This window comes from Pseudophryne corroboree, unplaced genomic scaffold (assembly GCF_028390025.1).
Source record: "Pseudophryne corroboree isolate aPseCor3 unplaced genomic scaffold, aPseCor3.hap2 scaffold_507, whole genome shotgun sequence".
Taxonomy (NCBI): domain Eukaryota; kingdom Metazoa; phylum Chordata; class Amphibia; order Anura; family Myobatrachidae; genus Pseudophryne; species Pseudophryne corroboree.
In genome coordinates this window covers 155,472-216,438 of record NW_026970112.1, presented here as the reverse complement: position 1 = coordinate 216,438, position 60,967 = coordinate 155,472, and the positions used below count along the sequence as shown (strand labels likewise).

Genomic DNA, 60,967 nt, shown 5'->3' with positions numbered 1-60,967 from the left:
TCCTCTGTGTTGATCTAACCAGAAACAGGTCCCACGCAAGCTCTGTGTATTGTCCCCTTATATATTTGTAGATGTTGATCATATCCCCTCTTAGTCTCCGCTTTTCCAATGTAAACATGCCTAGTCTTTCAAGCCTTTCCTTGTATGCCATCATCTCCATGCCCTTAATTAGTTTGGTCGCCCTCCTCTGTACCTTTTCAAGCTCCAGGATATCCTTTTTGTAGTACGGTGCCCAGAACTGTACACAGTATTCAAGGTGTGGCCTCACTAGTGATTTATATAACGGGAGTATAATACTCTCGTCCCTAGCATCAATACCCCGTTTTATGCATGCTAATATCTTATTAGCCTTCTTTGCTGCAGTCCTACTTTGGGTACTACTGCTTAGCTTGCTATCTATGAGGACACCTAAGTCCTTTTCCAGTACAGAATCCCCTAATTTTACCCCATTTAGTAGGTAGGCATATGTCTTATAACTTTTTTTTTCAATATATAAACATTTTTATTATAAGATTTTCAATGACACAAGTACATCCAAGTTGCAGATTATGGATTGTGAAGGACAAATCAACCATATAAACAATTTAAGCAATTTAAATTGCATGCAGGTAGTAGAATATCAAACTCCTTGGATGAAAGTTGGTCGTAATAAACTAGGATAGAAAAGAATAAAGTAGAAAATAAGATTTTAAACCTACCGGTAAATCTTTTTCTCGTAGTCCGTAGAGGATGCTGGGGACTCCGTAAGGACCATGGGGATAGACGGGCTCCGCAGGAGACATGGGCACTTTAAGAAAGACTTTAGTTCTGGGTGTGCACTGGCTCCTCCCTCTATGCCCCTCTATGCCACAGTTAGAGAAACTGTGCCCAGAGGAGACTGACAGTATGAGGAAAGGATTTTGTTAATCCAGGGCAAGATTCATACCAGCCACACCAATCACACCATATAACTTGTGATAAACTACCCAGTTATGAGTACGAAAAAACAACATACTGTAGCATCAGTGCAGGATTGATGCAACTCTAACATAACCCTTATTGAAGCAATAACTATATACAAGTATTGCAGAAGTAGTCCGCACTTGGGACGGTCACCCAGCATCCTCTACGGACTACGAGAAAAAGATTTACCGGTAGGTTTAAAATCTTATTTTCTCTAACATCCTAGAGGATGCTGGGGACTCCGTAAGGACCATGGGGATTATACCAAAGCTCCAAAACGGGCGGGAGAGTGCGGATGACTCTGCAGCACCGATTGAGCAAACATGAGTTCCTCCTCAGCCAGGGTATCAAACTTATAGTATTTTGAAAAGGTGTTTGAACCTGACCAAGTAGCAGCTCGACACAGCTGTAGTGCCGAGACCCCTCGGGCAGCCGCCCAAGAAGAGCCCACTTTCCTCGTGGAATGGGCCTAGACCGATTTCGGTAACTGCAATCCAGCCATAGAATGCGCTTGCTGAATCGTGTTACAAATCCAGCGAGCAATAGCCTGCTTTGAAGCAGGGGCACCAATCTTGTTGGTTGCATACAGGACAAACAGCGCTTCAGTTTTCCTGACTCTAGCCGTCCTGGCCACGTAAATTTTCAAAGCCCTGACCACATCAAGTAACTCGGAATCCTCCAAGTCACGCGTAGCCAAAGGCACCACAATAGGTTGGTTCATGTGAAAAGATGAGACCACTTTTGGTAGGAATTGAAAACGGGTCCGCAATTCCGCTCTATCCACATGGTACACCAAATATGGGCTTTTATGTGACAAAGCCGCTAATTCCGACACTCGCCTAGCCGAAGCCAAGGCTAATAACATGACCACCTTCCATGTGAGATATTTTAACTCCACCGTTTTAAGTGGTTCAAACCAGTGTGATTTTAGAAAACTTAACACCACGTTAAGGTCCCAAGGTGCCACCGGAGGCACAAAAGGAGGCTGAATATGCAGCACTCCTTTTACAAAAGTCTGAACTTCTGGAAGAGAAACCAATTCTTTTTGAAAGAAAATGGATAAGGCCGAAATCTGGACCTTAATAGAGCCTAATTTTAGGCCCAAATTCACTCCAGTTTGTAGGAAGTGAAGGAAACGGCCCAGATGGAATTCTTCCGTAGGAGCATTCCTGGCCTCACACCAAGAAACATAATTTCACCATATACGGTGTAATGTTTTGACGTTACATCCTTCCTAGCCTTTATCAGCGTAGGGATGACCTCAACCGGAATGCCTTTCACTGCTAGGATCCGGCATTCAACCGCCATGCCGTCAAACGCAGCCGCGGTAAGTCTTGGAACAGACAGGGCCCCTGATGCAACAGGTCCTGTCTTAGAGGAAGAGGCCACGGATCTTCTGTGAGCATTTCCTGCAGATCCGGATACCAGGTCCTCCGTGGCCAATCTGGAACAATGAGGATTGTTCTCACTCCTCTTTGTCTTATTATCCTTAACACCTTGGGTATGAGAGGAAGAGGAGGAAATACATAGACCGGCCGGAACACCCACGGTGTCACTAGGGTGTCTACAGCTACTGCCTGAGGGTCTCTTGACCTTGCGCAATACCTCTGTAGCTTTTTGTTGAGCCGGGACGCCATCATGTCTATCTGTGGCAGTTCCCACCGACTTGTAATCTGTGCAAAGACTTCCTGATGAAGTCCCCACTCTCCCGGATGTAGGTCGTGTCTGCTGAGGAAGTCTGCTTCCCAGTTGTCCACTCCCAGAATGAACACTGCTGACAGTGCGCTTGCGTGATTCTCCACCCAGCGAAGAATTCTGGTGGCTTGTGCCATCGCCACTCTGCTCCTTGTGCCGCCTTGGCGGTTTACATGAGCCACTGCGGTGACGTTGTCTGACTGGATCAGAACCGGTTGGTCGCGAAGTAAGGTCTCCGCTTGACGTAGGGCATTGTATATGGCCCCTAGTTTCAGGATGTTGATGTGAAGACAAGTCTCTTGACTTGACCAAAGACCTTGGATATTTCTTCCCTGTGTGACTGCTCCCCAACCTTGGAGGCTTGCCTCTGTGGTCACCAGGATCCAGTCCTGAATGCCGAATCTGCGTCACTCGAGAAGGTGAGCACTCTGCAGCCACCACAGGAGTGATACCCTGACCCTGGGGGACAGGGTGATCAACCAATGCATCTGCAAATGTGACCCAGACCACTTGTCCAGTAGGTCCCATTGGAAAGTCCTCGCATGGAACCTGCCGAATGGAATGGCTTCGTATGATGCCACCATCTTTCCCAGGACTCGAGTGCAGTGATGCACTGATACAAGTTTTGGTTTCAATAGGTTCCTGACAAGAGTCATGAGTTCCTGGGCCTTTCCTATCGGGAGATAAACTCTCTTCTGGTCTGTGTCCAGAATCATGCCCAAGAAAGACAGACGAGTCGTAGAAACCAACTGCGACTTTGGGATATTGAAAATCCAGCCGTGTTGCTGTAACACTTTCAGTGAAAGTGATACGCTGTTCAGCAACTGCTCTCTTGATCTCGCTTTTATGAGATCGCTCAAGTACGGGATAATTGTGACACCTCGCAGGAGAACCATCATTTCCGCCATTACCTTGGTGAAAATTCTCTGGGCCGTGGAGAGACCAAACAGCAACGTCTGAAATTGGCAATGACAATCCTGTACCGCAAATCTGAGGTACGCCTGATGAGATGGATAAATGGGGACATGAAGGTATGCATCCTGTACACAAATGCGGACAACAGGTGTCAAGCCGTGTGTTGCCTTTGTCAAGCTGTAATAAGTAGGGGTAAGGACGTTAACCACCTCAGAACATCCTCCCTTATACGTCACCTGCAGCGCATTAATCATAAGTCAGTGACAAGTTCAAAAACTTTGGATGACAGCGGAAGCAGTCCACTGACCACTAAATCCCTTCCTCTTGTAACCAAGCTCCTGCAAACCACACCACCAACTCCCTCAGTGTCAATTTCCTCCTTAGACAGGAAAGCCAATAGTCCTGCAGGCCATGTCACTGGCAAGTCTGACGAGTCCTCTCCTGCCTGGGATTCCTCCGATGCATCCTTGAGTGTAACGCCTACTGCTGCTGGCGCTGCTGTTGTTGCTGCTGGGAGTCAATCGTCATCCCAGAGGGGAAGTCGGAAGACCACTTGTACTACTTCCAGTAGGCAATTGACTGTCCAACAGTCCTTTGCGAGGAAGATGAAATATCACAGCAGTCATCCTGCTGCAAAGCGGATAACTCAGGTCTTGTCAGCCTGGGTGGTGAGAAACGTGGTTCCGGTATCCATCGTTAATTCAGAGGCAACTAGAGACTTGATTGAGGTACTGTGTCCCCGGTACCAAATGCCATCTAGGTTCCATTTCTCTAGGCAGGCGATACCGAAAATGTACACAGACCTCAGAAAAAGAGTCACCAGTGTCCTAAAAAATGCAGTTGTACCCAAGGTCCACTAGTCCACATGTCCGTGGTTAAGTGGAGCAGGGCAGACTCAGGACTATATGACTGTGACAGCCCACTGGGTAGATGTATTGCCTCCCGCAGCAAGAACAGCAGCGGCGGCACCAGTAGCAGCATCTCGCAAATGCCAACTCGTTCCTAGGCAGACTACGCTTTGTATCACCGCTTTCCATAAGAGGCACACAGCTGACAACCTCTTACGGAAACTGAGGAACATCATCGCAGAATGGCTTACCCCAATTGGACTCTCCTGGGGATTTGTGACATCGGACAATGCCACCAATATTGTGCGTGCATTACATCTGGGCAAATTCCAGCACGTCCCATGTTTTGCACATACATTGAATTTGGTGGTGCAGAATTATTTTAAAAAACGACAGGGGCGTGCAAGAGATGCTGTCGGTGGCCCGAAGAATTGCGGGCCACTTTCTGCATTCAGCCACCGCGTGCCGAAGACTGGAGCACCACCAAACATTCCTGCACCTGCCCTGCCATCCTCTGAAGCAAGAGGTGGTAACGAGGTGGAATTCAACCCTCTATATGCTTCAGAGGATGGAGGAGCAGCAAAAGGCCATTCAAGCCTATACATCTACCCACGATATAGACAAAGGAGGGGGAATGCACCTGACTCAAGCGCAGTGGAGAATGATTTCAACGTTGTGTAAGGTTCTGCAACCCTTTGAACTTGCCACACGTGAAGTCAGTTCAGACACTGCCAGGCTTTTGCAGAAGAAGCTGGAGACATTGAAGGAGGAGCTAAAACAGAGCGATTCCGCTAGGCATGTGGGACTTGTGGATGGAGCCCTTAATTCGCTTAACCAGGATTCAATCTGTTGAAATCAGAGCAATACATTTCGGCCACCGTGCTCGATCCTAGATTTAAAACCTACATTGTATCTCTCTTTCCGGCAGACACAAGTCTGCAGAGGTTCAAAGACCTGCTGGTGAGAAAATTGTCAAGTCAAGCGGAACGTGACCCGTCAACAGCTCCTCCTTCACATTCTCCCGCAACTGGGGGTGCAAGGAAAAGGCTAAGAATTCCGAGCCCACCCGCTGGCGGTGATGCAGGGCAGTTTGGAGTGAGTGCTGACATCTGGTCCGGACTGAAGGACCTGGCAACGATTACTGACATGTCGTCTACTGTCACTACATATGATTCTGTCACCTTTGAAAGAATGGTGGAGGATTATATGAGTGACCGCATCCAGGTAGGCACGTCAGACAGTCCGTATGTATACTGGCAGGAAAAAGAGGCAATTTGGAGGCCCTTGCACAAACTGGCTTTATTCTACCTAAGTTGCCCTCCCTCCAGTGTGTACTCCAAAAGAGTGTTTAGTGCAGCCGCTCACCTTGTCAGCAATCGGCGTACGAGGTTACTTCCAGAAAATGTGGAGAAGATGATGATCATCAAAATGAATTATAATCAATTCCTCCGTGGAGACATTTACCAGCAATTGCCTCCAGAAAGTACACAGGGATCTGAGATGGTGGATTCCAGTGGGGACGAATTAATAATATGTGAGGGGGGCGATGTACACAGTGAAAGGGGTGAGGAATCGGAGGATGATGAGGTGGACATCTTGCCTCTGTAGAGCCAGTTTGTGCAAGGAGAGATTGATTGCTTCTTTTTTGGTGGGGACCCAAACCAACCAGTCATTTCAGTCAGCCGTGTGGCAGACCCTGTTGCTGAAATGATGGGTTCGTCAATGTTTTTCTTTTCAATCTAAGCCCCTGCAGTTTTCTGTAAGAATCTGCTTCGCTATGATGATCAACAAGTCACAAGGGCAAACACTCAGGGCTGGAGGTGTAGATCTTAGGACCAGCTGCTACAAGCATGGCAAAGGTGTCACTATCATTGGTGACACCCAGAGAGGCAGCGAGGGAGATTGTAATGCAGTGCGCGCAGATAAGCAGCGCAATGGTAAAAAAGAGGCATGGTCTCATAGGTAGGGGTGTGGCCTGTTTTCCTGAATCTCCATTTTGTTGCTCCGGGTATCCCGGGGGTTGAGTGCTGCACCCGGGGACTAGTGTGTGAGTGGTGCTGGCTCCTGCACAGTGACAGAAACTGGGTGTTGCACGTAATGTTACAGTGAAACACCCATATTCTGTCACTGAAGAGGAGCCGGCACTTTGGTGTCACCCCCCTTGGCGGGTGACACTCGGGTGTGGGCCGCAACCCCGTTGTGATGCCACTGACCCATGGGAAGCTTTACGTGGCTTACCCATGTGTTAGTAGCCCCAAGCATCTTTTGTGTTAGTCCCTGAAGAAAAACTTCAAATATTTACAAATACATTTTGTAATCAATGGGCCTAATTCAGTAAGGATTGCAAATTCTGCTAAGTAACAGAATTTGCAATCCTTTGGTTCGCATGCTGGGGCCACCCAGCATGCCGCCTCCCTTCTTGACCACGCTGAAATTGCAGTCTCAGTGCAGTTCAGCGTGATCATAAAAAATGGGTTAGCCTCCTGTTGGTGCAGACTGTATGTGTGCGCAGGAAGCCGCCACCATTTTTGTGATCGCAGCTGCTGCATGTGATGTCATGCAGCAGCTCTGACCACGCCTCCTGTTTCTCCGTTGCCGACCCCATTTTGTAGCCCTGCCCATGCACCGCTCCATCTCCGACTTGGAAATGGATTGTTGCTGCCCCTTCCCCCCAGCACCGATTGACAGTCAGAAGCGATCGCATTATCTGCGGGGTGCCGCAGAAAATGCAGGCGCATGCGTATGCTCTTAGCAATTTTTGCAGTTGGATTGCTTATTGCGATTGCAATCCAACCTGAATCAGGCTCTATTACCTATCACAATGCACTGCGGGTAGTACAAAATGGGGTTAATATAAGAGAAAACCCCCCCAGAGCTGTGCTCCTTAACTGTCCCTGGTGGCTAGTGGAGCGGCTGCCCAGTAATCAGTGTCCACGCCAGTGCGCACATGGCCCACCCCCTACAGCCACGCTGGATCACGGTATAGTGTGGGCACAGAAGTCCCTTACCTCCCTTTCATCAGCGGCCTCGTGATCCCGGAGGGCGGTGTGTGTGTGACTGACCTTAGGAAGAAACCGGAGCCTCCGCTGCAGTGACCCAGCAACCAGGGCACGGGAGTATACTGCGCCGCTGGGAGTGATGGAGCTGCAGTAAAGATGTCTATTAGACCTAACCTGCTGCAGCCCTTGTAGATTCTTATAAAAAAAAGTTCTTCTTTTCTTGTCAAAATTAATAGCTAAGAATAGGCTGCCTGAGGCAGCCCCCTGTTAAGTGGCCTGCTACTGAAGGCACCAACTACAAACTGAGCTCCCTGTTCATGGAAGCGAGGTTATAGAGCAGGGGGCGCTGAGCATCTTGGGAACAGTCAAAAGCTTTGAGCCTGTTGGTGCCTCAGATCAAGATCCTACTCTACACCCCAATGTGAATCCTTGTGGAGTCCAGTGTACCCCACAGAAGAAATGAATGTGTCACACCCATTGGCAGCAACATTAGAATAGCTGCTGATGGGCACAATTGAGAAAGGAAGGGGGGAAAACATTTGAATCCAGCACATATATGTAATTTGAATATGTAATTTGTACCTTCCTACTTTAAAATGTAATGGATGAACCTCACCCTGTGAGAACTATCTTCATGATCAAGAGATCTCATACGCAAGAAAAGCATGTGTTGGGATAGGGCTGTGGAGGGCGGCTGCTCGAGCACACCCCCGTCAAGTTAAGGAGATTCAACTGAGGAAGCACAAGGGAACTCTTGTCTGGGGACAACAACTGCAGGGAGACCACATCTTTTCAGATGAAAATGAGAGGGCGGAAGGCTGCCTAATACTGAAGCACCCTCAAACATCAAACCATATGCAACAACTAGTACAAGCATTCCTGGGGAAAGGTCTGCAGCAGACGGATTTGCATACGGTGATGTCATCCAAGCAGTGGGCCAAAGTTGGCTGGAACCCTCATCTGCATATGAAAAGAGAAAAGGGGCGCTTGGATGACCCCTAGTTCGCATTGAACACCCCCCACCCTCCTTTGGTGTGGGGCTCATGTTGGCCATGCCCCAGCCCCTGAAGCATTCAAGCTGATTTCTTGCAGCAGCTGGGCACTGTAACAGCTCCAGAGCTGCTCTGTAATGCAAATAAAAGGGTGTGGGCCCTGCAACACCACCTGTAGTTCGCATTGTGCGTTGGAAGGCACAAAGTAAGCAGACGGGAGAAGTCAGGATAGTGCGCAAGGGCATAGAATGGAGGGGCTCAAGAAAAGAGAAGTGGAAACAGACAGCAAACTAGGCGGGAGAGAGACCTGAGACAATGAGATCTAAATTATACCAGAGCCAACCAGGGGAAAGCACAAATGCAGTCCCCCCCCCCTACCACAAATTATGCAGTCGAGATTCCCACATTTGGGGAAATCACAGAGGTCAGCATACCCAGAATGCAATGAATGAACCTCACCCTGGGAAAACAATCTTCATGACCATGGTATCACCTAAGCAAAATAAGTATGATTTGAGATAGGGCTGGGGAGGGCCGCTGCTCAGGCACACCTCCGTCAAGTAAAGGAGATTCAACTGAGGCAGCACAAGGGAACTCTCATCTGGGGACAACAACTGCAGGGAGAACACATTTTCAGACGAATGTGTGAGGGCAGAAGGCTGCCTAATACTGAAGCACCCCCCAAACAACAAACCAAATGCAACAACTAGTGCAAGCATTCCTGGGGGAAGGCCTGCAGCAGATGGATTCGCATATGGTGATGTCATCCAAGCAATGGGTATAGTTGGCTGCAACCCTCGTCTGCATATGAAAAGAGAAAATGGTCACGCAGGGCATGGCGGCCTTTGTGGGGTTGCGCTTGGATGACCCCTAGATCGCTTTATACACCCGCATCAGTGTGGGGCTCATGTTGGCCATGCCCCAGCCCCTGAAGCATTCAAGCTGATTTCTTGCAGCAGCTGGACCCAGTAACAGCTCCAGAGTTGCTCTACAAGACAAGTAAAAGGGTGTGAGCCATGCAGCACCACCTGTAGTTTGCATACACACATATATAGGACAGCATCTCTTATATGCCCCAGGGGCAATAAAATAGTATCCTTATCTAGAGTATCCGTCCATGCCGCTACAGCACTACACATACACACCCAGGCCGACGCAATTGCCGGTCTGAGTAAGGTACCTGAATGTGTATAAATGGACTTCAGGGTAATCTCCTGTTTGCGGTCAGCAGACTCTTTGAGGGTAGCCGTATCCTGGGACGGGAGGGCTAACTTCTTGGATAAGCGTGTTAATGCTTTGTCCACCCAAGGGGAGGATTCCCATCGTAACCTATCCGTTGATGGGAAAGGATACGCCATAAGAATCCTTTTGGAAATCTGCAGGAGATTCCCAAGCTTTTTCACATAACTCGTTCAGCTCGTGTGAGGGGAAAAGGTTACCTCAGGCTTCTTTCCCTTGTACATATGTACCCTCTTGTCAGGGATAGGGGGCTCCTCTGTGATGTGCAAAACATCTTTTATTGCCATAATCATATATCAAATGTATTTTGCCAATTTTGGCTGTAACTTTGCATCATCGTAATCGACACTGGAGTCAGAATCCGTGTCGGTATCTGTGTCAACAATCTGGATAGTGGGCACTTATGAGACCCTGACAGTCCCTGCGACATAGGATCAGGCATGGGTTGAGACCCTGACTGTCCCAAAGCTTCAGCCTTGTCTAATCTTTTGTGCAATGAGTTTACACTAGCATTTAAAACATTCCACATCCAATCAGGTGTCGGCGGAGATACCACATCCATTTGCTCCCGCTCCTCTCTAATATAGCCTTCTTCCTCAGACATGTCGACACACGCGTACCGACACACCACACACACAGGGAATGCTTTTACTGAAGACATTTCCCCCACAAGGCCCTTTGGCAGAGCTGGCCCTAACCAATATGATGCCCTAGGCAAGATTTTGCCTGGTGCCCCCTAGCACCACCGCTGGTTCCGCCTCTGACCTTGCACCTCTTTCCCAGCACCATCAACCCTCACCCATAACAGTACTTATTTTGGTGTTTGTACCCCCTATATTTTAAACAGGAACAGTTCGCACATTTGGCGCACAGTCCAAAAAGGGGTGTGTTTTTGCTGGCAATGGGCATGTCCTCACAATAGTACCCCCAATTAAAATTCCGCCACACAGTACTGCAATTTTATTCACATTTGATCACGCGATAGTGTCCATAATTCACATTACATCCCACAGTAGTATTACTTTACCTTATAAACGTTACTTCTCACAGTAGTGCTCCTTATTCACATTACATCACACTGAATTGCTCCTTATTTACATTACACCACACCCTATTGCTCTTTATTCACATTAGACGACACAGTAAATGCCCTTTCTATACGCAACGCTACATATTAGAGCACCTTATACACATAATGCCACACATTAGTAATGCATTTATACACATAATTCCACACAGTAATGCCCCTTACACATATGAGACACATCACTAATGTCCTTATAAACATAATGCGTCTTACACATTATGACAACCTTTATTAATGCCCTTTTACACATAATGGCCCTCATTCCGAGTTGTTAGCTCGCAAGCTGCTTTTAGCAGCATTGCACACGTTAAGCCGCCGCCTACTGGGAGTGAATCTTAGCTTATCAAAATTGCGAACGAAAGATTAGCAGAATTGCGAATAGACACTTCTTAGCAGTTTCTGAGTAGCTCCAGACTTACTCGACAACTGTGATCAGTTCAGTCAGTTTCGTTCCTGGTTTGACGTCACAAACACACCCAGCGTTCGCCCAGACACTCCCCCGTTTCTTCAGACACTCCCGCGTTTTACCCAGAAACGGCAGCGTTTTTTCACACACACCCATAAAACGGCCAGTTTCCGCCCAGAAACACCCACTTCCTGTCAATCACACTACGATCAGCAGAACAAAGAAAAAACCTCGTAATGCCGTGAGTAAAATACCTAACTGCATAGCAAATTTACTTTGCGCAGTCGCAGAGCGAACATTGCGCATGCGCAATTAGCGGAAAATCGCTGCGATGCAAAGAAAATTACCGAGCGAACAACTCGGAATGACCACCCTTGCGCATGCGCAATTAGCGGAAAATCGCTGCGATGCGAAGAAAATTACCGAGCGAACAACTCGAAATGACCACCAATGTCCCTTACACATATGCCGCACATTATTAATGCCCTTATACACATAATGACACACATAGTGCCCCTTACCCATATGTTGCACATTATTAATGCATTTTTACATGACACACATAATGCTCCTTACTCATATTCCGAACACTACTGCACAATCAACCCACTCACATGCACACAGCACTCACACTGCCACTAACACTGTGACCTCTGCCTCTGCTTGGATACAGATGTGTCCTCATAAATCTTGCCTCAATGCTAACGTTGGGGCACCTTTTTTTTATTAAAATGCATCTTATTTGCATTGCTATGTTGTTAGGATGCACACGCAGCTTCTGCCGATTAAAATGATATGCAGCACGCCTATATACTGTGTGAGACTGTGGCTGTATCTGCATATGAAATGCTACACACAGAATATAGGCATGCCGCATATCATTTTAATCAGCAGAAGTTGCTGATGCCCCTAGGCATATCAAATGCCCTAGGCAATTGCCTAGTTTGCCTATGCCTATGGCCGGCTCTGCCCTTTGGAGAGACAGAGAGAGAGAGTATGCCAGCACATACCCCAGCGCTATATAACCCAGGAATAGCACAGTAACTTAATGTTTGCACAGTAGCGCTGCTGTAAGTAATTTGCGCCAAATTATGTGCCCCCCCCCCCTCTCTTTTCAACCCTCTTGTCTACCGTGGTATAAGCAGGGGAGAGTCCGGGGAGCTTCCTCTCAGCGGTGCTGTGGAGAAAAAATGGCGTTGGTGAGTGCTGAGGGAGAAGCCCCGCCCCCTCGGCGGCGGGCTTCTGTCCTGCTTAAACTGTACAATTGGCGGGGGCTCATACATATATACTGTGCCCAGCTGTATATATGTTATATTTCTGCCAAAAAGAGGTTTATATTGCAGCCCAGGGCGCCCCCCCTGCGCCCTGCACCCTTACAGTGACCGGAGTATGTGAGGTGTATGGGAGCAATGGCGCACAGCTGCAGTGCTGTGCGTTACCTCAATGAAGATCATGAAGTCCTCTGCCGCCTCTGAAGTCTTCTTTTCTTCTCATACTCACCCGGCTTCTATCTTCCGGCTCTGCGAGGGGGACGGCGGCGCGGCTCTGGGACGGACGGCGAGGGTGAGATCCTGCGTACCAATCCCTTTGGAGCTAATCCCTTTGGAGCTAATGGTGTCCAGTAGCTTAAGAAGCAGGACCTTGCAACTCGGAGAGTAGGGCTGCTTCTCTCCCCTCAGTCCCTCGATGCAGGGAGTCTGTTGCCAGCAGTGCTCCCTGAAAATTAAGAAACCTAACAAAATACTTTCTGTCAGAAAGCTCAGGAGAGCTCCTGAAAAGCACCCAGTCTCCACTGGGCACAGTATCAAACTGAGGTATGGAGGAGGGGCATAGAGGGAGGAGCCAGTGCACACCCAGAACTAAAGTCTTTCTTAAAGTGCCCATGTCTCCTGCGGAGCCGTCTATCCCCATGGTCCTTACGGAGTCCCCAGCATCCTCTAGGACGTTAGAGAAAATAGGATTTTAATACCTACAGGTAAATCCTTTTCTCTTATTCCGTAGAGGATGCTGGGCACCCGTCCCAGTGCGTACTGTGTCTGCAGTTATTAAATGGCCCTTAACTCCAGAACATTTATGTGGAGACAACTTTCCCGACTTGACCATCTTCCTTGGACGTTTTCCCCCTGTGTGACTGCTCCCCAGCCTCGGAGGGTTGCATCCATGGTCCCTAGGATCCAGTCCTGGATCCCGAACCTTCGCCCCTCTAGGAGGTGAGAACTGTGCAGCCACCAATGGAGTGAGATTCTGGTCTTGGAAGACAGGATTATCCTCCGGTGCGTGTGTAGGTGGGATCCGGACCACCTGTCCAACAGGTCCCACTGGAACACTCTGGCATGGAACCAGCCAAACTGAATGGGCTCGTAGGCCGCAACCATCTTACCCAGCAACCAAATGCATTGATGGATTAACACTCTTGCTGGTTTCAGAATTTGTTTGACCAGACTCTGGATCTCCAGAGCCTTTCCACTGGAAGAAAACCTCTTCTGTGTCCAGTATCACTCCCAAAAACAACAACCGCGTCATTGGGACCAACTGCGATTTTGGCAAGTTTAGGAGCCAACTATGTTGTTGAAGAACTGTCAGGGAGAGTGCAATGTTTTGCACTAACTGGTCCCTGGATTTCGCCTTTATCAAAAGATCATCCAAGTACGGGATAATTGTTACTCCTTGCTTGCGATCACCCTGGTGAAAATCCTCAGAGCCGTGGACAGACCAAACGGCAATGTCTGAAATTGGTAATGGCAATACTGAATTGCAAACCTCAGGTAGCTTGATGCAGAGGCTAAATGGGAACATGTAAGTAGGCATCCTTTATGTCTACCAAAACCATGAAATCTCCTTCCTCCGGACTGGAGATCACTGCACTGAGAGATTCCATCTTGAAATTTAATTTCCTTAGGTAGAAATTGAGGGATTTCAGATTTCAGATTGGTCTGACTGAGCTGTCCGGCTTAGGGACCACGAAGAGGCTTGAATAAAAACCTTCTCCCTGCTGACTAAAGCCGATTTGAACAATCGGTGAGGGGGAACGTCTTGAAACCCCAGTTTGTACCCTTGGGACACTATTTGTAAAACACACGAGTCCATGTCCGAATGAATCCAGAACTGACTGAAGAGTTTTAGACGTGCCCCCACTGGTGCGGGCTCCTGCAAGAGAGCCCCAGCGTCATGCGGTGGATTTGGCAGAAGCAGAGGATGATCTCTGCTCCTGCGATCTTGAAGAGGATGCAGACCTCTTCCCTCTTCTCCTTCCTCTACCTGCAAAGAAAGGGGAATCTTAACTTCTTGCATATCTATTGGGCCGAAATGACTGCATCAGATAATGATGCGTCTTCATCCGTTGGGAGGGAACATAGGGCAAGAAGGTTGACTTACGTGCGGGAGCTGCCGAGATCAAATTAACTAGGCAGTCACCAAACAACGCTTCACCTTCATAGGGAAGGGACTCCCTTTCTTCTTGGAGTCAGCATCAGCATTCTCTTGGTGAATCCACAATGCCCTCCTATCCGAGACTGCCATGAAATTGGCCCGTGAACTCAAGAGTCCTATATCCCTTGCAGTCTCACGTAAGTATGCTGCAGTGTCCTTGATATGATACAACGTAAGGAGTATCCCATCTCTCCAAGGTATCTATATCGGATGACAAGGTATTCGACCAATTCTTGAATACTACTACTCACCCATGCACATGTAATGGCAGGTCTAAGTAATGTACCCTTGGTTACATAACTAGAAATAATGTAGCTTCCTGCATACGATCCGCTGGATTTGTGACAGGGCCCCGTGCAGAACAGGGGGTGACTCCCACTTTATTCTGTCCGCGGCGGGAAATTAATAAACAACCAGAATCCTTTTGGGGATTTGAAACCATCTTGTCGAGCTGGCCCAGACTTTCTCAAACAGAGATGGAGGAACGTTACATCAGCTTTCATTATATATCTATATATACATACATATAGACCCCTTTCTCAGGAACAGCAGGGTCTTCAGTGATTTTAATATGTCCTTAATATCCACAATCATGTACTGAATGCTCCTTGCCAATATTGGATCTAATCAGGAAACATTATGGTCGACATAGGAATCAGTATCCGTGTCAGTATCAGTGTGTAGTAACTGGGCAAAATAACATTTTTGCGACCCCGCGGGGCCTGAGGGAAAAGAAACATAGCCAAGAACATCACATCTATTCTCTACGTCTGTGTCTGGGACACAGATTTATCCAACCTTACTCTGATATTACTGAAACTTTTACCCAGTCAGTTATTGGTGGTGCCAACAGGGCCACCATCATATGTCTGCATTCCTAATATAGTTTCCTCTTGGGAAAAACATTCAGCCATCGACATGTTGACACACATGTACCAAGTACCCACAGACACATCGGCTTATGGGGGACAGACCGTCAGTAAATCTGTCAGAGGGACACAGAGGATTTTTCAGCTCACAATCCAGCGCCAAAAGTACACAGTCTGGGAAATAATAAACTCTATAGTGATAGACTTGTAATGCTCTAAAGATGTTCTGGTGAGGTGAGGAAGAAGCCCCGCTACTGTAATGGCGCGTATCTGTCCTGCTCAGAAATAATTAATTACGCTAGCGGGGTAAGGACAGTGCCCAGGCACTAATGTCCACTTTTTCCAGCCTTTTGTGAGGAATTTATGCTGCCCAGGGTGCCCCCCCCCCTGTGCCCTGCACCCTGCAGTGCCTGTGTTTGTGTGGGAGCATGGCGCGCAGCGTTCCGCTCGCTGCTCGGTACCTCAGAATGCAATCACTGGAGAAGAAGTCTTCTGTTCTTCTGCTACTCACCTGTCTTCTGGCTCTGTAAGGGGGTGACGGCAGGCTGCGGGAGTGTGCATCTAGGCGTACCCAGCGATCAGCACCCTCAGGAGCTAATGGTGTCCTGTCAGCCTGAAGCAGAGCTATTGAACTCACTAGAAGTTGGTCATACTTCTCTCCCCTAAGTCCCACGAAGCAGGGAGACTGTTGCCAGCAGCCTCCCTGAAAATAAAAAAAACTAACAAGTCTTTTCAGAGAAACTCAGTAGAGCTCCCCTGTAGTGCATCCAGTATCACTGCGCACAATACTAAAACTGGAGTCTGGAGGAGGGGCATAGAGGGAGGAGACAGTTCACACCCTTTGAAAGTCTTAAAGTGCCCATGTCTCCTGCGGATCCAGTCTATACCCCAAGGTTCTTAATGTGACCCCAGCATCATCTAGGACGTATGAGAAAACAAATAACGCACACATGAGGAGGAGAGAACTAAGGAAGCTATAAGGAGAAGAGGGGAGGGGGGGTTGAAAGGTAAGGTAGTAAAGGCATATTGGATAAACTACAACCTTATACATATTCATTAATGTACCAGTAGTTAGAAGTAGAAGAGCTCTAACAGAAACCACAAAGCTTATCTAAAGCCACACCACACTGGATATGCCCAATCTCATTTGATTTTTGAAGCAAAGCAGTATTGGACTTTGTTAATACATGGATGGGAGACTGCTTGGTAGTATCAGATTCTTTAGGTGTTTTTAAACTACCAACACCATTTTCTTGGTACATTTAATTTTTACATGTATTCTTTTATGTACCAGAAGTTAGAAGTAGAAGAGCTGTAATAAAAACCACCAGCTCATCTACAGCCACAGCACACTGGATTTGCCCAATCTCTCCTGATCATGGAAGCTGAGCAGTGTTGGTCCTGGTTTTAGTACTTGGATGGGAGACCACCAGGAAATACCAGGAGCTGTGTGTATTTTTACAATACTAACACCGTTCTCTTGATGCATTCCATTTTGAAACATTGGGGCAGATCTATTAAGCCTGGTGAACTGATAAAGTGCAAGGTGATAAAGTACCAGCCAGTCAGCTCCTAACTGTCATTTTTCAAACCCAGCCTGTGACATGGCAATTAGGAGCTGATTGGCTGGTACTTTATCACCATGCAAATTATCATTTCACCAGGTTTAATAAATCGTCCGCTTACTCATTTATGTACGAGTAGTTAGAAGTAGAAGAACTCTAACAGAAACCACTAAGCTCATCTACAGCCACACCACACTGTATATGCCCAATATCACCTGATTTTAGGCCTGGTATGTTCTTGGATGTGAGACCACCTGGGAATACCAGGTGCTGTAGGTAGTTTTATACTACCAACACCGTTCTCTTGATGCATTCTATTTTGAAACTTATTCATTGATGTACCAGTAGTTAGAAGTAGAAGTTAGAAACAGCAAAAATCATCTACAGCCGCATCACACTGGATATGTCCAATCTCATCTGATGTTGGAAGCTAAGCAGTGTTGTGCCTGGTTAGTTTTTGGATTTCAGGTCCTGCCTTCTGGTTTGGCCACGGCACCTCGGAAATTCACCAAGGTCATGGCCGTGATGACGACCCTTCACCATCGGTGGACCAGGGAGGAATCTCTCCTCCCGATAAACATTCTGGAATTGCAGGCAGTGTTCAATTCATTGACACTGGCCCTGCCTCTAGTACAGAACAGGCCTGTTCAAGTACAATCGGACAACGCCACCACGGTAGTGTACACAAATCATCAAGGCGGCACTCGAAATTGCATAGCAAAGCTGGAAGTATCAAAAATCCTCAGTTGGGTAGAACGTCATCTGCCAGCAATATCGGCAGTGTTCATTCCCGGAGTCCTCAACTGGGAAGCGGATTTCCTCAGTCGTCAGGACGTTCACGCTGGAGAGTGGAGAGGCCGCAGCAGAAATGTCTGCACTGGTGTCAGTAGGTGACTGAGGCAGGGATGACTGGGAGATAGTGGGTGACTGAAGCATGTATGAGTGGGAGATAGTGGGTGACTGAGGCCGGGGTGACAGAGATAGTGGGTGACTAAAGCAGGGGTGACTGGTATAGTGGGTGACTGAGGCAGGGGTCGCAGGTATAGTGGTTAACTGAGGCAGCGGTGACTGGGAGATAGTGGGTAACTGGGGCAGGGGTGACAGGGAAAGTGTGTGACTCAGGCAGGGGTGATAGGGAGATAGTGGGCAGCAGATCACTGCCTTGCTGACAGCAGCACATCCCTGCTTCACTGACAGCAGCACATCCCTGCCTCACTTATAGCAGCACATCCCTGCCTTACTGACAGCAGCAGATCACTGCCTCACTGACAGCAGCAGATCACTGCTTCACTGACAGCAGCACATCCCTGCCTCACTGGCAGCAGCAGATCCCTGCCTCACTGGCAGCAGCAGATCCCTGCCTCACTGGCAGCAGCAGATCCCTGCCTTACTGACAGCTGTATATAGGGCCTAATTCAGACCTGATCTCTGCTGTGCATATTCACACAACAGGAGATCAGGTCTGAAGTGTGTGTGTGTGCTGGTGCCGCAGTGCACCGGCACATGCCAGAGATGCGATCAGCATCTCTGCCCAGTGAGCGCCTCTGCCAACACATACTTATCTTGCATATGAGATCTCTTGATCATAAAGATAGTTCTCACAGGGTGAGGTTCATCCATTACATTTTAAAGTAGGAAGGTACAAATTACATATTCAAATTACATATATGTGCTGGATTCAAATGTTTTCCCCCCTTCCTTTCTCAATTGTGCCCATCAGCAGCTATTCTAATGTTCTCTTATTCCGTAGAGGATGCTGGGCACCCGTCCCAGTGCGTACTGTGTCTGCAGTTATTAAATGGCCCTTAACTCCAGAACATTTATGTGGAGACAACTTTCCCGACTTGACCATCTTCCTTGGACGTTTTCCCCCTGTGTGACTGCTCCCCAGCCTCGGAGGGTTGCATCCATGGTCCCTAGGATCCAGTCCTGGATCCCGAACCTTCGCCCCTCTAGGAGGTGAGAACTGTGCAGCCACCAATGGAGTGAGATTCTGGTCTTGGAAGACAGGATTATCCTCCGGTGCGTGTGTAGGTGGGATCCGGACCACTTGTCCAACAGGTCCCACTGGAACACTCTGGCATGGAACCAGCCAAACTGAATGGGCTCGTAGGCCGCAACCATCTTACCCAGCAACCAAATGCATTGATGGATTAACACTCTTGCTGGTTTCAGAATTTGTTTGACCAGACTCTGGATCTCCAGAGCCTTTCCACTGGAAGAAAACCTCTTCTGTGTCCAGTATCACTCCCAAAAACAACAACCGCGTCATTGGGACCAACTGCGATTTTGGCAAGTTTAGGAGCCAACTATGTTGTTGAAGAACTGTCAGGGAGAGTGCAATGTTTTGCACTAACTGGTCCCTGGATTTCGCCTTTATCAAAAGATCATCCAAGTACGGGATAATTGTTACTCCTTGCTTGCGATCACCCTGGTGAAAATCCTCAGAGCCGTGGACAGACCAAACGGCAATGTCTGAAATTGGTAATGGCAATACTGAATTGCAAACCTCAGGTAGCTTGATGCAGAGGCTAAATGGGAACATGTAAGTAGGCATCCTTTATGTCTACCAAAACCATGAAATCTCCTTCCTCCGGACTGGAGATCACTGCACTGAGAGATTCCATCTTGAAATTTAATTTCCTTAGGTAGAAATTGAGGGATTTCAGATTTCAGATTGGTCTGACTGAGCTGTCCGGCTTAGGGACCACGAAGAGGCTTGAATAAAAACCTTCTCCCTGCTGACTAAAGCCGATTTGAACAATCGGTGAGGGGGAACGTCTTGAAACCCCAGTTTGTACCCTTGGGACACTATTTGTAAAACACACGAGTCCATGTCCGAATGAATCCAGAACTGACTGAAGAGTTTTAGACGTGCCCCCACTGGTGCGGGCTCCTGCAAGAGAGCCCCAGCGTCATGCGGTGGATTTGGCAGAAGCAGAGGATGATCTCTGCTCCTGCGATCTTGAAGAGGATGCAGACCTCTTCCCTCTTCTCCTTCCTCTACCTGCAAAGAAAGGGGAATCTTAACTTCTTGCATATCTATTGGGCCGAAATGACTGCATCAGATAATGATGCGTCTTCATCCGTTGGGAGGGAACATAGGGCAAGAAGGTTGACTTACCTGCGGGAGCTGCCGAGATCAAATTAACTAGGCAGTCACCAAACAACGCTTCACCTTCATAGGGAAGGGACTCCCTTTCTTCTTGGAGTCAGCATCAGCATTCTCTTGGTGAATCCACAATGCCCTCCTATCCGAGACTGCCATGAAATTGGCCCGTGAACTCAAGAGTCCTATATCCCTTGCAGTCTCACGTAAGTATGCTGCAGTGTCCTTGATATGATACAACGTAAGGAGTATCCCATCTCTCCAAGGTATCTATATCGGATGACAAGGTATTCGACCAATTCTTGAATACTACTACTCACCCATGCACATGTAATGGCAGGTCTAAGTAATGTACCCTTGGTTACATAACTAGAAATAATGTAGCTTCCTGCATACGATCCGCTGGATTTGTGACAGGGCCCCGTGCAGAACAGGGGGTGACTCCCACTTTATTCTGTCCGCGGCGGGAAATGAATAAACAACCAGAATCCTTTTGGGGATTTGAAAAAATCTTGTCGAGCTGGCCCAGACTTTCTCAAACAGAGATGGAGGAACGTTACATCAGCTTTCATTTTATATCTATATATACATACATATAGACCCCTTTCTCAGGAACAGCAGGGTCTTCAGTGATTTTAATATGTCCTTAATATCCACAATCATGTACTGAATGCTCCTTGCCAATATTGGATCTAATCAGGAAACATTATGGTCGACATAGGAATCAGTATCCGTGTCAGTATCAGTGTGTAGTAACTGGGCAAAATAACATTTTTGCGACCCCGCGGGGCCTGAGGGAAAAGAAACATAGCCAAGAACATCACATCTATTCTCTACGTCTGTGTCTGGGACACAGATTTATCCAACCTTACTCTGATATTACTGAAACTTTTACCCAGTCAGTTATTGGTGGTGCCAACAGGGCCACCATCATATGTCTGCATTCCTAATATAGTTTCCTCTTGGGAAAAACATTCAGCCATCGACATGTTGACACACATGTACCAAGTACCCACAGACACATCGGCTTATGGGGGACAGACCGTCAGTAAATCTGTCAGAGGGACACAGAGGATTTTTCAGCTCACAATCCAGCGCCAAAAGTACACAGTCTGGGAAATAATAAACTCTATAGTGATAGACTTGTAATGCTCTAAAGATGTTCTGGTGAGGTGAGGAAGAAGCCCCGCTACTGTAATGGCGCGTATCTGTCCTGCTCAGAAATAATTAATTACGCTAGCGGGGTAAGGACAGTGCCCAGGCACTAATGTCCACTTTTTCCAGCCTTTTGTGAGGAATTTATGCTGCCCAGGGTGCCCCCCCCCCTGTGCCCTGCACCCTGCAGTGCCTGTGTTTGTGTGGGAGCATGGCGCGCAGCGTTCCGCTCGCTGCTCGGTACCTCAGAATGCAATCACTGGAGAAGAAGTCTTCTGTTCTTCTGCTACTCACCTGTCTTCTGGCTCTGTAAGGGGGTGACGGCAGGCTGCGGGAGTGTGCATCTAGGCGTACCCAGCGATCAGCACCCTCAGGAGCTAATGGTGTCCTGTCAGCCTGAAGCAGAGCTATTGAACTCACTAGAAGTTGGTCATACTTCTCTCCCCTAAGTCCCACGAAGCAGGGAGACTGTTGCCAGCAGCCTCCCTGAAAATAAAAAAAACTAACAAGTCTTTTCAGAGAAACTCAGTAGAGCTCCCCTGTAGTGCATCCAGTATCACTGCGCACAATACTAAAACTGGAGTCTGGAGGAGGGGCATAGAGGGAGGAGACAGTTCACACCCTTTGAAAGTCTTAAAGTGCCCATGTCTCCTGCGGATCCAGTCTATACCCCAAGGTTCTTAATGTGACCCCAGCATCATCTAGGACGTATGAGAAAACAAATAACGCACACATGAGGAGGAGAGAACTAAGGAAGCTATAAGGAGAAGAGGGGAGGGGGGGTTGAAAGGTAAGGTAGTAAAGGCATATTGGATAAACTACAACCTTATACATATTCATTAATGTACCAGTAGTTAGAAGTAGAAGAGCTCTAACAGAAACCACAAAGCTTATCTAAAGCCACACCACACTGGATATGCCCAATCTCATTTGATTTTTGAAGCAAAGCAGTATTGGACTTTGTTAATACATGGATGGGAGACTGCTTGGTAGTATCAGATTCTTTAGGTGTTTTTAAACTACCAACACCATTTTCTTGGTACATTTAATTTTTACATGTATTCTTTTATGTACCAGAAGTTAGAAGTAGAAGAGCTGTAATAAAAACCACCAGCTCATCTACAGCCACAGCACACTGGATTTGCCCAATCTCTCCTGATCATGGAAGCTGAGCAGTGTTGGTCCTGGTTTTAGTACTTGGATGGGAGACCACCAGGAAATACCAGGAGCTGTGTGTATTTTTACAATACTAACACCGTTCTCTTGATGCATTCCATTTTGAAACATTGGGGCAGATCTATTAAGCCTGGTGAACTGATAAAGTGCAAGGTGATAAAGTACCAGCCAGTCAGCTCCTAACTGTCATTTTTCAAACCCAGCCTGTGACATGGCAATTAGGAGCTGATTGGCTGGTACTTTATCACCATGCAAATTATCATTTCACCAGGTTTAATAAATCGTCCGCTTACTCATTTATGTACGAGTAGTTAGAAGTAGAAGAACTCTAACAGAAACCACTAAGCTCATCTACAGCCACACCACACTGTATATGCCCAATATCACCTGATTTTAGGCCTGGTATGTTCTTGGATGTGAGACCACCTGGGAATACCAGGTGCTGTAGGTAGTTTTATACTACCAACACCGTTCTCTTGATGCATTCTATTTTGAAACTTATTCATTGATGTACCAGTAGTTAGAAGTAGAAGTTAGAAACAGCAAAAATCATCTACAGCCGCATCACACTGGATATGTCCAATCTCATCTGATGTTGGAAGCTAAGCAGTGTTGTGCCTGGTTAGTTTTTGGATTTCAGGTCCTGCCTTCTGGTTTGGCCACGGCACCTCGGAAATTCACCAAGGTCATGGCCGTGATGACGACCCTTCACCATCGGTGGACCAGGGAGGAATCTCTCCTCCCGATAAACATTCTGGAATTGCAGGCAGTGTTCAATTCATTGACACTGGCCCTGCCTCTAGTACAGAACAGGCCTGTTCAAGTACAATCGGACAACGCCACCACGGTAGTGTACACAAATCATCAAGGCGGCACTCGAAATTGCATAGCAAAGCTGGAAGTATCAAAAATCCTCAGTTGGGTAGAACGTCATCTGCCAGCAATATCGGCAGTGTTCATTCCCGGAGTCCTCAACTGGGAAGCGGATTTCCTCAGTCGTCAGGACGTTCACGCTGGAGAGTGGAGAGGCCGCAGCAGAAATGTCTGCACTGGTGTCAGTAGGTGACTGAGGCAGGGATGACTGGGAGATAGTGGGTGACTGAAGCATGTATGAGTGGGAGATAGTGGGTGACTGAGGCCGGGGTGACAGAGATAGTGGGTGACTAAAGCAGGGGTGACTGGTATAGTGGGTGACTGAGGCAGGGGTCGCAGGTATAGTGGTTAACTGAGGCAGCGGTGACTGGGAGATAGTGGGTAACTGGGGCAGGGGTGACAGGGAAAGTGTGTGACTCAGGCAGGGGTGATAGGGAGATAGTGGGCAGCAGATCACTGCCTTGCTGACAGCAGCACATCCCTGCTTCACTGACAGCAGCACATCCCTGCCTCACTTATAGCAGCACATCCCTGCCTTACTGACAGCAGCAGATCACTGCCTCACTGACAGCAGCAGATCACTGCTTCACTGACAGCAGCACATCCCTGCCTCACTGGCAGCAGCAGATCCCTGCCTCACTGGCAGCAGCAGATCCCTGCCTCACTGGCAGCAGCAGATCCCTGCCTTACTGACAGCTGTATATAGGGCCTAATTCAGACCTGATCTCTGCTGTGCATATTCACACAACAGGAGATCAGGTCTGAAGTGTGTGTGTGTGCTGGTGCCGCAGTGCACCGGCACATGCCAGAGATGCGATCAGCATCTCTGCCCAGTGAGCGCCTCTGCCAACACATACTTATCTTGCATATGAGATCTCTTGATCATAAAGATAGTTCTCACAGGGTGAGGTTCATCCATTACATTTTAAAGTAGGAAGGTACAAATTACATATTCAAATTACATATATGTGCTGGATTCAAATGTTTTTCCCCCTTCCTTTCTCAATTGTGCCCATCAGCAGCTATTCTAATGTTGCTGCCAATGGGTGTGACACATTCATTTCTTCTGTGGGGTACACTGGACTCCACAAGGATTCACATTGGGGTGTAGAGTAGGATCTTGATCTGAGGCACCAACAGGCTCAAAGCTTTTGACTGTTCCCAAGATGCTCAGCGCCCCCTGCTCTATAACCTCGCTTCCATGAACAGGGAGCTCAGTTTGTAGTTGGTGCCTTCAGTAGCAGGCCACTTAACAGGGGGCTGCCTCAGGCAGCCTATTCTTAGCTATTAATTTTGACAAGAAAAGAAGAACTTTTTTTATAAGAATCTACAAGGGCTGCAGCAGGCTAGGTCTAATAGACATCTTTACTGCAGCTCAATCACTCCCAGCGGCGCAGTATACTCCCGTGCCCTGGTTGCTGGGTCACTGCAGCGGAGGCTCCGGTTTCTTCCTAAGGTCAGTCACACACACACCGCCCTCCGGGATCACGAGGCCGCTGATGAAAGGGAGGTAAGGGGCTTCTGTGCCCACACTATACCGAGATCCAGCGTGGCTGTAGGGGGCGGGCCGTGTGCGCACAGGCGTGGACACTGATTACTGGGCAGCCGCTCCACTAGCCACCAGGGACAGTTAAGGAGCACAGCTCTGGGGGTTTTTCTCCTATATTAACCCCATTTTGTACTACCTGCAGTGCATTGTGATAGGTAATAGAGCCTGATTCAGGTTGGATTGTAATCGCAAAGAGCTGCGCATTGGAAAATTCAGGGCTATGCCGTGTAGATGATGGCCTAACAGGAGGCTTTAAAATTTTCTTTCTAGTGTCCTTCGTTTGGAATTTTAAAGCCTCCTGTTAGGCCATCATCTACACGGCATAGCCCTGAATTTTCCAATGCGCAGCTCTTTGCAAAAGAGAGATATTGGCAAGGAAAAGCTGTCTTGTACCTTTGCATTTTTCTCCCAAACGAAGGACACTAGAAAGAAAATTTTAAAGCCTCCTGTTAGGCCATCATCTACACGGCATAGCCCTGAATTTTCCAATGCGCAGCTCTTTGCAAAAGAGAGATATTGGCAAGGAAAAGCTGTCTTGTACCATTGGATTTTTCTCCCAAACGAAGGACACTAGAATGAAAATTTTAAAGCCTCCTGTTAGTGCTTCATCTACACGGTATAGCTCTGAATTTTCCAATGCGTAGCTCTTTGCAAAAGAGAGATATTGGCAAGGAAAAGCTGTCTTGTACCTTTGCATTTTTCTCCCAAACAAATGTAGTTTGTTTTTGTCAATTACCATTTTAATAATAGGGTAAAAAAAATTAAGTAGATTTTTGAAAGAAAACAATACTGTCAATATACTATATAAACAAATTAAAATGGTAAAAGTTATTGTACTTTAAGAAAACATAAAAGAGCTAACATATCAATCCCAGTTTTGGATTACTTTAATTAACAAAAAAAATGCATATAGCAGAGGATAGTTTCAATCTGCCTACCTCTGGGTAATGGGCCCAGCATGCTTCCATTGCAGTACTCTGCTGCACATGTAAGTGCAAGAGATCCTAAAGCACTCACTCATCATGGGAAAGTACCAATGTGTTTCTTCGTTGGTTGATGGAAGAAACATCTTAAAAAAACTCTCCAGATTATTGACTTTTTAAAGTTTTTCTAGGAAAAGTTTTAGATGTATGCTTATTAGCCTTTGTCAGTATGTATTTTTCGCGAAGTGTCTCTGTGGCGCAATCAGTTAGTGTGTCCGGCTACTAACCAAAAGGTTGGTGGTTCAATCCCACCCAGGGATGTAATTGACCTTGTTATCAGATTTTGGTGATCTTTAAGTAGACAAGTCAAAATTTCAAACCCCCTGTTATGGTGTAGGGTACCTGGCCTTTTCTGATGTAATCAGAGTTAGATTTGATTCAGTGATTTAATAAAAACAGCTAGGAAGCACAATTTAGCAGTGGGTTGCAGAGAAAAAGAAATATGCTGGCAAAAAAAATCCAATTGAGTGATTAAACAGCTCTTCATTTTCTGGCTTTATTTTTATGCTAACAAATTTGTTCTCTGAAAAGTGTCCACAAAGCCAAGTCTCTGATTAACACCTTTGTAGGGATGGTTTTTCACCTATTACTAAATTAAACTTGCTTCATTGGAAAGGCAGCAAGATGCATCCTCATTTCAATGTCTACTGAAATAATACAGGTTGACACCAGGAAACATTAACGCCACTGCATCCTTGCTGCTTTCTCATGTAGAAGTATGTTTAATGTGAAAACAAGGTGATATCTAATTAGCACACAGGTAAGGAATTAAGAAAATCTTTATTTAAGGGTGAAGATGTTTCTCACAAAATCGTTGCCCCAATGCATCATTGAAATTCAAGCTGGAAAGATGATTTTAATATATCACTTGTACATTTTGTATTGCTCTTCTGGTGACAATGTAGTTTGTTTTTGTCAATTACCCTTTTAATAATAGGGTAAAGAAAATTAAGTGGATTTTTTAAAGAAAACAATACTGTCAATATACTATTAAAACAAATTAAAATGGTAAAAGTTATTGTACTTTAAGTAAAAATAAAAGAGCAAAAATATCAATCCCAGTTTTGATTACTTAAATTAACAAAAAAAATGCATATAGCAAAGGATAGTTTCAATCTGCCTACCTCTGGGTTATGGGCCCAGCATGCTTCCATTGCAGTACTCTGCTGCACATGTAAGTGCAAGAGATCCTGAAGCACTCACTCATCATGGGAAAGTACCAATGTGTTTCTTCATTGGATGATGGAAGAAACATCTTACAAAAACTCTCCAGATTATTGACTTTTTAAAGTTTTTCTAGGAAACGTTCTAGATGTATGCTTATTAGACTTTGTCAGTATGTACTTTTTGCAAAGTGTCTCTGTGGCGCAATCGGTTAGTGTGTCCGACTACTAACCAAAAGGTTAGTGGTTCAATCCCAACCAGGGACGTAATTGACCTTGTTATCAGATTTTGGTGATCTTTAAGTAGACAAGTCAAAATTTCAAACCCCCTGTTATGGTGTAGGGTACCTGGCCTTCTCTGATGTAATCAGAGTTAGATTTGATTCAGTGATTTAATAAAAACAGCTAGGAAGCACAATTTAGCTGTGGGTTGCAGAGAAAAAGAAATATGCTGGCAAAAAAAATCCAATTGAGTGATTAAACAGCTCTTCATTTTCTGGCTTTATTTTTATGCTAACAAATTTGTTCTTTGAAAAGTGTCCACAAAGCCAAGTCTCTGATTAACACCTTTGTAGGGATGATTTTTCACCTATTACTAAATTAAACTTGCTTCATTGGAAAGGCAGCAAGATGCATCCTCATTTCAATGTCTACTGAAATAATACAGGTTGACACCAGGAAACATTAACGCCACTGTATCCTTGCTGCTTTCTCATGTGGAAGTCTGTTTAATGTGAAAACAAGGTGATATCTAATTAGCACACAGGTAAGGAATTAAGAAAATCTTTATTTAAGGGTGAAGATGTTTCTCACAAAATCGTTGCCCCAATGCATCATTGAAATTCAAGCTGGAAAGATGATTTTAATATATCACTTGTACATTTTGTATTGCTCTTCTGGTGACAATGTAGTTTGTTTTTGTCAATTACCATTTTAATAATAGGGTAAAGAAAATTAAGTGGATTTTTGAAAGAAAACAATACTGTCAATATACTATTAAAACAAATTAAAATGGTAAAAGTTATTGTACTTTAAGTAAAAATAAAAGAGCCAAAATATCAATCCCAGTTTTGGATTACTTTAATTAACAAAAAAAAATGCATATAGCAGAGGATAGTTTCAATCTGCCTACCGCTGGGTTATGGGCCCAGCATGCTTCCATTGCTGTACTCTGCTGCACATGTAAGTGCAAGAGATCCTGAAGCACTCACTCATCATGGGAAAGTACCAATGTGTTTCTTCGTTGGTTGATGGAAGAAACATCTTACAAAAACTCTCCAGATTATTGACTTTTTAAAGTTTTTCTAGGAAACGTTTTAGATGAATGCTTATTAGCCTTTGTCAGTATGGACTTTCGCAAAGTGTCTCTGTGGCGCAATCAGTTAGTGTGCATGGCTATTAACCAAAAGGTTGGTGGTTCAATCACACCCAGGGACGTAATTGACCTTGTTATCAGATTTTGGTGATCTTTAAGTAGACAAGTCAAAATTTCAAACCCCCTGTTCTGGTGTAGGGTACCTGGCCTTCTCTGATGTAATCAGAGTTAGATTTGATTCAGTGATTTTATAAAAACAGCTAGGAAGCACAATTTAGCAGTGGGTTGCAGAGAAAAAGAAATATGCTGGCAAAAAAAATCCAATTGAGTGATTAAACAGCTCTTAATTTTCTAGCTTTATTTTTATGCTAACAAATTTGTTCTCTGAAAAGTGTCCACAAAGCCAAGTCTCTGATTAACACCTTTGTAAGGATGGTTTTTAACCTATTACTAAATTAAACTTGCTTCATTGGAAAGGCAGCAAGATGCATCCTCATTTCAATGTCTACTGAAATAATACAGGTTGACACCAGGAAACATTAACGCCACTGCATCCTTGCTGCTTTCTCATGTGGAAGTCTGTTTAATGTGAAAACAAGGTGATATCTAATTAGCACACAGGTAAGGAATTAAGAAAATCTTTATTTAAGGGTGAAAATGTTTCTCACAAAATCGTTGCCCCAATGCATCATTGAAATTCAAGCTGGAAAGATGATTTTAATATATCACTTGTACATTTTGTATTGCTCTTCTGGTGACAATGTAGTTTGTTTTTGTCAATTACCATTTTAATAATAGGGTAAAGAAAATTAAGTGGATTTTTGAAAGAAAACAATACTGTCAATATACTATTAAAACAAATTAAAATGGTAAAAGTTATTGTACTGTAAGTAAAAATAAAAGAGCCAACATATCAATCCCAGTTTTGGATTACTTTAATTAACAAAAAAAATGCATATAGCAGAGGATAGTTTCAATCTGCCTACCTCTGGGTTATGTGCCCAGCATGCTTCCATTGCTGTACTCTGCTGCACATGTAAGTGCAGTAGATCCTGAAGCACTCACTCATCATGGGAAAGTACCAATGTGTTTCTTCGTTGGTTGATGGAAGAAACATCTTACATAAACTCTCCAGATTATTGAATTTTTAAAGTTTTTCTAGGAAACGTTTTAGATGAATGCTTATTAGCCTTTGTCAGTATGTACTTTTGCAAAGTGTCTCTGTGGCGCAATCAGTTAGTGTGTATGGCTATTAACCAAAAGGTTGGTGGTTCAATCCCACCCAGAGACGTAATTGACCTTGTTATCAGATTTTGGTGATCTTTAAGTAGACAAGTCAAAATTTCAAACCCCCTCTTATGGTGTAGGGTACCTGGCCTTCTCTGATGTAATCAGAGTTAGATTTGATTCAGTGATTTTATAAAAACAGCTAGGAAGCACAATTTAGCAGTGGGTTGCAGAGAAAAAGAAATATGCTGGCAAAAAAATCCAATTGAGTGATTAAACAGCTCTTCATTTTCTGGCTTTATTTTTATGCTAACAAATTTGTTCTCTGAATAGTGTCCACAAAGCCAAGTCTCTGATTAACACCTTTGTAAGGATGGTTTTTCACCTATTACTAAATTAAACTTGCTTCATTGGAAAGGCAGCAAGATGCATCCTCATTTCAATGTCTACTGAAATAATACAGGTTGACACCAGGAAACATTAACGCCACTGCATCCTTGCTGCTTTCTCATGTGGAAGTCTGTTTAATGTGAAAACAAGGTGATATCTAATTAGCACACAGGTAAGGAATTAAGAAAATCTTTATTTAAGGGTGAAAATGTTTCTCACAAAATCGTTGCCCCAATGCATCATTGAAATTCAAGCTGGAAAGATGATTTTAATATATCACTTGTACATTTTGTATTGCTCTTCTGGTGACAATGTAGTTTGTTTTTGTCAATTACCATTTTAATAATAGGGTAAAGAAAATTAAGTGGATTTTTGAAAGAAAACAATACTGTCAATATACTATTAAAACAAATTAAAATGGTAAAAGTTATTGTACTGTAAGTAAAAATAAAAGAGCCAAAATATCAATCCCAGTTTTGGATTACTTTAATTAACAAAAAAAAATGCATATAGCAGAGGATAGTTTCAATCTGCCTACCTCTGGGTTATGTGCCCAGCATGCTTCCATTGCTGTACTCTGCTGCACATGTAAGTGCAGTAGATCCTGAAGCACTCACTCATCATGGGAAAGTACCAATGTGTTTCTTCGTTGGTTGATGGAAGAAACATCTTACATAAACTCTCCAGATTATTGAATTTTTAAAGTTTTTCTAGGAAACGTTTTAGATGAATGCTTATTAGCCTTTGTCAGTATGTACTTTTGCAAAGTGTCTCTGTGGCGCAATCAGTTAGTGTGTATGGCTATTAACCAAAAGGTTGGTGGTTCAATCCCACCCAGAGACGTAATTGACCTTGTTATCAGATTTTGGTGATCTTTAAGTAGACAAGTCAAAATTTCAAACTCCCTCTTATGGTGTAGGGTACCTGGCCTTCTCTGATGTAATAAGAGTTAGATTTGATTCAGTGATTTTATAAAAACAGCTAGGAAGCACAATTTAGCAGTGGGTTGCAGAGAAAAAGAAATATGCTGGCAAAAAAATCCAATTGAGTGATTAAACAGCTCTTCATTTTCTGGCTTTATTTTTATGCTAACAAATTTGTTCTCTGAAAAGTGTCCACAAAGCCAAGTCTCTGATTAACACCTTTGTAGGGATGGTTTTTCACCTATTACTAAATTAAATTTGCTTAATTGGAAAGGCAGCAAGATGCATCCTCATTTCAATGTCTACTGAAATAATACGGGTTGACACCAGGAAACATTAACGCCACTGCATCCTTGCTGCTTTCTCATGTGGAAGTCTGTTTAATGTGAAAACAAGGTGATATCTAATTAGCACACAGGTAAGGATTTAAGAAAATCTTTATTTAAGGGTGAAGATGTTTCTCACAAAATCGTTGCCCCAATGCATCATTGAAATTCAAGCTGGAAAGATGATTTTAATATATCACTTGTACATTTTGTATTGCTCTTCTGGTGACAATGTAGTTTGTTTTTGTCAATTACCCTTTTAATAATAGGGTAAAGAAAATTAAGTGGATTTAAACAAATTAAAATGGTAAAAGTTATTGTACTTCAAGTAAAAATAAAAGAGCAAAAATATCAATCCCAGTTTTGATTACTTAAATTAACAAAAAAAATGCATATAGCAAAGGACAGTTTCAATCTGCCTACCTCTGGGTTATGGGCCCAGCATGCTTCCATTGCAGTACTCTGCTGCACATGTAAGTGCAAGAGATCCTGAAGCACTCACTCATCATGGGAAAGTACCAATGTGTTTCTTCGTTGGTTGATGGAAGAAACATTTTACAAAAACTCTCCAGATTATTGACTTTTTAAAGTTTTTCTAGGGAACGTTCTAGATGTATGCTTATTAGCCTTTGTCAGTAGGTACTTTTTGTGAAGTGTCTCTGTGGCGCAATCGGTTAGTGTGTCCGGCTACTAACCAAAAGGTTGGTGGTTCAATCCCACCCAGGGACATAATTGACCTTGTTATCAGATTTTGGTGATCTTTAAGTAGACAAGTCAAAATTTCAAACCCCCTCTTATGGTGTAGGGTACCTGGCCTTCTCTGATGTAATCAGAGTTAGATTTGATTCAGTGATTTTATAAAAACAGCTAGGAAGCACAATTTAGCAGTGGGTTGCAGAGAAAAAGAAATATGCTGGCAAAAAAATCCAATTGAGTGATTAAACAGCTCTTCATTTTCTGGCTTTATTTTTATGCTAACAAATTTGTTCTCTGAAAAGTGTCCACAAAGCCAAGTCTCTGATTAACACCTTTGTAGGGATGGTTTTTCACCTATTACTAAATTAAATTTGCTTCATTGGAAAGGCAGCAAGATGCATCCTCATTTCAATGTCTACTGAAATAATACGGGTTGACACCAGGAAACATTAACGCCACTGCATCCTTGCTGCTTTCTCATGTGGAAGTCTGTTTAATGTGAAAACAAGGTGATATCTAATTAGCACACAGGTAAGGAATTAAGAAAATCTTTATTTAAGGGTGAAGATGTTTCTCACAAAATCGTTGCCCCAATGCATCATTGAAATTCAAGCTGGAAAGATGATTTTAATATATCACTTGTACATTTTGTATTGCTCTTCTGGTGACAATGTAGTTTGTTTTTGTCAATTACCCTTTTAATAATAGGGTAAAGAAAATTAAGTGGATTTAAACAAATTAAAATGGTAAAAGTTATTGTACTTCAAGTAAAAATAAAAGAGCAAAAATATCAATCCCAGTTTTGATTACTTAAATTAACAAAAAAAATGCATATAGCAAAGGACAGTTTCAATCTGCCTACCTCTGGGTTATGGGCCCAGCATGCTTCCATTGCAGTACTCTGCTGCACATGTAAGTGCAAGAGATCCTGAAGCACTCACTCATCATGGGAAAGTACCAATGTGTTTCTTCGTTGGTTGATGGAAGAAACATTTTACAAAAACTCTCCAGATTATTGACTTTTTAAAGTTTTTCTAGGAAACGTTTTAGATGAATGCTTATTAGCCTTTGTCAGTATGCACTTTTGCAAAGTGTCTCTGTGGCGCAATCAGTTAGTGTGTATGGCTATTAACCAAAAGGTTGGTGGTTCAATCCCACCCAGGGACGTAATTGACTTTGTTATCAGATTTTGGTGATCTTTAAGTAGACAAGTCAAAATATCAAACCCCCTCTTATGGTGTAGGGTACCTGGCCTTCTCTGATGTAATCAGAGTTAGATTTGATTCAGTGATTTTATAAAAACAGCTAGGAAGCACAATTTAGCAGTGGGTTGCAGAGAAAAAGAAATATGCTGGCAAAAAAATCCAATTGAGTGATTAAACAGCTCTTCATTTTCTGGCTTTATTTTTATGCTAACAAATTTGTTCTCTGAAAAGTGTCCACAAAGCCAAGTCTCTGATGAACACCTTTGTAAGGATGGTTTTTCACCTATTACTAAATTAAACTTGCTTCATTGGAAAGGCAGCAAGATGCATCCTCATTTCAATGTCTACTGAAATAATACAGGTTGACACCAGGAAACATTAACGCCACTGCATCCTTGCTGCTTTCTCATGTGGAAGTCTGTTTAATGTGAAAACAAGGTGATATCTAATTAGCACACAGGTAAGGAATTAAGAAAATCTTTATTTAAGGGTGAAAATGTTTCTCACAAAATCGTTGCCCCAATGCATCATTGAAATTCAAGCTGGAAAGATGATTTTAATATATCACTTGTACATTTTGTATTGCTCTTCTGGTGACAATGTAGTTTGTTTTTGTCAATTACCATTTTAATAATAGGGTAAAGAAAATTAAGTGGATTTTTAAAAGAAAAAAATACTTTCAATATACTATTAAAACAAATTAAAATGGTAAAAGTTATTGTACTTTAATGAAAAATAAAAGAGCAAAAATATCAATCCCAGTTTTGGATTACTTTAATTAACAAAAAAAATGCATATAGCAGAGGATAGTTTTAATCTGCCTACCTCTGGGTTATGGGCCCAGCATGCTTCCATTGCAGTACTCTGCTGCACATGTAAGTGCAAGAGATCCTGAAGCACTCAGTCATCATGGGAAAGTACCAATGTGTTTCTTCGTTGGTGGATGGAAGAAACATCTTACAAAAACTCTCCAGATTATTGACTTTTTAAAGTTTTTCTAGGAAACGTTTTAGATGAATGCTTATTAGCCTTTGTCAGTATGTACTTTCGCAAAGTGTTTCTGTGGTGCAATCAGTTAGTGTGTACAGCTATAAACCAAAAGGTTGGTGGTTCAATCCCACCCAGGGACGTAATTGAACTTGTGATCAGATTTTGGTGATCTTTAAGTAGACAAGTCAAAATTTCAAATCCCCTCTTATGGTGTAGGGTACCTGGCCTTCTCTGATGTAATCAGAGTTAGATTTGATTCAGTGATTTTATAAAAACAGCTAGGAAGCACAATTAAGCAGTGGGTTGCAGAGAAAAAGAAATATGCTGGCAAAAAAATCCAATTGAGTGATTAAACAGCTCTTCATTTTCTGGCTTTATTTTTATGCTAACAAATTTGTTCTCTGAAAAGTGTCCACAAAGCCAAGTCTCTGATGAACACCTTTGTAAGGATGGTTTTTCACCTATTACTAAATTAAACTTGCTTCATTGGAAAGGCAGCAAGATGCATCCTCATTTCAATGTCTACTGAAATAATACAGGTTGACACCAGGAAACATTAACGCCAATGCATCCTTGCTGCTTTCTCATGTGGAAGTCTGTTTAATGTGAAAACAAGGTGATATCTAATTAGCACACAGGTAAGGAATTAAGAAAATCTTTATTCAAGGGTGAAGATGTTTCTCACAAAATCGTTGCCCCAATGCATCATTGAAATTCAAGCTGGAAAGATGATTTTAATATATCACTTGTACATTTTGTATTGCTCTTCTGGTGACAATGTAGTTTGTTTTTGTCAATTACCATTTTAATAATAGGGTAAAGAAAATTAAGTGGATTTTTGAAAGAAAACAATACTGTCAATATACTATTAAAACAAATTAAAATGGTAAAAGTTATTGTACTTTAAGTAAACATAAAATAGCTAACATATCAATCCCAGTTTTGGATTACTTTAATTAACAAAAAAAATGCATATAGCAGAGGATAGTTTCAATCTGCCTACCTCTGGGTAATGGGCCCAGCATGCTTCCATTGCAGTACTCTGCTGCACATGTAAGTGCAAGAGATCCTGAAGCACTCACTCATCATGGGAAAGTACCAATGTGTTTCTTCGTTGGTTGATGGAAGAAACATCTTACAAAAACTCTCCAGATTATTGACTTTTTAAAGTTTTTCTAGGAAACGTTCTAGATGTATGCTTATTAGCCTTTGTCAGTATGTACTTTTTGCAAAGTGTCTCTGTGGCGCAATCGGTTAGTGTGTCCGGCTACTAACCAAAAGGTTGGTGGTTCAATCCCACCCAGGGACGTAATTGACCTTGTTATCAGATTTTGGTGATCTTTAAGTAGACAAGTCAAAATTTCAAACCCCCTGTTATGGTGTAGGGTACCTGGCCTTCTCTGATGTAATCAGAGTTAGATTTGATTCATTGATTTTATAAAAACAGCTAGGAATCACAATTTAGCAGTGGGTTGCAGAGAAAAAGAAATATGCTGGCAAAAAAAATCCAATTGAGTGATTAAACAGCTCTTCATTTTCTGGCTTTATTTTTATGCTAACAAATTTGTTCTCTGAAAAGTGTCCACAAAGCCAAGTCTCTGATTAACACCTTTGTAGGGATGGTTTTTCACCTATTACTAAATTAAACTTGCTTCATTGGAAAGGCAGCAAGATGCATCCTCATTTCAATGTCTACTGAAATAATACAGGTTGACACCAGGAAACATTAACGCCACTGCATCCTTGCTGCTTTCTCATGTAGAAGTCTGTTTAATGTGAAAACAAGGTGATATCTAATTAGCACACAGGTAAGGAATTAAGAAAATCTTTATTTAAGGGTGAAGATGTTTCTCACAAAATCGTTGCCCCAATGCATCATTGAAATTCAAGCTGGAAAGATGATTTTAATATATCACTTGTACATTTTGTATTGCTCTTCTGGTGACAATGTAGTTTGTTTTTGTCAATTACCCTTTTAATAATAGGGTAAAGAAAATTAAGTGGATTTGTTAAAGAAAACTATACTGTCAATATACTATTAAAACAAATTAAAATGGTAAAAGTTATTGTACTTTAAGTAAAAATGAAAGAGCAAAAATATCAATCCCAGTTTTGATTACTTAAATTAACAAAAAAAATGCATATAGCAAAGGATAGTTTCAATCTGCCTACCTCTGGGTTATGGGCCCAGCATGCTTCCATTGCAGTACTCTGCTGCACATGTAAGTGCAAGAGATCCTGAAGCACTCAGTCATCATGGGAAAGTACCAATGTGTTTCTTCGTTGGTTGATGGAAGAAACATCTTACAAAAACTCTCCAGATTATTGACTTTTTAAAGTTTTTCTAGGAAACGTTCTAGATGTATGCTTATTAGCCTTTGTCAGAATGTACTTTTTGCAAAGTGTCTCTGTGGTGCAATCGGTTAGTGTGTCCGGCTACTAACCAAAAGGTTGGTGGTTCAATCCCACCCAGGGACGTAACTGACCTTGTTATCAGATTTTGGTGATCTTTAAGTAGACAAGTCAAAATTTCAAACCCCCTGTTATGGTGTAGGGTACCTGGCCTTCTCTGATGTAATCAGAGTTAGATTTGATTCATTGATTTTATAAAAACAGCTAGGAAGCACAATTTAGCAGTGGGTTGCAGAGAAAAAGAAATATGCTGGCAAAAAAAAAATCCAATTGAGTGATTAAACAGCTCTTCATTTCTGGCTTTATTTTTATGCTAACAAATTTGTTCTCTGAAAAGTGTCCACAAAGCCAAGTCTCTGATTAACACCTTTGTAGGGATGGTTTTTCACCTATTACTAAATTAAACTTGCTTCATTGGAAAGGCAGCAAGATGCATCCTCATTTCAATGTCTACTGAAATAATACAGGTTGACACCAGGAAACATTAACGCCACTGCATCCTTGCTGCTTTCTCATGTAGAAGTCTGTTTAATGTGAAAACAAGGTGATATCTAATTAGCACACAGGTAAGGAATTAAGAAAATCTTTATTTAAGGGTGAAGATGTTTCTCACAAAATCGTTGCCCCAATGCATCATTGAAATTCAAGCTGGAAAGATGATTTTAATATATCACTTGTACATTTTGTATTGCTCCTCTGGTGACAATGTAGTTTGTTTTTGTCAATTACCCTTTTAATAATAGGGTAAAGAAAATTAAGTGGATTTTTTAAAGAAAACTATACTGTCAATATACTATTAAAACAAATTAAAATGGTAAAAGTTATTGTACTTTAAGAAAAAATAAAAGAGCAAAAATATCAATCCCAGTTTTGATTACTTAAATTAACAAAAAAAAATGCATATAGCAAAGGATAGTTTCAATCTGCCTACCTCTGGGTTATGGGCCCAGCATGCTTCCATTGCAGTACTCTGCTGCACATGTAAGTGCAAGAGATCCTGAAGCACTCAGTCATCATGGGAAAGTACCAATGTGTTTCTTCGTTGGTTGATGGAAGAAACATCTTACAAAAACTCTCCAGATTATTGACTTTTTAAAGTTTTTCTAGGAAACGTTCTAGATGTATGCTTATTAGCCTTTGTCAGTAAGTACCTTTTGCAAAGTGTCTCTGTGGCGCAATCGGTTAGTGTGTCCGGCTACTAACCAAAAGGTTGGTGGTTCAATCCAACCCAGGGACGTAATTGACCTTGTTATCAGATTTTGGTGATCTTTAAGTAGACAAGTCAAAATTTCAAACCCCCTGTTATGGTGTAGGGTACCTGGCCTTCTCTGATGTAATCAGAGTTAGATTTGATTCAGTGATTTTATAAAAACAGCTAGGAAGCACAATTTAGCAGTGGGTTGCAGAGAAAAAGAAATATGCTGGCAAAAAAAAATCCAATTGAGTGATTAAACAGCTCTTCATTTTCTGGCTTTATTTTTATGCTAACAAATTTGTTCTTTGAAAAGTGTCCACAAAGCCAAGTCTCTGATTAACACCTTTGTAGGGATGGTTTTTCACCTATTACTAAATTAAACTTGCTTCATTGGAAAGGCAGCAAGATGCATCCTTAATTCAATGTCTACTGAAATAATACAGGTTGACACCAGGAAACATTAACGCCACTGTATCCTTGCTGCTTTCTCATGTGGAAGTCTGTTTAATGTGAAAACAAGGTGATATCTAATTAGCACACAGGTAAGGAATTAAGAAAATCTTTATTTAAGGGTGAAGATGTTTCTCACAAAATCGTTGCCCCAATGCATCATTGAAATTCAAGCTGGAAAGATGATTTTAATATATCACTTGTACATTTTGTATTGCTCTTCTGGTGGCAATGTAGTTTGTTTTTGTCAATTACCATTTTAATAATAGGGTAAAGAAAATTAAGTGGATTTTTGAAAGAAAACAATACTGTCAATATACTATTAAAACAAATTAAAATGGTAAAAGTTATTGTACTTTAAGTAAAAATAAAAGAGCAAAAATATCAATCCCAGTTTTGATTACTTAAATTAACAAAAAAAAATGCATATAGCAAAGGATAGTTTCAATCTGCCTACCTCTGGGTTATGGGCCCAGCATGCTTCCATTGTAGTACTCTGCTGCACATGTAAGTGCAAGAGATCCTGAAGCACTCACTCATCATGGGAAAGTACCAATGTGTTTCTTCGTTGGTTGATGGAAGAAACATCTTACAAAAACTCTCCAGATTATTGACTTTTTAAAGTTTTTCTAGGAAACGTTCTAGATGTATGCTTATTAGCCTTTGTCAGTATGTACTTTTTGCAAAGTGTCTCTGTAGCGCAATCAGCTAGTGTGTCCGGCTACTAACCAAAAGGTTGGTGGTTCAATCCCAACCAGGGACGTAATTGACCTTGTTATCAGATTTTGGTGATCTTTAAGTAGACAAGTCAAAATTTCAAACCCCCTGTTATGGTGTAGGGTACCTGGCCTTCTCTGATGTAATTAGATTTGATTCATTGATTTTATAAAAACAGCTAGAAAGCACAATTTAGCAGTGGGTTGCAGAGAAAAAGAAATATGCTGGCAAAAAAATCCAATTGAGTGATTAAACAGCTCTTCATTTTCTGGCTTTATTTTTATGCTAACAAATTTGTTCTCTGAAAAGTGTCCACAAAGCCAAGTCTCTGATTAACACCTTTGTAGGGATGGTTTTTCACCTATTACTAAATTAAACTTGCTTCATTGGAAAGGCAGCAAGATGCATCCTCATTTCAATGTCTACTGAAATAATACAGGTTGACACCAGGAAACATTAACGCCACTGCATCCTTGCTGCTTTCTCATGTAGAAGTCTGTTTAATGTGAAAACAAGGTGATATCTAATTAGCACACAGGTAAGGAATTAAGAAAATCTTTATTTAAGGGTGAAGATGTTTCTCACAAAATCGTTGCCCCAATGCATCATTGAAATTCAAGCTGGAAAGATGATTTTAATATATCACTTGTACATTTTGTATTGCTCTTCTGGTGACAATGTAGTTTGTTTTTGTCAATTACCCTTTTAATAATAGGGTAAAGAAAATTAAGTGGATTTTTTAAAGAAAACTATACTGTCAATATACTATTCAAACAAATTAAAATGGTAAAAGTTATTGTACTTCAAGTAAAAATAAAAGAGCAAAAATATCAATCCCAGTTTTGATTACTTAAATTAACAAAAAAAAATGCATATAGCAAAGGATAGTTTCAATCTGCCTACCTCTGGGTTATGGGCCCAGCATGCTTCCATTGCAGTACTCTGCTGCACATGTAAGTGCAAGTGATCCTGAAGCACTCAGTCATCATGGGAAAGTACCAATGTGTTTCTTCGTTGGTTGATGGAAGAAACATCTTACAAAAACTCTCCAGATTATTGACTTTTTAAAGTTTTTCTAGGAAACGTTCTAGATGTATGCTTATTAGCCTTTGTCAGAATGTACTTTTTGCAAAGTGTCTCTGTGGCGCAATCGGTTAGTGTGTCCGGCTACTAACCAAAAGGTTGGTGGTTCAATCCCACCCAGGGACGTAACTGACCTTGTTATCAGATTTTGGTGATCTTTAAGTAGACAAGTCAAAATTTCAAACCCCCTGTTATGGTGTAGGGTACCTGGCCTTCTCTGATGTAATCAGAGTTAGATTTGATTCATTGATTTTATAAAAACAGCTAGGAAGCACAATTTAGCAGTGGGTTGCAGAGAAAAAGAAATATGCTGGCAAAAAAAATCCAATTGAGTGATTAAACAGCTCTTCATTTCTGGCTTTATTTTTATGCTAACAAATTTGTTCTCTGAAAAGTGTCCACAAAGCCAAGTCTCTGATTAACACCTTTGTAGGGATGGTTTTTCACCTATTACTAAATTAAACTTGCTTCATTGGAAAGGCAGCAAGATGCATCCTCATTTCAATGTCTACTGAAATAATACAGGTTGACACCAGGAAACATTAACGCCACTGCATCCTTGCTGCTTTCTCATGTAGAAGTCTGTTTAATGTGAAAACAAGGTGATATCTAATTAGCACACAGGTAAGGAATTAAGAAAATCTTTATTTAAGGGTGAAGATGTTTCTCACAAAATCGTTGCCCCAATGCATCATTGAAATTCAAGCTGGAAAGATGATTTTAATATATCACTTGTACATTTTGTATTGCTCTTCTGGTGACAATGTAGTTTGTTTTTGTCAATTACCCTTTTAATAATAGGGTAAAGAAAATTAAGTGGATTTTTTAAAGAAAACTATACTGTCAATATACTATTAAAACAAATTAAAATGGTAAAAGTTATTGTACTTTAAGTAAAAATAAAAGAGCAAAAATATCAATCCCAGTTTTGATTACTTAAATTAACAAAAAAAAATGCATATAGCAAAGGATAGTTTCAATCTGCCTACCTCTGGGTTATGGGCCCAGCATGCTTCCATTGCAGTACTCTGCTGCACATGTAAGTGCAAGAGATCCTGAAGCACTCAGTCATCATGGGAAAGTACCAATGTGTTTCTTCGTTGGTTGATGGAAGAAACATCTTACAAAAACTCTCCAGATTATTGACTTTTTAAAGTTTTTCTAGGAAACGTTCTAGATGTATGCTTATTAGCCTTTGTCAGTATGTACTTTTTACAAAGTGTCTCTGTGGCGCAATCGGTTAGTGTGTTTGGCTCCTAACCAAAAAGTTGGTGGTTCAATCCCACCCAGGGACGTAATTGACCTTGTTATCAGATTTTGGTGATCTTTAAGTAGACAAGTCAAAATTTCAAACCCCATGTTATGGTGTAGGGTACCTGGCCTTCTCTGATGTAATCAGAGTTAGATTTGATTCAGTGATTTTATAAAAACAGCTAGGAAGCACTATTTAGCAGTGGGTTGCAGAGAAAAAGAAATATGCTGGCAAAAAAAATCCAATTGAGTGATTAAACAGCTCTTCATTTTCTGGCTTTATTTTTATGCTAACAAATTTGTTCTCTGAAAAGTGTCCACAAAGCCAAGTCTCTGATTAACACCTTTGTAGGGATGGTTTTTCACCTATTACTAAATTAAACTTGCTTCATTGGAAAGGCAGCAAGATGCATCCTCATTTCAATTTCTACTGAAATAATACAGGTTGACACCAGGAAACATTAACGCCACTGCATCCTTGCTGCTTTCACATGTGGAAGTTTGTTTAATGTGAAAACAAGGTGATATCTAATTAGCACACAGGTAAGGAATTAAGAAAACCTTTATTTAAGGGTAAAGATGTTTCTCACAAAATCGTTGCCCCAATGCATCATTGAAATTCAAGCTGGAAAGATGATTTTAATATATCACTTGTACATTTTGTATTGCTCTTCTGGTGACAATGTAGTTTGTTTTTGTCAATTACCCTTTTAATAATAGGGTAAAGAAAATTAAGTGGATTTTTTAAAGAAAACTATACTGTCAATATACTATTCAAACAAATTAAAATGGTAAAAGTTATTGTACTTCAAGTAAAAATAAAAGAGCAAAAATATCAATCCCAGTTTTGATTACTTAAATTAACAAAAAAAATGCATATAGCAAAGGATAGTTTCAATCTGCCTACCTCTGGGTTATGGGCCCAGCATGCTTCCATTGCAGTACTCTGCTGCACATGTAAGTGCAAGAGATCCTGAAGCACTCACTCATCATGGGAAAGTACCAATGTGTTTCTTCATTGGTTGATGGAAGAAACATCTTACAAAAACTCTCCAGATTATTGACTTTTTAAAGTTTTTCTAGGAAACGTTCTAGATGTATGCTTATTAGACTTTGTCAGTATGTAATTTTTGCAAAGTGTCTCTGTGGCGCAATCGGTTAGTGTGTCCGGCTACTAACCAAAAGGTTGGTGGTTCAATCCCAACCAGGGACGTAATTGACCTTGTTATCAGATTTTGGTGATCTTTAAGTAGACAAGTCAAAATTTCAAACCCCCTGTTATGCTGTAGGGTACCTGGCCTTCTCTGATGTAGTTAGATTTGACTCAGTGATTTTATAAAAACAGCTAGGAAGCACAATTTAGCAGTGGGTTGCAGAGAAAAAGAAATATGCTGGCAAAAAAAATCCAATTGAGTGATTAAACAGCTCTTCATTTTCTGGCTTTATTTTTATGCTAACAAATTTGTTCTTTGAAAAGTGTCCACAAAGCCAAGTCTCTGATTAACACCTTTGTAGGGATGGTTTTTCACCTATTACTAAATTAAACTTGCTTCATTGGAAAGGCAGCAAGATGCATCCTCAATTCAATGTCTACTGAAATAATACAGGTTGACACCAGGAAACATTAACGCCACTGTATCCTTGCTGCTTTCTCATGTGGAAGTCTGTTTATGTTAGGCGCCGAGGGTCCGCTCGTCAGTGCGGCCGGCGCCTAGCAACGGGGACGCCACTGTCGGATCGTGTTCCCCGTTGCTGGGTCTAAGTTTATATCATCACTGGTTTCCTGGCTGTGTAGCATGCAGCTGCACGGCATGTTGTAATTATCACTCATCTGTTTCCCTGGCCATGCAGCTTGTCAGCTGCATGGCATTTAATCCAATCAGCCTCCAAACAGCTGATTGGAAGACTCTCTGTTAAAAGCACTCCCAGGACTCCTCACAGACGCCGGTGATAGCTTCCTGTTTGCCTGATTCTGCTGCAGAGAGAGTTCCCAGTCCCGGTCTGTTCGTTTGTTCCTGTTCTCAGTGATCCAGTACTCGGAAGTTACCATCTGTTCCTGGAGTCTGACCGAGCACCTTTAACATCTGGTGGTGTTCGTGAGTCGCGGCGCAGCCGTGTGTTGCGGCTTGTCCGCTACTATTTATTATTGTGTTTATTTTGAGTTCTGGTGCTTTGCGGAGGATTCCGCTTCCACAAGATCCACTCTGGTGTCCAGCGGTGCCGGATAGGAGTGTCGGATCCGTGGATCCTTGGTTGTCCTTTTCCCTGGCGGCTAGTCCGCACATACCTTTTAATTTAGTTAAGTTAGCTTGTAACCCCTGGCTTGGTTGCTTAGTCAGAGGGCCCCTTGTTATCTCCCTGTCTCGGACTTCCCCTTGTCTCCCATTAAGACCTGCGGGGGCATCGGGGTTGGGCAGACATAATCCGCCCTTCGAACGCGGCTGCCATGGGCTCAAGCAACCATAGTCTCGCAGGGGATTTCTGATAACACGGGCGAGACAACGGAGTTAGGGCGCCAGGGGTTACTAGGCTCTCCAGCTCCCACAACCTGTATTTCATTCCTGTACTCAGATCTCTGCCATAAGATCTTCTCCAGTCTGGAGTACAGGAATCGTAACATTATCACCGGCGCAACATTATCACCGGCCAGACAAAAGAAAAAATTTCAACAGGAGTTAATTTTTTCACTTATCCAGTAGGGAGAATTTTGTCGGCCTCATGAATCCCACCGGTGTTGGGCCAAATCCTGGCCAGTTTTTGGTTAGTCAGATTCAGGAACTTACCCAGATGGTTCAGGATCTGTCCCTCCGGGTGAGCTCACAGGAAGATCTGTTACGGACTTCCCCGAGGGTCATCCCTGAACCAAAAATGCATCTGCCTGACCGTTTTTCTGGGGATAGAAAACAGTTTTTTAATTTTAAAGAGTCTTGTAAACTGTATTTTCGTTTAAGACCAGTTTCCTCAGGTACGGAGGCTCAGCGGGTTGGAATTATAATTTCTCTGCTTCAGGGGGATCCTCAGACCTGGGCTTTTGGTTTAAAGACAGACGATCCGGCCTTATTGTCTGTAGACGCTTTTTTGAAATCTTTAGGGCTATTGTATGACGACCCTGATAGAGAGGCATCCGCAGAAAGTCAGTTGCGTGCTCTAAGACAGGGTAGGAATCCTGCAGAGAATTATTGTACGGAGTTTCGCCGTTGGTCGAACGACTGTGGCTGGAATGATCCTGCCCTGCGCAGTCAGTTTCGCCTCGGCTTATCTGAATCTATAAAAGACAGCCTCCTTCAGTATCCCGCTCCTGAGAACCTTGATAAACTCATGGAGCTCTCTATTAAAATAGATCGTCGGCTCAGAGAGCGGAGGACTGAGAAAGGGGCATCTGTAGTTTCTTTTCCCTGTGTTTCTTCCGTTCCGATAGACATGGAGGAGCCTATGCAGATTGGTCTCTCCAAATTGTCTCCGGAAGAAAGAACCAGGAGGCAAAATTCTGGTCTGTGTTTGTACTGCGGAGGTAAGGGACATTTTGCCCGTAGTTGCCCAAACAAGTCGGGAAACTTCCTGACCAAGTGAATAGTGAGGGGGTTCACTTTGGTCTACAGCTCATCTCCTCAAATAATTCACTATTGGTTCCTGCTAAAGTTTCTTATGACAGCCTCTGTTCCTCGGTCTCTGCTTTTGTGGACAGTGGAGCTGCAGGAAACTTTATGGACTTAACATGGGCCAAGGCCTTAGGTATTCCTCAGTTAACCTTAAGTAGGTGTATCACCATGCATGGTTTAGATGGGAGTCCCTTATCCAATGGGGTTATTTCTCTATGTACACCTCCTGTTTTGCTCTCGGTGGGAGCTCTACATTCTGAAAAGATTGAGTTTTTTCTTACCCATTGTCCAGCAGTTCCTGTGGTTCTGGGTCACCCTTGGCTGGCCTTTCATAATCCCATCATAGATTGGCAGTCTGGGGAGATTCTACAATGGAGTACCATCTGTGATAAAGAATGTATTACACTTCCTATCCGAGTAGCTGCTGCCAGGCCCGCACATATTCCTGGAGAGTACCAAGATTTTTTGGATGTGTTTTCCAAGGGCAATGCGGATATTTTGCCTCCCCATAGGCCTTATGATTGGACCATTTCTCATTATCAAAAAAGTCAATCCAGTTGCTTTCCGGTTACAGCTACCAAAAACGTTACGAATCGGAAATACCTTCCATTGCTCTTTGCTCAAACCATATGTTTCATCTAGCAGATTTCCTCGTAAAAAACCTCAGGGGAGATCACCAGTTATTGTACAGGGTCAGCAGGAGTTCGTGGTTGAGAAGGTTCTCGATTCCAAGCTGTCCCGGGGTCGGCTTTATTTTTTGGTGCATTGGAGAGGTTATGGTCCTGAGGAAAGGTCGTGGGTCCTAGATGAGGACCTTCATGCCCCAAGGCTCAAAAGGGCATTTTTTCAGGAATTTCCTCAGAAACCCGGATTTAGGGGTTCCTTGACCCCTCCTCAAGGGGGGGGTACTGTTAGGCGCCGAGGGTCCGCTCGTCAGTGCGGCCGGCGCCTAGCAACGGGGACGCCACTGTCGGATCGTGTTCCCCGTTGCTGGGTCTAAGTTTATATCATCACTGGTTTCCTGGCTGTGTAGCATGCAGCTGCACGGCATGTTGTAATTATCACTCATCTGTTTCCCTGGCCATGCAGCTTGTCAGCTGCATGGCATTTAATCCAATCAGCCTCCAAACAGCTGATTGGAAGACTCTCTGTTAAAAGCACTCCCAGGACTCCTCACAGACGCCGGTGATAGCTTCCTGTTTGCCTGATTCTGCTGCAGAGAGAGTTCCCAGTCCCGGTCTGTTCGTTTGTTCCTGTTCTCAGTGATCCAGTACTCGGAAGTTACCATCTGTTCCTGGAGTCTGACCGAGCACCTTTAACATCTGGTGGTGTTCGTGAGTCGCGGCGCAGCCGTGTGTTGCGGCTTGTCCGCTACTATTTATTATTGTGTTTATTTTGAGTTCTGGTGCTTTGCGGAGGATTCCGCTTCCACAAGATCCACTCTGGTGTCCAGCGGTGCCGGATAGGAGTGTCGGATCCGTGGATCCTTGGTTGTCCTTTTCCCTGGCGGCTAGTCCGCACATACCTTTTGATTTAGTTAAGTTAGCTTGTAACCCCTGGCTTGGTTGCTTAGTCAGAGGGCCCCTTGTTATCTCCCTGTCTCGGACTTCCCCTTGTCTCCCATTAAGACCTGCGGGGGCATCGGGGTTGGGCAGACATAATCCGCCCTTCGAACGCGGCTGCCATGGGCTCAAGCAACCATAGTCTCGCAGGGGATTTCTGATAACACGGGCGAGACAACGGAGTTAGGGCGCCAGGGGTTACTAGGCTCTCCAGCTCCCACAACCTGTATTTCATTCCTGTACTCAGATCTCTGCCATAAGATCTTCTCCAGTCTGGAGTACAGGAATCGTAACAGTTTAATGTGAAAACAAGGTGATATCTAATTAGCACACAGGTAAGGAATTAAGAAAATCTTTATTTAAGGGTGAAGATGTTGCTCACAAAATCGTTGCCCCAATGCATCATTGAAATTCAAGCTGGAAAGATGATTTTAATATATCACTTGTACATTTTGTATTGCTCTTCTGGTGACAATGTAGTTTGTTTTTGTCAATTACCATTTTAATAATAGGGTAAAGAAAATTAAGTGGATTTTTGAAAGAAAACAATACTGTCAATATACTATTAAAACAAATTAAAATGGTAAAAGTTATTGTACTTTAAGTAAAAATAAAAGAGCAAAAATATCAATCCCAGTTTTGATTACTTAAATGAACAAAAAAAAATGCATATAGCAAAGGATAGTTTCAATCTGCCTACCGCTGGGTTTTGGGCCCAGCATGCTTCCATTGCTGTACTCTGCTGCACATGTAAGTGCAAGAGATCCTGAAGCACTCACTCATCATGGGAAAGTACCAATGTGTTTCTTCGTTGGTTGATGGAAGAAACATTTTACAAAAACTCTCCAGATTATTGACTTTTTAAAGTTTTTCTAGGAAACGTTTTAGATGAATGCTTATTAGCCTTTGTCAGTATGTACTTTTGCAAAGTGTCTTTGTGGCGCAATCAGTTAGTGTGCACGGCTATTAACCAAAAGGTTGGTGGTTCAATCCCACCCAGGCACGTAATTGACCTTGTTATCAGATTTTGGTGATCTTTAAGTAGACAAGTCAAAATTTCAAACCCCCTGTTATGCTGTAGGGTACCTGGCCTTCTCTGATGTAATCAGAGTTAGATTTGATTCAGTGATTTTATAAAAACAGCTAGGAAGCACTATTTAGCAGTGGGTTGCAGAGAAAAAGAAATATGCTGGCAAAAAAAATCCAATTGAGTGATTAAACAGCTCTTCATTTTCTGGCTTTATTTTTATGCTAACAAATTTGTTCTCTGAAAAGTGTCCACAAAGCCAAGTCTCTGATTAACACCTTTGTAGGGATGGTTTTTCACCTATTACTAAATTAAACTTGCTTCATTGGAAAGGCAGCAAGATGCATCCTCATTTCAATTTCTACTGAAATAATACAGGTTGACACCAGGAAACATTAACGCCACTGCATCCTTGCTGCTTTCACATGTGGAAGTTTGTTTAATGTGAAAACAAGGTGATATCTAATTAGCACACAGGTAAGGAATTAAGAAAACCTTTATTTAAGGGTAAAGATGTTTCTCACAAAATCGTTGCCCCAATGCATCATTGAAATTCAAGCTGGAAAGATGATTTTAATATATCACTTGTACATTTTGTATTGCTCTTCTGGTGACAATGTAGTTTGTTTTTGTCAATTACCCTTTTAATAATAGGGTAAAGAAAATTAAGTGGATTTTTTAAAGAAAACTATACTGTCAATATACTATTCAAACAAATTAAAATGGTAAAAGTTATTGTACTTCAAGTAAAAATAAAAGAGCAAAAATATCAATCCCAGTTTTGATTACTTAAATTAACAAAAAAAATGCATATAGCAAAGGATAGTTTCAATCTGCCTACCTCTGGGTTATGGGCCCAGCATGCTTCCATTGCAGTACTCTGCTGCACATGTAAGTGCAAGAGATCCTGAAGCACTCAGTCATCATGGGAAAGTACCAATGTGTTTCTTCGTTGGTTGATGGAAGAAACATCTTACAAAAACTCTCCAGATTATTGACTTTTTAAAGTTTTTCTAGGAAACGTTCTAGATGTATGCTTATTAGCCTTTGTCAGTAAGTACCTTTTGCAAAGTGTCTCTGTGGCGCAATCGGTTAGTGTGTCCGGCTACTAACCAAAAGGTTGGTGGTTCAATCCAACCCAGGGACGTAATTGACCTTGTTATCAGATTTTGGTGATCTTTAAGTAGACAAGTCAAAATTTCAAACCCCCTGTTATGGTGTAGGGTACCTGGCCTTCTCTGATGTAATCAGAGTTAGATTTGAATCATTGATTTTATAAAAACAGCTAGGAAGCACAATTTAGCAGTGGGTTGTAGAGAAAAAGAAATATGCTGGCAAAAAAAATCCAATTGAGTGATTAAACAGCTCTTCATTTTCTGGCTTTATTTTTATGCTAACAAATTTGTTCTCTGAAAAGTGTCCACAAAGCCAAGTCTCTGATTAACACCTTTGTAGGGATGGTTTTTCACCTATTACTAAATTAAACTTGCTTCATTGGAAAGGCAGCAAGATGCATCCTCATTTCAATGTCTACTGAAATAATACAGGTTGACACCAGGAAACATTAACGCCACTGCATCCTTGCTGCTTTCTCATGTAGAAGTCTGTTTAATGTGAAAACAAGGTGATATCTAATTAGCACACAGGTAAGGAATTAAGAAAATCTTTATTTAAGGGTGAAGATGTTTCTCACAAAATCGTTGCCCCAATGCATCATTGAAATTCAAGCTGGAAAGATGATTTTAATATATCACTTGAACATTTTGTATTGCTCTTCTGGTGACAATGTAGTTTGTTTTTGTCAATTACCCTTTTAATAATAGGGTAAAGAAAATTAAGTGGATTTTTTAAAGAAAACTATACTGTCAATATACTATTAAAACAAATTAAAATGGTAAAAGTTATTGTACTTTAAGTAAAAATAAAAGAGCAAAAATATCAATCCCAGTTTTGATTACTTAAATTAACAAAAAAAAATGCATATAGCAAAGGATAGTTTCAATCTGCCTACCTCTGGGTTATGGGCCCAGCATGCTTCCATTGCAGTACTCTGCTGCACATGTAAGTGCAAGAGATCCTGAAGCACTCAGTCATCATGGGAAAGTACCAATGTGTTTCTTCGTTGGTTGATGGAAGAAACATCTTACAAAAACTCTCCAGATTATTGACTTTTTAAAGTTTTTCTAGGAAACGTTCTAGATGTATGCTTATTAGCCTTTGTCAGTATGTACTTTTTACAAAGTGTCTCTGTGGCGCAATCGGTTAGTGTGTTTGGCTACTAACCAAAAAGTTGGTGGTTCAATCCCACCCAGGGACGTAATTGACCTTGTTATCAGATTTTGGTGATCTTTAAGTAGACAAGTCAAAATTTCAAACCCCCTGTTATGGTGTAGGGTACCTGGCCTTCTCTGATGTAATCAGAGTTAGATTTGATTCAGTGATTTTATAAAAACAGCTAGGAAGCACTATTTAGCAGTGGGTTGCAGAGAAAAAGAAATATGCTGGCAAAAAAAATCCAATTGAGTGATTAAACAGCTCTTCATTTTCTGGCTTTATTTTTATGCTAACAAATTTGTTCTCTGAAAAGTGTCCACAAAGCCAAGTCTCTGATTAACACCTTTGTAGGGATGGTTTTTCACCTATTACTAAATTAAACTTGCTTCATTGGAAAGGCAGCAAGATGCATCCTCATTTCAATTTCTACTGAAATAATACAGGTTGACACCAGGAAACATTAACGCCACTGCATCCTTGCTGCTTTCACATGTGGAAGTTTGTTTAATGTGAAAACAAGGTGATATCTAATTAGCACACAGGTAAGGAATTAAGAAAACCTTTATTTAAGGGTAAAGATGTTTCTCACAAAATCGTTGCCCCAATGCATCATTGAAATTCAAGCTGGAAAGATGATTTTAATATATCACTTGTACATTTTGTATTGCTCTTCTGGTGACAATGTAGTTTGTTTTTGTCAATTACCCTTTTAATAATAGGGTAAAGAAAATTAAGTGGATTTTTTAAAGAAAACTATACTGTCAATATACTATTCAAACAAATTAAAATGGTAAAAGTTATTGTACTTCAAGTAAAAATAAAAGAGCAAAAATATCAATCCCAGTTTTGATTACTTAAATTAACAAAAAAAATGCATATAGCAAAGGATAGTTTCAATCTGCCTACCTCTGGGTTATGGGCCCAGCATGCTTCCATTGCAGTACTCTGCTGCACATGTAAGTGCAAGAGATCCTGAAGCACTCACTCATCATGGGAAAGTACCAATGTGTTTCTTCATTGGTTGATGGAAGAAACATCTTACAAAAACTCTCCAGATTATTGACTTTTTAAAGTTTTTCTAGGAAACATTCTAGATGTATGCTTATTAGACTTTGTCAGTATGTACTTTTTGCAAAGTGTCTCTGTGGCGCAATCGGTTAGTGTGTCCGGCTACTAACCAAAAGGTTGGTGGTTCAATCCCAACCAGGGACGTAATTGACCTTGTTATCAGATTTTGGTGATCTTTAAGTAGACAAGTCAAAATTTCAAACCCCCTGTTATGCTGTAGGGTACCTGGCCTTCTCTGATGTAGTTAGATTTGACTCAGTGATTTTATAAAAACAGCTAGGAAGCACAATTTAGCAGTGGGTTGCAGAGAAAAAGAAATATGCTGGCAAAAAAAATCCAATTGAGTGATTAAACAGCTCTTCATTTTCTGGCTTTATTTTTATGCTAACAAATTTGTTCTTTGAAAAGTGTCCACAAAGCCAAGTCTCTGATTAACACCTTTGTAGGGATGGTTTTTCACCTATTACTAAATTAAACTTGCTTCATTGGAAAGGCAGCAAGATGCATCCTCAATTCAATGTCTACTGAAATAATACAGGTTGACACCAGGAAACATTAACGCCACTGTATCCTTGCTGCTTTCTCATGTGGAAGTCTGTTTAATGTGAAAACAAGGTGATATCTAATTAGCACACAGGTAAGGAATTAAGAAAATCTTTATTTAAGGGTGAAGATGTTGCTCACAAAATCGTTGCCCCAATGCATCATTGAAATTCAAGCTGGAAAGATGATTTTAATATATCACTTGTACATTTTGTATTGCTCTTCTGGTGACAATGTAGTTTGTTTTTGTCAATTACCATTTTAATAATAGGGTAAAGAAAATTAAGTGGATTTTTGAAAGAAAACAATACTGTCAATATACTATTAAAACAAATTAAAATGGTAAAAGTTATTGTACTTTAAGTAAAAATAAAAGAGCAAAAATATCAATCCCAGTTTTGATTACTTAAATGAACAAAAAAAAATGCATATAGCAAAGGATAGTTTCAATCTGCCTACCGCTGGGTTTTGGGCCCAGCATGCTTCCATTGCTGTACTCTGCTGCACATGTAAGTGCAAGAGATCCTGAAGCACTCACTCATCATGGGAAAGTACCAATGTGTTTCTTCGTTGGTTGATGGAAGAAACATTTTACAAAAACTCTCCAGATTATTGACTTTTTAAAGTTTTTCTAGGAAACGTTTTAGATGAATGCTTATTAGCCTTTGTCAGTATGTCCTTTTGCAAAGTGTCTTTGTGGCGCAATCAGTTAGTGTGCACGGCTATTAACCAAAAGGTTGGTGGTTCAATCCCACCCAGGCACGTAATTGACCTTGTTATCAGATTTTGGTGATCTTTAAGTAGACAAGTCAAAATTTCAAACTCCCTGTTATGGTGTAGGGTACCTGGCCTTCTCTGATGTAATCAGAGTTAGATTTGATTCAGTGATTTTATAAAAACAGATAGGAAGCACAATTTAGCAGTGGGTTGCAGAGAAAAAGAAATATGCTGGCAAAAAAAATCCAATTGAGTGATTAAACAGCTCTTCATTTTCTGACTTTATTTTTATGCTAACAAATTTGTTCTCTGAAAAGTGTCCACAAAGCCAAGTCTCTGATTAACACCTTTGTAGGGATGGTTTTTCACCTATTACTAAATTAAACTTGCTTCATTGGAAAGGCAGCAAGATGCATCCTCATTTCAATTTCTACTGAAATAATACAGGTTGACACCAGGAAACATTAACGCCACTGCATCCTTGCTGCTTTCTCATGTGGAAGTTTGTTTAATGTGAAAACAAGGTGATATCTAATTAGCACACAGGTAAGGAATTAAGAAAATCTTTATTTAAGGGTGAAGATGTTTCTCACAAAATCGTTGCCCCAATGCATCATTGAAATTCAAGCTGGAAAGATGATTTTAATATATCACTTGTACATTTTGTATTGCTCTTCTGGTGACAATGTAGTTTGTTTTTGTCAATTACCCTTTTAATAATAGGGTAAAGAAAATTAAGTGGATTTTTTAAAGAAAACTATACTGTCAATATACTATTCAAACAAATTAAAATGGTAAAAGTTATTGTACTTCAAGTAAAAATAAAAGAGCAAAAATATCAATCCCAGTTTTGATTACTTAAATTAACAAAAAAAAATGCATATAGCAAAGGATAGTTTCAATCTGCCTACCTCTGGGTTATGGGCCCAGCATGCTTCCATTGCAGTACTCTGCTGCACATGTAAGTGCAAGAGATCCTGAAGCACTCACTCATCATGGGAAAGTACCAATGTGTTTCTTCGTTGGTTGATGGAAGAAACATTTTACAAAAACTCTCCAGATTATTGACTTTTTAAAGTTTTTCTAGGAAACGTTCTAGATGTATGCTTATTAGCCTTTGTCAGTATGTACTTTTTGGGAAGTGTCTCTGTGGCGCAATCGGTTAGTGTGTCCGGCTACTAACCAAAAGGTTGGTGGTTTAATCCCAACCAGGGACGTAATTGACCTTGTTATCAGATTTTGGTGATCTTTAAGTAGACAAGTCAAAATTTCAAACCCCCTGTTATGGTGTAGGGTACCTGGCCTTCTCTGATGTAATAAGAGTTAGATTTGATTCAGTGATTTTATAAAAACAGCTAGGAAGCACAATTTAGCAGTGGGTTGCAGAGAAAAAGAAATATGCTGGCAAAAAAAATCCAATTGAGTGATTAAACAGCTCTTCATTTTCTGGCTTTATTTTTATGCTAACAAATTTGTTCTCTGAAAAGTGTCCACAAAGCCAAGTCTCTGATTAACACCTTTGTAGGGATGGTTTTTCACCTATTACTAAATTAAACTTGCTTCATTGGAAAGGCAGCAAGATGCATCCTCATTTCAATGTCTACTGAAATAATACAGGTTGACACCAGGAAACATTAACGCCACTGCATCCTTGCTGCTTTCTCATGTAGAAGTCTGTTTAATGTGAAAACAAGGTGATATCTAATTAGCACACAGGTAAGGAATTAAGAAAATCTTTATTTAAGGGTGAAGATGTTTCTCACAAAATCGTTGCCCCAATGCATCATTGAAATTCAAGCTGGAAAGATGATTTTAATATATCACTTGTACATTTTGTATTGCTCTTCTGGTGACAATGTAGTTTGTTTTTGTCAATTACCCTTTTAATAATAGGGTAAAGAAAATTAAGTGGATTTTTTAAAGAAAACTATACTGTCAATATACTATTCAAACAAATTAAAATGGTAAAAGTTATTGTACTTCAAGTAAAAATAAAAGAGCAAAAATATCAATCCCAGTTTTGATTACTTAAATTAACAAAAAAAATGCATATAGCAAAGGATAGTTTCAATCTGCCTACCTCTGGGTTATGGGCCCAGCATGCTTCCATTGCAGTACTCTGCTGCACATGTAAGTGCAAGAGATCCTGAAGCACTCACTCATCATGGGAAAGTACCAATGTGTTTCTTCATTGGTTGATGGAAGAAACATCTTACAAAAACTCTCCAGATTATTGACTTTTTAAAGTTTTTCTAGGAAACGTTCTAGATGTATGCTTATTAGACTTTGTCAGTATGTACTTTTCGCAAAGTGTCTCTGTGGCGCAATCGGTTAGTGTGTCCGGCTACTAACCAAAAGGTTGGTGGTTCAATCCCAACCAGGGACGTAATTGACCTTGTTATCAGATTTTGGTGATCTTTAAGTAGACAAGTCAAAATTTCAAACCCCCTGTTATGCTGTAGGGTACCTGGCCTTCTCTGATGTAGTTAGATTTGACTCAGTGATTTTATAAAAACAGCTAGGAAGCACAATTTAGCAGTGGGTTGCAGAGAAAAAGAAATATGCTGGCAAAAAAAATCCAATTGAGTGATTAAACAGCTCTTAATTTTCTGGCTTTATTTTTATGCTAACAAATTTGTTCTCTGAAAAGTGTCCACAAAGCCAAGTCTCTGATTAACACCTTTGTAAGGATGGTTTTTAACCTATTACTAAATTAAACTTGCTTCATTGGAAAGGCAGCAAGATGCATCCTCATTTCAATGTCTACTGAAATAATACAGGTTGACACCAGGAAACATTAACGCCACTGCATCCTTGCTGCTTTCTCATGTGGAAGTCTGTTTAATGTGAAAACAAGGTGATATCTAATTAGCACACAGGTAAGGAATTAAGAAAATCTTTATTTAAGGGTGAAAATGTTTCTCACAAAATCGTCTCCCCAATGCATCATTGAAATTTAAGCTGGAAAGATGATTTTAATATATCACTTGTACATTTTGTATTGCTCTTCTGGTGACAATGTAGTTTGTTTTTGTCAATTACCATTTTAATAATAGGGTAAAGAAAATTAAGTGGATTTTTGAAAGAAAACAATACTGTCAATATACTATTAAAACAAATTAAAATGGTAAAAGTTATTGTACTGTAAGTAAAAATAAAAGAGCCAACATATCAATCCCAGTTTTGGATTACTTTAATTAACAAAAAAAAATGCATATAGCAGAGGATAGTTTCAATCTGCCTACCTCTGGGTTATATGCCCAGCATGCTTCCATTGCTGTACTCTGCTGCACATGTAAGTGCAATAGATCCTGAAGCACTCACTCATCATGGGAAAGTACCAATGTGTTTCTTCGTTGGTTGATGGAAGAAACATCTTACAAAAACTCTCCAGATTATTGACTTTTTAAAGTTTTTCTAGGAAACGTTCTAGATGTATGCTTATTAGACTTTGTCAATATGTACTTTTTGCAAAGTGTCTCTGTGGCGCAATCGGTTAGTGTGTCCGGCTACTAACCAAAAGGTTGGTGGTTCAATCCCAACCAGGGACGTAATTGACCTTGTTATCAGATTTTGGTGATCTTTAAGTAGACAAGTCAAAATTTCAAACCCCCTGTTATGCTGTAGGGTACCTGGCCTTCTCTGATGTAGTTAGATTTGACTCAGTGATTTTATAAAAACAGCTAGGAAGCACAATTTAGCAGTGGGTTGCAGAGAAAAAGAAATATGCTGGCAAAAAAAATCCAATTGAGTGATTAAACAGCTCTTCATTTTCTGGCTTTATTTTTATGCTAACAAATTTGTTCTTTGAAAAGTGTCCACAAAGCCAAGTCTCTGATTAACACCTTTGTAGGGATGGTTTTTCACCTATTACTAAATTAAACTTGCTTCATTGGAAAGGCAGCAAGATGCATCCTCAATTCAATGTCTACTGAAATAATACAGGTTGACACCAGGAAACATTAACGCCACTGTATCATTGCTGCTTTCTCATGTGGAAGTCTATTTAATGGCCCTCATTCCGAGTTGATCGGTCGCAAGGCGAATTTAGCAGAGTTACACACGCTAAGCCGCCGCCTACTGGGAGTGAATCTTAGCTTCTTAAAATTGCGACCGATGTATTCGCAATATTGCGATTACTAACTACTTAGCAGTTTCAGAGTAGCTCCAGACTTACTCTGCCTGTGCGATCAGTTCAGTGCTTGTCGTTCCTGGTTGACGTCACAAACACACCCAGCGTTCGCCCAGGCACTCCCACCGTTTCTCCGGCCACTCCTGCGTTTTTTCCAGAAACGGTAGCGTTTTCAGCCACACGCCCCTGAAACGCCGTGTTTCCGCCCAGTAACACCCATTTCCTGTCAATCACATTACGATCGCCGGAGCGAAGAAAAAGCCGTGAGTAAAAATACTTTCTTCTTAGTAAAGTTACTTGGCGCAGTCGCAGTGCGAACATTGCGCATGCGTACTAAGCGGATTTTCACTGCGATGCGATGAAAAATACCGAGCGAACAACTCGGAATGAGGGCCAATGTGAAAACAAGGTGATATCTAATTAGCACACAGGTAAGGAATTAAGAAAATCTTTATTTAAGGGTGAAGATGTTTCTCACAAAATCGTTGCCCCAATGCATCATTGAAATTCAAGCTGGAAAGATGATTTTAATATATCACTTGAACATTTTGTATTGCTCTTCTGGTGACAATGTAGTTTGTTTTTGTCAATTACCATTTTAATAATAGGGTAAAGAAAATTAAGTGGATTTTTGAAAGAAAACAATACTGTCAATATACTATTAAAACAAATTAAAATGGTAAAAGTTATTGTACTTTAAGTAAAAATAAAAGAGCAAAAATATCAATCCCAGTTTTGATTACTTAAATGAACAAAAAAAAATGCATATAGCAAAGGATAGTTTCAATCTGCCTACCGCTGGGTTATGGGCCCAGCTTGCTTCCATTGCTGTACTCTGCTGCACATGTAAGTGCAAGAGATCCTGAAGCACTCACTCATCATGGGAAAGTACCAATGTGTTTCTTCGTTGGTTGATGGAAGAAACATTTTACAAAAACTCTCCAGATAATTGACTTTTTAAAGTTTTTCTAGGAAACGTTTTAGATGAATGCTTATTAGCCTTTGTCAGTATGTAGTTTTGCAAAGTGTCTTTGTGGCGCAATCAGTTAGTGTGCATGGCTATTAACCAAAAGGTTGGTGGTTCAATCCCACCCAGGGACGTAATTGACCTTGTTATCAAATTTTGGTGATCTTTAAGTAGACAAGTCAAAATTTCAAATCCCCCTGTTCTGGTGTAGGGTACCTGGCCTTCTCTGATGTAATCAGAGTTAGATTTGATTCAGTGATTTTATAAAAACAGCTAGGAAGCACAATTTAGCAGTGGGTTGCAGAGAAAAAGAAATATGCTGGCAAAAAAAATCCAATTGAGTGATTAAACAGCTCTTAATTTTCTGGCTTTATTTTTATGCTAACAAATTTGTTCTCTGAAAAGTGTCCACAAAGCCAAGTCTCTGATTAACACCTTTGTAAGGATGGTTTTTAACCTATTACTAAATTAAACTTGCTTCATTGGAAAGGCAGCAAGATGCATCCTCATTTCAATGTCTACTGAAATAATACAGGTTGACACCAGGAAACATTAACGCCACTGCATCCTTGCTGCTTTCTCATGTGGAAGTCTGTTTAATGTGAAAACAAGGTGATATCTAATTAGCACACAGGTAAGGAATTAAGAAAATCTTTATTTAAGGGTGAAAATGTTTCTCACAAAATCGTTGCCCCAATGCATCATTGAAATTCAAGCTGGAAAGATGATTTTAATATATCACTTGTACATTTTGTATTGCTCTTCTGGTGACAATGTAGTTTGTTTTTGTCAATTACCCTTTTAATAATAGGGTAAAGAAAATTAAGTGGCTTTTTTAAAGAAAACTATACTGTCAATATACTATTAAAACAAATTAAAATGGTAAAAGTTATTGTACTTTAAGTAAAAATAAAAGAGCAAAAATATCAATCCCAGTTTTGATTACTTAAATTAACAAAAAAAAAATGCATATAGCAAAGGATAGTTTCAATCTGCCTACCTCTGGGTTATGGGCCCAGCATGCTTCCATTGCAGTACTCTGCTGCACATGTAAGTGCAAGAGATCCTGAAGCACTCAGTCATCATGGGAAAGTACCAATGTGTTTCTTCGTTGGTTGATGGAAGAAACATCTTACAAAAACTCTCCAGATTATTGACTTTTTAAAGTTTTTCTAGGAAACGTTCTAGATGTATGCTTATTAGCCTTTGTCAGTATGCACTTTTTACAAAGTGTCTCTGTGGCGCAATCGGTTAGTGTGTCTGGCTACTAACAAAAGGTTGGTGGTTCAATCCCACCCAGGGACGTAATTGACCTTGTTATCAGATTTTGGTGATCTTTAAGTAGACAAGTCAAAATTTCAAACCCCCTGTTATGGTGTAGGGTACCTGGCCTTCTCTGATGTAATCAGAGTTAGATTTGATTCAGTGATTTTATAAAAACAGATAGGAAGCACAATTTAGCAGTGGGTTGCAGAGAAAAAGAAATATGCTGGCAAAAAAAATCCAATTGAGTGATTAAACAGCTCTTCATTTTCTGACTTTATTTTTATGCTAACAAATTTGTTCTCTGAAAAGTGTCCACAAAGCCAAGTCTCTGATTAACACCTTTGTAGGGATGGTTTTTCACCTATTACTAAATTAAACTTGCTTCATTGGAAAGGCAGCAAGATGCATCCTCATTTCAATTTCTACTGAAATAATACAGGTTGACACCAGGAAACATTAACGCCACTGCATCCTTGCTGCTTTCTCATGTGGAAGTTTGTTTAATGTGAAAACAAGGTGATATCTAATTAGCACACAGGTAAGGAATTAAGAAAATCTTTATTTAAGGGTGAAGATGTTTCTCACAAAATCGTTGCCCCAATGCATCATTGAAATTCAAGCTGGAAAGATGATTTTAATATATCACTTGTACATTTTGTATTGCTCTTCTGGTGACAATGTAGTTTGTTTTTGTCAATTACCCTTTTAATAATAGGGTAAAGAAAATTAAGTGGATTTTTTAAAGAAAACTATACTGTCAATATACTATTCAAACAAATTAAAATGGTAAAAGTTATTGTACTTCAAGTAAAAATAAAAGAGCAAAAATATCAATCCCAGTTTTGATTACTTAAATTAACAAAAAAAAATGCATATAGCAAAGGATAGTTTCAATCTGCCTACCTCTGGGTTATGGGCCCAGCATGCTTCCATTGCAGTACTCTGCTGCACATGTAAGTGCAAGAGATCCTGAAGCACTCACTCATCATGGGAAAGTACCAATGTGTTTCTTCGTTGGTTGATGGAAGAAACATTTTACAAAAACTCTCCAGATTATTGACTTTTTAAAGTTTTTCTAGGAAACGTTCTAGATGTATGCTTATTAGCCTTTGTCAGTATGTACTTTTTGGGAAGTGTCTCTGTGGCGCAATCGGTTAGTGTGTCCGGCTACTAACCAAAAGGTTGGTGGTACAATCCCACCCAGGGACGTAATTGACCTTGTTATCAGATTTTGGTGATCTTTAAGTAGACAAGTCAAAATTTCAAATCCCCTCTTATGGTGTAGGGTACCTGGCCTTCTCTGATGTAATCAGAGTTAGATTTGATTCAGTGATTTTATAAAAACAGCTAGGAAGCACAATTTAGCAGTGGGTTGCAGAGAAAAAGAAATATGCTGGCAAAAAAATCCAATTGAGTGATTAAACAGCTCTTCATTTTCTGGCTTTATTTTTATGCTAACAAATATGTTCTCTGAAAAGTGTCCACAAAGCCAAGTCTCTGATGAACACCTTTGTAAGGATGGTTTTTCACCTATTACTAAATTAAACTTGCTTCATTGGAAAGGCAGCAAGATGCATCCTCATTTCAATGTCTACTGAAATAATACAGGTTGACACCAGGAAACATTAACGCCAATGCATCCTTGCTGCTTTCTCATGTGGAAGACTGTTTAATGTGAAAACAAGGTGATATCTAATTAGCACACAGGTAAGGAATTAAGAAAATCTTTACTTAAGGGTGAAGATGTTTCTCACAAAATCGTTGCCCCAATGCATCATTGAAATTCAAGCTGGAAAGATGATTTTAATATATCACTTGTACATTTTGTATTGCTCTTCTGGTGACAATGTAGTTTGTTTTTGTCAATTACCATTTTAATAATAGGGTAAAGAAAATTAAGTGGATTTTTTAAAGAAAACTATACTGTCAATATACTATTAAAACAAATTAAAATGGTAAAAGTTATTGTACTTTAATTAAATAAAAAATAGCTAACATATCAATCCCAGTTTTGGATTACTTTAACAAAAAAAATGCATATAGCAGAGGATAGTTTCAATCTGCCTACCTCTGGGTAATGGGCCCAGCATGCTTCCATTGCAGTACTCTGCTGCACATGTAAGTGCAAGAGATCCTGAAGCACTCACTCATCATGGGAAAGTACCAATGTGTTTCTTCGTTGGTTGATTTAAGAAAATTCTTACAAAAACTCTCCAGATTATTGACTTTTTAAAGTTTTTCTAGGAAACGTTCTAGATTAATGCTTATTAGCCTTTGTCAGTATGTACTTTTTGCAAAGTGTCTCTGTGGCGCAATCGGTTAGTGTGTCTGGCTACTAACCAAAAGGTTGGTGGTTCAATCCCACCCAGGGACATGATTGACATTGTGATCAGGTTTTGGTGATATTTAAGTAGACAAGTCAAAATTTCAAACCCCCTCCTTTGGTGTAGGGTACCTGGCCTTCTCTGATGTAATCGGAGTTAGATTTGATTCAGTGATTTTATAAAAAACAGCTAGGAAGCACAATTTAGCAATGGGTTGCAGAGAAAAAAATATGCTGGTAGAAAAATCCAATTGAGTGATTAAACAGCTCTTCATTTTCTGCCTTTATTTTTATGCTAACAAATTTGTTCTCTGA

General features: G+C 41.3%; 7 non-coding genes across 7 annotated transcripts; 6 read left to right on the top strand and 1 right to left on the bottom strand.

Annotated features, from left to right (window-relative positions):
* Positions 1-8,734: 8,734 nt before the first annotated feature.
* On the bottom strand, positions 8,735-8,901 carry LOC135030892 (U1 spliceosomal RNA). The gene has a single exon (XR_010226820.1). It is a non-coding gene; the product is annotated as a U1 spliceosomal RNA (small nuclear RNA).
* A 22,929-nt stretch (positions 8,902-31,830) lies between these two features.
* On the top strand, positions 31,831-31,904 carry TRNAS-ACU (transfer RNA serine (anticodon ACU)). Its single transcript has one exon. It is a non-coding gene; the product is annotated as a tRNA-Ser (tRNA).
* A 3,397-nt stretch (positions 31,905-35,301) lies between these two features.
* Positions 35,302-35,375, top strand: TRNAS-ACU (transfer RNA serine (anticodon ACU)). The gene has a single exon. It is a non-coding gene; the product is annotated as a tRNA-Ser (tRNA).
* Positions 35,376-39,975: 4,600 nt separating this feature from the next.
* TRNAS-ACU (transfer RNA serine (anticodon ACU)) lies at positions 39,976-40,049 on the top strand. Its single transcript has one exon. It is a non-coding gene; the product is annotated as a tRNA-Ser (tRNA).
* A 1,095-nt stretch (positions 40,050-41,144) lies between these two features.
* TRNAR-CCU (transfer RNA arginine (anticodon CCU)) lies at positions 41,145-41,218 on the top strand. Its single transcript has one exon. It is a non-coding gene; the product is annotated as a tRNA-Arg (tRNA).
* Positions 41,219-49,605: 8,387 nt separating this feature from the next.
* TRNAS-ACU (transfer RNA serine (anticodon ACU)) lies at positions 49,606-49,679 on the top strand. The gene has a single exon. It is a non-coding gene; the product is annotated as a tRNA-Ser (tRNA).
* Positions 49,680-60,629: 10,950 nt separating this feature from the next.
* On the top strand, positions 60,630-60,703 carry TRNAS-ACU (transfer RNA serine (anticodon ACU)). The gene has a single exon. It is a non-coding gene; the product is annotated as a tRNA-Ser (tRNA).
* The last annotated feature ends 264 nt before the right edge of the window (positions 60,704-60,967 follow it).